Raw genomic sequence first — 60,948 nt, forward strand, 5'->3', positions numbered from 1 at the left:
TGTTTCCAGAACTATATTGAACAGAAGTGGTGATAGTAAAGATCCTTGTCTTGTTCCTGATTTTAGTGGGATTTCAGTTTTTGACCATTTAGAATGATATTGGCTGTTGGTTTTTCATAGATGGCTTTTATCCGATTGAGGTAGAGATTGTCTATTCCAATTTTTTGTAGGATTTTATCAGAAATGCATGTTGGATTTTGTCAAATGCTTTTTCTGCATCTATTGAGATGATCATATGGTTTTTGTCCTAGGCTCTATTGATATAGGGTATTACATTGATTATTTTGCATATGTTCAACCATCCCTGCATCCCTGTGATGAATCCCACTTGGTCAAGGTGGATGATTTTCTTGATGATCTTCTGCATTCTATATTCCAGTTTCTTATTAGGGATTTTTGCATCTATGTTCATTAGTGAGATTAGCCTATAGTTGCCTTTTTCGGTTGGGTCTTTCTCTGCTTTGGGGATCAAGGTGATGCTTGCTTTCAGGAATGAATTCAGGACTATTGCTTCCCTTTCAGTTTCATTGAGGAGTTTAAACAGTAATGGCAGTAGTTCCTCCCTAAATGTCTTGTAGAATTCAGCAGTGAAGCCATCAGGATCCCGCCTTTTCTTAGTTGGTAAGTTTTTAATTATGTTTTCAATTTCATTGATTGATATTGGGTTGTTTAGAACTTTTCAGTCTTCTTCTTTGAACTTGGTAATTCATACATATCTAGGAATCTGTGCATTTCTTCTGTGTTTTCTATCTCATTGGCATATACATTCTCAAAGTAGGTATTGATGATCCTCTGGATTTTGGCTGAGTCTGTTGTAATTTCTTCATTTTCATTCTTCATTGGATGGATTTGGGCCATTTCTTTCCTTTTTCAGATAAAGTTGGCTAAGGGTTTGTCAACTTTGTATATTCTTTCAACGAACCAACTCTTGGCTTCATTGATTTTTTTGTATTGGTCTCTTAGTTTCCATTACATTGATTTCTGCTCTGATCTGCATAACTTCCTCCCTTGTATGAGCTTTGTGTTTTTCATGCTCTTCTTTTTCTAGATGTTTGAGGTTCAGCATCAGGTTGTTTAATTGGGCTCACTCTGTTTTCCTAATACATGTATTCACTGCTATAAATTTCCCTAGTATGACTGCTTTCATTGTGTCCCATAGATTCTGATTTGTTGTATTGTCATTGTCATTTAATTGAAGGAACTGTCCGATTTCTTCTTTAATTTCTTCTGTGACCCACTGGTTATTCAGAATTTTGTTGTTCAATTTCCATGTGTTTATGAAATTCTTACAGTTTCTTTTGCTATGGATCTCCAATTTCATCGCACTGTGGTCTGATAATATACAGGGGATAACCAATTCCTTTGCACTTACTTAAACATGTTCTATGTGTGAGTATGTGGTCTATTTTGGAGAATGACCCATGTACAGCTGAAAAGAATGTGTATTCTGATTTTTTTGGGTGGAACACTCTGTAAACATCTGTTACGTTCATTTGTTCAAGAGTTTGATTTAGTTCTAGTATTTTGTTGCTTGCTTTTTGTCTAATTGATCAATCTATTTGTGACAGTGGGGTGTTGAGGTCTCCCACTCCTATTGTATTACTGCTTGTTTGATTTTTCATGTCCATTAGTATTTGTTGTATTTTGTTGGGTGCACTGGTGTTTGATGCATCAATATTTATGATTGTCATATCTTCCACTTGGATTGTTCCCTTTACAAGGATGTAGTGTCCTTCTTTGTCTCTCAATCAGTGTTGGTTTGAAATCCAGTTGAAATTCAAAGAGGATAGCTACTCCTGGGTTTTTTTTGGTTCCTGTCCAATGGAGTATTGTTTTCCACTCTTTAACTTTCAGTCTATGAGTTTCTTTTTGAATTGTGTTTCTTGTATGCAACATACTGACGGATCTTGCTTCTTGACCCATTCTGCTAGTCTATTTTTTTTAATTAAATTCTTTTATTGGTACATTGTAGGTATACAACACAATTACATTTCTCATTGGGAATTGTACCTTTACATAATGCATCTTGGTTCTTATTTTTTCCCCATTTCTAGCCCTCCCTTCATGCCCTCTACCCTTCCCTATTTACAAAGACTTTATTTCCATTTTTTCCATTTCTCATCATTTTTCCTTTCCCTTCTTTCCTTTCCCCTGCCCCTCCCACTACCCCTACCCCTTTGGACCTTTTCTTCCTATATTACATTATCGATTATTCATTCTAATCATTGGTACATTTTAGGTATACAATATAATGACATTCATCATTGGAAATTTGCAGCTTTACATAGTCTCTCTTGGTTCTTATTTTTCACCCTTGCCCAGCCCTCCCTACAACCCCTCCAGTACTCCCTATTTACAAAGATTTTGCCCCTATTTTTCCATTTGCTCATATTAATCCTATTCCCTTCTATCCTTTCCCCTAGCTCTCCCACTTCCTTCCCCTTTGCCCCTTTTCTTCCTATTTCACATTACCTATTATACATTTCGTCCTTATTTACACTTTCAGTTTCTCACACCAGAGAAACTATTTGGTATTTATACATGTGTGTTCTATGTATTTCACTTAAGAGTATCGCCTCAATGTGCATCCACTTAGCTATAAATGTCTCTAATTTCTCATTTTTTATGGCTGAGTAGTACTCCATTTTATAAAAAAACACATTTTCTTTATGCATTCTTCAGTTGATGGGCATTTGGGCTGTTTCCAAGTTTTAGCTATTACAAACTTTGCTGCTATGAACATGGGTGCACATATATCACTGTGGTATGATACTTTTAATTCTTTGGGGAAGATCTCCAGCAGTGGAATAGTGGGGTCAAATGGGACTTAAAGTCCTAGTTCTTTGAGGTACCTCCATACTGATTTCCGCAGTGGTTGCACCAGTCTACACTCCCACCAGCAGTGGAGCAGGATTCCTCTTTCCCCACCGCCCCACCAACATTTGTTATTGTTCGATTTCATGATAGCAGCCATTCTTTCTGGAGTGAAGTGGAATCTCAGCATTGTTTTCATTTGCATCTCTCAAACGACCAGTGATGTTGAACATTTTTTCATGTATTTATTTGCTATTTCTACTTCTTTGTGTGAGAAATGTCTGTTCATTTCAGATGCCCATTTTCAGATTGGGTCTTTAAATTTGGGAGATCTGATCTTTTTAAGTTCTTTATAGATTTGAGATAATAGACCTTTGTCTGAGGAAGAGCAGGTGAAGATTATTTCCCACATTGTGGCTTGTCTCTTCACACTGCTGGTGGTTTCTCTTGCTGTGCAGAAGCCTTTTAATAAGAAGAGATCCCACTTGTTGATTGTTTGTGCTAGTTCACAGGCAACTGAGGTTTTGTTCATAAAATCTTTTCCTACACTGATGTCTTCAAGGGTTCTACCTAACCTCTGTTCCAACTGGTTCAGAGTTTCTATTTTAATAATTAGATCTTTAATCCATTTTTTTTCAGTTTAGTGCATGACGACAGATATAGGTCTAGTTTTAATCTTTGGCAAGTTGAAGCCCAATTTTTCCAGCACCATTTATTAAAGAGGCTATCTTTCTTCCAGTGAGGGTGTTTGGTTCCTTTATCGAAGATGAGATGGCTGAGTGTGTCTGGCATTGTTTCTGCATCTTCTAATCTGTTCCACTGGTCCTCAGGTCTGTTTCTTTGCCAGTACCATGCTGTTTTTATCACAGTAGCTTTGTAGTAGAGTTGCAGGTTGGGGATTGTGATACCCCCTGCCATGTCTCTGTTACCTAGAATTGCTTTTGCTATTCTGGGTCTCTTCTTGTTCCAAATGAATTTTTGGATTCTTTTCTCAAGGTCCATGAAGTATGCTGGTGGGATCTCAATTGGAATTCAATTAAATCTATATAGCAGTTTTGGAAATATGGCCATTTTCACTATATTAATTCTTCCTACCCAGGAGCAGGGGATGTCTGTCTATTTTCTGATATCATCTTCAATCTCTCTTTTCAGAGTGCCATAGTTTTCAGAGAAGTGGTCTTTGATTTCTTTCATTAGGATGATTCTTAGGTATTTCAGCTTTTTGTATGCTATTGTGAAAGGAAATATTTGCCCTATTTCTCTCTCAGTGAGTCTGTCATTGGTGTAGAGGAAAGCTACTGATTTTTTTGTGTTGACATTGTAACCAGCTACTTGACTGAATTTGGTTATTAAGTCTAGAAGACTTTTGGTGGAGTTGTTGGGGTCTTCTATGGAGTATCATGTCATCTGCAAATAATGACAATTTGACTTCTTCATTACCTATCCTTATTTGTTTTATTTCTTTCTCTTGTCTAATTGCCATGGCTAATGTTTGCAGAACTATATTGAACAAGAGTGGTGATAGTGGACATCCTTGTCTTGTTCCTGATGTTAGTGTGAAGGATTTCATTTTTTGACCATTTAGTATGATATTGGCTGTTGGTTTTTCATAGATGGCTTCTATCAGTTTGAGGTAGAGACCATCTATTCCAATTTTTTGTAGGGTTTTTATCATAAATGCATGTTGGATTTTGTCAAATGCTTTTTCTGTGTCTATGGAGATAATCATATGGATTTTGTCCTTGGCTCTATTGATATAGTGTATTACATTGAATGATTTGCATATGTTGAACCATCCCTGCATCCCTGGGATGAATCCCACTTGATCAGGGTGTATGATCTTCTTGATGATCTTCTGCATTCTATTTGCCATTATCTTATTAAGGATTTTTGCATCTGTGTTCATTAGTGAGATTGGCCTATAGTTCTCTTTTTCAGTTGGGTCTTTCTCTGTTTTGGGGATGAAGGTGATGCTTGCTTCCAGGAATGAATTTGGGAGTATTGCTTCCCTTTCAATTTCTTTGAAGAGTTTCAACAGTAGTGGCAGCAGTTCCTTTCTAAATGTCTTGTAGAATTCAGCAGCTAAGTCATCAGGGCCCGGGCTTTTCTTAGTTGATAAGTTTATAATTATGTTTTCAATTTCATTGCTTGATATGGGGTTGTTCAAAATTTTTAGGTCTTCTTCATTCAACTTTGGTAATTCATATATATCTAGGAATCTGTCCATTTCTTCTGTGTTGTCCATCTTATTGGCATATAGGTTCTGGAAGTAGGTATTGATGATCCTCTGGATTTCTGCTGGATCTGTTGTAATTTCACCCTTTTCATTCCTAATTGCCTGGATTTGGGCCTTTTCTTTCCTTTTTCTGACAAGGTTGGCTAAAGGTTTGTCAATTTTGTTGATTCTTTCCAAGAACCAACTCTTGGCTTCATTGATTTTTTGTATTGTTCTCTTAGCCTCCATTGCATTGATTTCTCCTCTGATCTTTATAATTTTCTCCCTTGTATGAACTTTGAGGTTTTCCTGCTCTTCTTTTTCTAGAAGCTTGAGGTTCAGCATCAGGTTGTTTAATTGGGCTCACTCTGTTTTCCTAATACATGTATTCACTGCTATGAATTTCCCTCATAAGACTGCTTTCATTGTGTCCCACAGATTCCGATATGTTGTATTGTCATTGTCATTTAATTGAAGGAACTGTCTGATTTCTTCTTTAATTTCCTCTGTGACCCATTGGTTATTCAGAAGTGTGTTGTTCAATTTCCACTTGTTTATGAAATTTTTTGAGTTTCTTTTGCTATGGATCTCCAATTTCATCACACTACAGTCTGATAATATACAGGGGATAACTTCAATTCCTTTGCACTTACTTAAATATGTTCTATGTGTGAGTATGTGGTCTATTTTGGAGAATGACCCATGTGCAGCTGAGAAGAATGTGTATTCTGATTTTGTGGGGTGGAAGACTCTGTAAACATCTGTTAAGTTCATTTGTTCAAGAGTTCGATGAAGTTCTAGTATTTCCTTACCTATTTTTTGTCTAGTTGATCTATCTATTTATGACAGTGGGGTGTTGAGGTCCCCCACTGCAATTGTATTAGTGTATATATGATTTTTTATGCCCGTTAGTATTTGTTTTATATAGTTGGGTGCACTAGTGTTTGGTGCATAGATATTTATGATTGTCATCTCTTCCTGTTGGATTCTTCCCTTTACAAGGATGTAGTGTCCTTCTTCATCTCTCTTAATCAGAGTTGATTTGAAATCTACTTGATCTGCAAAGAGGATAGCTACTCCTGCTTTTTTGGGGGGTTCTTGTTGCATGGAGTATTGTTTTCCACCCTTTAACTTTCAGTCTATGAATTTCCTTTTGAATTAAGTGTGTTTCTTGTATGCAGCATATTGTTGGATTTTGCTTCTTGACCCATTCTGCCAGTCTATTTCTTTTGATTGGTGAATTGAGACCATTAACATTGATGGTTATAACTGAAATGTATTGACTTGTCATTGCCATGACTTTTGCTTTTTGTTGGGTTCTCCCCCTTTACATTTAATTTCTTGTCATGCCAGATGGGTTCATCTGCTTTGCTTCCTGGGGTTGTGATCCTCAATGTCTGTTCCTAGGATATTGTGTAAAATTCTTTGGAGTTCTGGTTTGGTATTTACGAAGTTCCTAATGTGCTCTTCGTCATGAAAGTATCTTATTTCTCCATCCATTTTGAAAGATAGTTTTTCAGGGTACATCAATCTGGGTTGGAGGCTGTTTTCTTTTAGGGCTTGGAATATGTCATTCCAAGCTCTTCTTGCCTTGATGGTGTGTGTTGAGAAGTGTGCTGTGAGTCTGATGGGCTTTCCTTTGTATGTGATTTGTTTCTTTTCTCTGACTGCTTGGAGAACTTTGTTCTTCTGTTGTGTTTCTGGAATCTTAACAATTATATGCCTATGTGTAGTTTTTTTTGATCAAGGCTATTTGGAGTCCTATATGCCTCACTTATCTGTATGTCAAGCTCTTTTCCCCTGCTTGGGAAGTTTTCTGCCATTATTTCTGTGAAGAGATTTTTTATATCATCTCCACTCTCTCCTGTTTCTTCATTGAGCCCAATCAGTCTTATGTTATTCTTCTTTGCATCATCTAGCAGCTGCTGGATTGATTTCTCATGTTCTCTTATAATTTTGAAGCAATTTTTCTTTTCCTGGTCACTAATTGCAATCTTATCTTCTATATTTGAAATTCTGTCCTCACATTGGCTCATTCTGCTTTGTAGACTTTCAGTGGAGTTTTTCATGTCCTGGAAATCTATTTGCATCTATTTTATGGATTCCATTTGTTTCTTATGTTGGGATTCCATCATGTTCCTGAGCTCTTCTGTAGATTTATTAATCATGTCTTGCACCAGGGGTACAATTTCTCCTGTTATCTGAGAAATTATTTCTGATTTCATTTTTTCCAGATCCCCTTTTGATGCCCGTTCAGTGGGTCCAGGTGGTTGAGTATCAGAGTGTTCCATCTCATTTCCCTTTGGGCTTGCTGTAGGTGATCTGGAAGTCTGTTTTTGAGACTTATTTACATGTTTTCTCATTTTGACTGGGGCAGGGGGCTGTTAGCGCCTACATGGATTACCTTCTCTGAGCTGGGAGATGTGGGACAGGGGCCAGTAGCAGTAGTAGGAATGGTGACCCAAAAGCCCTTGCCTTTGGGCTGGGAGCAGCAGGAGAGATGGTGGCTGGGAAGCCCCTTCCTCTGGACCAGGTGCAGTGGGACGTTTGCTCAGGAGCCCCTACCTCTGGGCTGGGAGTGGTGGGAAGGCTGGTGTCCGGGAAGCCCCTTCCTCTGGGCCAGGAGCAGCAGGACAGAAGGTGGCCCAAAAGCCCTTCCCTCTGGGCTGGGAGCAGCAGGAGTGATGGTGACCAGGAAGCCCCTTCCTCTGGACCAGTAGCAGTGGGACGGTGGCTCAGAAGTCCCTACCTCTGGACTGGGAGCAGCGGGTCTCAGTACCTTGGTCTGGTCATCTGGTTTCCTCTGCATCTTTGTAGTGTGGAACCAGGTGGCTGCCTGTCTGCAGTGGGGTGATTAGGCATCTTCCATGCAACTCAGGACCTTGGTAGGGTGTGCACAGACCTGCTTATCTGCAGCTGGCTGATTCAGCCTGTTCTGAGCCGCTTGGGCCCTCAGTAGGGCATGGGCAGACCTTCCTGTCTGCAGCTGGGTGATTCAGTGTCTTCTGCACAACTCGGGACCTTGGTAGGGTGTGCACAGAACTGCCTGTCTGCAGCAGGCTGATTCGGTGTGTTCCGTGTGACTCAGGACCTCAGTAGGGCATGGGCAGACCTACCTGTCTGCAGCGGGGTGATTCAGCATCTTCTGTGTGACTCAGGACCTCAGTAGTGCGTGCCTAGTCTATTTTATTGATTGGTGAGTTGAGACCATTAACATTGATGGTTATACATGATACATATTGACTTTTCATTGTCATAACGTTTTCTTTTTGTTGGATTCTTCCCCTTTGCTTTTAGTTTCTTGCCGTGCCTGGTGGATTCCTTCTGCTGGGCTTCCTGGGGTGGTGATCCTTGTTGTCTTTTCTTAGGATTTTGTCAAAAAATTTTGGAGTGCTGGTTTGTTATTCATGAAGTTTCTAAGGTACTCTTTGTCATGGAAGTATCTTATTTCACCATCAATTTTGTAAGATAGTTTTGCAGGGTACATCAATCTGGGTTGGAGGCTGTTTTCCTTTAATGCTTGCAGTATGTCACTCCAAGCTCTTCTTGCCTTGAGGGTTTGTGTTAAGAAGTGTGCTGTGATTCTGAAGGGCTTTCCTTTGTATATGATTTGTTTCTTTTCTCTGACTGCTTGGAGAACTTTGTTCTTCTGTTGTGTTTCTGGAATCTTAACAATTATATGCCTATGTGTACATTTCTTTTGATCAAGGCAGGTTGGTGTCCTATCTGTATTTCAAGTTCTTTTCCCCAGCTTGGGAAGTTTTCTACCATCACTTCTGTGAACAATTTTTTCATGTCATGTGCATGCTGTCCTGTTTCTTTGTTGACTCCACTCAGTCTTATGTTATTTTTCTTTACATCGTGTAACAGCTGCTGAATTGATTTCTTGTGGTCCCTTACAATTTTAAAGCAATTTTTCTTTTCCTGGTTACTAATTGCACTCTTATCTTCTATATCTGAAATTCTGTCCTCACATTGGCTCATTCTGCTTCATAGACTTTCAATGGAGGTTTTAATCTCCTGGAAATCTGTTTGCATCTGTTTTATTGAATCTATTTGTTTCCTATGTTGGGATTCCTTCATGTTCCTGAGCTTCTCTACTTTTTTATCAGTGTCTCCTCTAGATTTACTAATTTTGTCTTGCAGTATGGGCATAATCTCTGCTGTTATGTGAGAAATTATTTCTGATTTCATTTTTTCCAGATCCTCTTTTGTTGCTAGTTCAGGGAGTACAGGTGGTTGAGTATCAGAGTGTTCCATTTCATTTCCCTTTGGGGTTGCTGTAGGTGATCTGGAAGTCTGTTTCTGAGGCTTGTTTTTGTGTCTTCTCATTTTGATAGGGGTGGGTGGAGTTGTTGGTGAGTGCTGCTGGCACCCTTGTGGCTCACCACCTTTGTGCTGGGAGTGGTGGTAGGTTGACTCAGAAGCCTCCTCCTCTCCTCTGGGAGCTATAGCATGGTGACCCGAAAGCCTCTGTGCTGGGAGCAGTCCACAATGTAGTTCTTATATAGTGTACTATTTTATGGGAAGAGATTAAAGAGTTATATATATATTTTAATGATAGTTGCTAACCACAAAATCCTGAAGTGATGACAATCTCTCGAGCTGGAATTTTGTGGGCCTCTATTTCCTCTCTTGTTCAATATTGCAATATATCAAGTGGCCATATATGACTCAGTTACATTTTTTTACTGGAGAGTCTGTCTCAGTTTTTATTTTAGGTATGTGTTCTGAAATAAAACAATATTGTATCAACAAGGTACTTGTGTATAGTTGAGGGCGCAGTGAAGTATTAGCTAAGATGTAGTTAGCACTATATATTACTTTAAGAACAACATTGCAGTGGTGGCCTTTTTTCTCCATTCTGTTCTAATCTATTCTTGGAGTTTTCTTCCCCTTTGTCTTTCTTTTATCTTTCTCTACTCTCCTACTTCTCTCTCTTTTCTCTTAACTCTTCTTCCTCTCAATTTCTTTTTCTGTCTGTCTCTTTTTTTCTGTCCCTACTGTTTGCTCTCTTCTTTTCTTTTGCTTATGTCCTCCATGTTCCCCCTCTCTTGCTCTCACCCTTCCTCATTCTCTCCACAGTTTTTCCTTCATAGTATTTTTATGAAATACTTAGTGATTTCAAGATAATATTGCACACTTTTATGATATACACTATGAGTTTTCATTACAGAAAACTTTTCGATGCATTGCCTTGAAAATCACTAGAGAAGTTCAATTGCAATTTTATCTGTATTCTTCATAATCTAATATTACATTGATATTCATTTGCATCTGATTTAAATTTTTGTCATCAAGCTCATAACAACCCTTCTAATGAGAATTTCAATTATTCTGGGATATTTTATAATTTGCAACCTCTAAATTTAGAAAATCATTGAGGAAAGCTTGTGAGGGGTTCCTACACTAGGATGTTATTTCTACTTTAAAGAAAACTATACTTGAGAGATGCATGTTTTATTGAATTCAGCTTGTATGTTGTGCATGTGTGTGCCAGATACTTTAGTTATTCAGAGTATATTATGAGGACTCCATGAATCTAAGAAATTCATTTATCATATTGTACTTTTAGTTCTCCTAGCTTGATATGAAGTTCTATTTAATGTTTAAAACAAATAATATGCATTGTCTGTAGCCATAACCACCTTTCCTCTCATTAATGTTTGCATGGAATACATTTTTTCTAAATATTTTACTTTTCTGTCTTTACATAATATTCTAATATTTTATCTGTGTGTGCCTTTATGTTTAAACTGTGTTTTTTTTTTGGTTTTTTTTTTTTTTTGTACAGGGCATCGAACTCGGGACCTTGTGCTTGCAAGGCAGGCACCAGAACTACTGAGCTAAATCCCCAGCCATAAACTGTGTGGTTTTATTTGTTTATTTTTTCAAATAACATATTGACCTACTTGAATCTTCCTTTTTAAATCCAGTCTATCTGTATCTGCCTTCTTGGGAATTTTTGCCAATTAATGATAATATAATTAATGTAAGGCATAAGTCCTGTTATTAGTCTATCATCTTGCTTTTTGCTTTCTTATTCTCCAATAAACTCCATTTATTTTCCACTTCATTTCTTGTCATTACTATCTTACACTTAAAAAAAAATAAGCCTGAGAACACATAGTTACAACTTAAAACAGCTAATTTTCTTTACAATATCTAAAAAAAGAAAGCAGAACAATCACATATATTTACTATTTCATCATTCCTTCCTTAGATTATGAATGTCCGTGTAATATTAGTTCTATATTTCCTATGGTTCTCTGTTTTCTATTTGTAATATGATTCAGTTGGGATTTATTATCTCAAATTTGGTTCATCTTTAGGGGTGTCTGAAGTATTTGTTTAGACTTTTCAACCTTCCATGTGTTCATCTGTGATGAACACACTCTCACCTGAGTTAAGAATTATTAATGGATTTGAAGGTATTTCTATGTAAATATTAGGACTTTCCCACTATCACCTCTTACTTTCCTTGGATTTCTATTAATTTTTTAGCTGCCCTGACAGTGCTTAATTCTGACTTCTGAATAAATAATACCACTGCTTTTTTTCAGATAAATGTAAATGCTCCTGTGTGTTATTTTTTTCTTCTATGTGTTTCCCTTTGAATTTCTGCCTACTTCCAAAGACCAGAGCTTTTAAAAGCACATATATGTAATCAATCCTGTATTTTCAATACTTTTAAGTTAGGAAATTATTCTACACATTAAAATTTGTTTGTAATCCCAAAGTCAATACTTGACACCTTTCTAGTAGAGTGGTTGAAAATGCAAGTTGTTCAATATGTAACTTCCCAGTTGAGTTCAAAGAAACCTAAGCTTCACCTTCTGGCTTCAGCTCTCATACAGTATAGGGGAAGTTATCAAAATACCCTGCAGTGTGTCTTGATCTCCTGTGATCCAGTACGATGTATGTGAGATAGAAAAGAGAGAACGAAAGACACAGGCACAGAGAGTTGAGAGCAGAAGGTAGGTCTTGTGCTGATCTAAGTTGCTCTTTTGTAGGAAAGACAAAAGGCACCAAAGACATCCAGTGTTTACTCATGATAAGCTTGAAAAGAAGGGGAGCAGTGTAGAGCTTAGACACCTGCTGATAGAGTATTGCAGGTAGGACTGTAAAAGGGAGGCACTAGCATATCTTTACTGAAGAGAACAAATGATTAATTCAGAGGAGAAGAATTTGGGTCGAGTAGGCTGGAAGTGAACTCAGCACGGCCCTGCTACTTCTAATGTAACACAGACAAATTACAGAGGGGCAAGAAGCTTGTGCCATTTATAGCCTATTAATACTGGGAAGAGATGTCTGCTACAGTATGAATTTGACCAGAAGATGGAGGCAATAGGGAGCAGGGCAGAATTGTGCAAGCTTAGGCTTTTGGGTTTGTTGGATGGTATTCAAATTCCAACTTTTTCACCTGCAAGGAAACACTATCTGAGGTAAATGACTTAACTCTTCTAGTCTAATTTTCTCTTCTATGAAATTAGGAATATAGAACTTAGTAGGATGAGGTTTTTTATATTTTTGGAATTAATCAATGTGAATGTATATAATATATATTATATATTTACATATTTTCTTTAGGAAAAACAAACGATTAAGTACTTATTAATTTAGAGTTCACAGTGACTGTAGACCATGAATACTGGAAATATTGAACATTGGTTGTATAGCTAAAATTTATATGGGTTATTGACAGGTTGTTAATATTATGTAAACCCCTCTGGCATAAACAAAAGAAGAAATTCTCTTATTTTTATAGGCACTTTCTGGCAGTGTCACATATATTTTTCCATATATTTGTATTCTTTATGTAATCACATCATGACATTTAACAGTATTTGATGGAAATATATTTTATCAACTCAGCAAAAAATAGGCTATTTGCTTTCATAAGAAAGAAGAAGTAAAGTAATAGGGAACCTGCAATATATGCTGCATAGGCAGTTGTGGGAATAATTCAAAGGAAGCAAAAGATAAGTACTCTTTTTTTTTCTTTTAGTTCTTGAGATTGAACCCAAGGCCATGTCACTGAGCTATATCTCAAGTCTTTGTCCAAAGAAAAATTCTTACTTTTAAATTTTTTATTTCTTTATTTAAAATATTTTAATATAGGGTCTGCTAAATTGCTCAGGCTGGGCTAGAACTTGCAATACTCCTGCCTCAGCTTCCCACTATCCTAAAATTACATGTGTGTGAAACTATGCTTATTTCGCAGCTTGGTATTACTGGTAGGTGTTGGAAACTTCATGTGGTAGGGCCTTGTGAGAGGCCATAGGTTACTGACAGCATGCATTTGAAGGGGATTTTGGAATCCCAGTCCGTTCAACTCTCTGATTCCAGGTCATAAAGTTCACGGTCTTCCTTCACCACTAGCCCACATCATGATGTGCCTTAAAAGCAATGGGGCAAGTGACAATGAATGGAAACTATGAGCCAAAATAAACCTTCTCTTTGTATAAGCTGATTAGGTATTTGTTACAAAGACAAAAAGCTAACACAAAAAGTACAATATGGAGATCAACTAGGAAATTTAAAATGATGATGTGGATTTTAAGTGACCAAGAGATAAAAGAAGAAAAGGAACAACCTAGCCATATTGAGAAACAAAAATAAGTCTTGAATATCCATTTATTGGGTATGTGAAAGGATGAGTAAGTAAATAAGCGATTTGAAAGATAATCAAAATATAACTGTTAAAAGGAGGAAAATAGTAGGAGAATGTAGCACTTTTACAATTGTATTTATAAGATAAACATAATATCATTTCAACCTTTGGTAAGTCAGAAAAATATTTTATATCCTGATATACAATCTTTATTGAATGATATCCTATATCCTAAAGCTAGCCAAAACATTTAAATTTCATTTTATGTTTTAATTTTTACATGGCAAATAATTATTATTCCAATTTTATAACTGGGACTTGTTAAATATCTTATCCATGGGAAATCTCTTAATAAATCACAATAGGAATCTAGAGATAGGATTAATGTCTTATAGTTGTAGCTTTTACATTTCATTACTTATAATTGCGCACTAACACTTTTGATGGGATAATAATTTCTGTATAGAAAACAATTTTTAAAGTTTTAATTTTATCTTTTTCTCAAGAGAATAGTTAAGTGTTTAAAGTATTTCAGAGAATGTTCAAATATAAATTAATAAACAATGTCCCAAGTACACAGGTATTTTTTAATGTCCAGAGATGACTGGTCCCAAAGCTTGTAGAGATTGCATCTCTAGAAGCAAGGCCAAACTCTCTCTCTATATAGGAAGATAATAACAAAAAAGTCTCTCTTAGAGCAGAACTCCTTCTGATATGTCAATTTAAGTGTTTACATAGGTTTCATACAGCATGACCGCTGTGGAACAAAAAAGGAGTTAAAGAAAGCCTTAGAACCAAAAAGACTGCTTCTTTTTTGTATTTGTCTATTCTTTTCAAAAGAGAAGAAAATAGTAGGTCTTCCACTAAAGGAAGAGCAACTTGCAGAGGTAGCAAAATGATATACTATATCTAGTGTTTTTATTTTTGAAAATATCCTCATTTACTTGGCAACTCTGTAGCATAGCTGGATCATTATGTTGTTTCTTTGTGCTGATGGCATTATTTTTAAAGATGACTGATGATTATAAAATTAATTGAAGTATCAAATATTGGTTTATTATCTAGGCTTTAGAACAACTCAATGGGAACAATTTCTGTTAAGTACAAAGAATAAAGATGCTTTTGCAAGAAGGGGAAATCATATGAAGTACTAAAAAATCTGAAGTTGCATGGCTTAAGGGCAAACTTTTTAGCTAACAACTTTGTGCTGTATGGCTAAGACTTGATAACAGTTCCACTGCGGGTTCAAAATGTGTTTTCTGTAGCATTCTCGATAGAGCACAGCGAAACTCATTCAGAATGGGAGAAAAATGAAGAACAATAGAATTGTAAGTTAAAGTACTTTCAAAGGTCATTAAACTTCTCTCTCTCATTTTGCACTTGAAGAAATGTAGCCTGTGCTGCTGAAGAAGGTGAAGCGAATCATCCAATACCATGTGGCCAACACTAGGTACCCATATTAAAATTTATCCCAATATTTTGTTTAGCAATACATAAAAATATATGTAGCCATAAAGATATGTGAATTCCTAATTATTTTTTTTTGTATTTCAAGCATCTAAAATTCATTTTGATGAATAGAAAAGTATCAAACAGGTGTCTAGATATCCACATATATTTTGTGTTAGTTAGCATTACCCAGAGAAACAGATATTTTGCATATACGTGTAAGTACATTGGAGATTGTGATTTGCTTCACTGTGTCTATTGATTCAAAGGTTAATCTCATACAGATACATCCTTGCTTCCATAACTGGAAATAATTTTTAAATCTGAACACCTCTTAGCCCCCTAAATTGACCCCAAAATCAACAAACCACAATGTGTATATTATTTACATGCTTTTTTGCAATTATATGCATTAAAAAATATAGATACATCAAGTCCTATATAAACTCCATGTGTTTTACATCTGATACCAGTGTTTTTTTGTTGTTGTTGTTCTGGTACCGGGGATCAAACTCGGGTCCTTCTGCTTGTGAAGCAGGCCAGGGAACCACTAAGCTAAATTCCCGGCCCGTCTGATACCAGTTTTTAAAATGGTAAAGAACATGATTACATTAGAAAACAACTAGCTTTCATGAGCTTTAATGTATTCATTTTTCCCTATGGATAAAAATATCCCTACTCCATCTTGAGTCATATTAAATTAATTACATTCATTTTCTCAGCCTACATTGTTTTTCTGGAGAGAGATACTATTAAAACCATTATTCACTTAGATTTTAAATTTGTCATTTAAAACACACTTTATTTGCCTTACACTTGCTGCTCTGATAAATTGCCAAACGTGGTCGCACATATACACAAATGTGCACATAGAAATGCACTTGTTTTCTCTTCTCCACAACTAAGTATTTTATTTATTTATGGTATAATCAGGGGATAAATTAAGCAAAGGAGACAATGAAAATTATGTCCCCTTGTGTTAATAAAAGTATTTAGATATATTATTTTAATGTCTTTCCATATTTTTGTCATTCAGGACAGGAAAATACAATGAAACATTCTATTTATATAAAAAAGAAAACTAAACTGTATCTTCAAACATGATTCAAAAGTGGCAAAATAATAATTATAGAAGAATAAAAAATTACATAACCAATTACTAAATAAATGAAAAATGTGGTCGTTAGTGGTCTTGTTAGATAATGGTAGATAATGATTAAAATCAATAAAGAATAGACTTAAAAATCATTTTACAGTGCTATTTTTCAGTATAATTCAATAGCAAAGATTAGAACATGAAAATGGGGTTCATAATCTTAGGTTATCTATACATACATATGAATATATGAACTACACATCCTGAGTTCATCTCTCCTTTCAGATGAATTGTGTCATTTTTTATGCTGTTTACTTCGGGGTTCCTTATAGTACTAATAGTACAATGAGAAAATTCTGACAGGTTTGTGTTCTTATATAATTGATAATGTTGATAATACCAATAGTACTTATCATAAAAAACCTAGTAAAAAAAAAAGAAAAAGAACCTGGTATATCAAGTTCAGTGTTTATGAATTGACAAATAACATTTTACCTGATCCTATTTTATAAAATGTATACAGTTTCTATCACTGTTTTACAGAGAAAAAAGTGTTAAGAAATCAAATAACTCCTAAATCCTGCTGCTTGAAAGAGTAGGGCTCATCAGACTCTGCACAAATAATTGGAAAAAGAGCAGAGATTTTAAAAAAGGGGCATTCTTTGCACAGCTATATAAAAATCCAGGGCACTAGAATTGGGTACATTTTGGTACAAAGAAAACATTCTAATGTTTAATAAGACTTTATATTCCTTAAGAAACACAGTGTTAAAGTCAGTATTTCAAGGAAGTTTAGCTTCCTTGAAAGAAGTAAAAATAAAGAAGGCAAACATGGCAGAAAGACTAGGGAAAATAAAACAAACTTTTGATAGCAAATCTTTGATTCTCAATTTAAAGATGCTTTTTTAGTTATGTCCCTCATATAGCCACACTTTATAATTAGGTACCTTATTTATTTATTTATTTATTTATATATTTATTGGTACATTTTAGGTATAAAATACATTTACATTTATCGTTGGGTGTTTGTACCAGAACATGATGCATCTTAGTTCTTATTTTTTCTCCCCTTGCCCCCTTGCACTCTTCACCCCCTCTACCCTTCCCTATTTACACAGAGTTTGATTCGATTTTCTCTCTCATAATTTTTCCTTTCCCTTCTTCCCTTTCTCCTTCCCCGCCCACCATCCCCCAAATCTTGGACCTTTTCTTATTATAAATTATCAATTATTCATTTTAATCATTTTCATCCTTATTTACACTTTCAATTTCTCACACTAGAGAAACTGTTCAGTATTTACACGTGTGTCCTATTTATTTCACTTAAGAGTATGGCCTTAATATGCATCCATTTAGCTATAAATGTCTCTAGTTTCTCATTCTTTATGGCTGAATATACTCCATTTTATAAAAAAAACCAAATCTTCTTTATTCAGTTTCCAGTCGATGGGCACTTGGGCTGTTTCCAAGCTTTAGCTATTACAAACTGTGCCACTATAAACATAGGTGCACATATATCGCTGTGGTATGATTCTTTTAATTCTTTGGGGAAGATTACCAGTAGGGGAATAGTTGGGTCAAATGGGACCTGTATAGTCCTAGTTCTCTGAGGTATCTCCATACTGATTTCCACAGTGATTGCACCAGTCTACACTCCCACCAACAATGGAAAAGGGTTCCTTTCTCTCCACAACCCTGCCAGCATTTGTTATTGATTGATTTCTTGACAGCAGCCATTCTTTGGGGGTGAGGTGAAATCTCAGTGTTGTTTTCATCTGCATCTCTCAAATGACCAGTGATGTTGAACATTTTTTTATATATTTATTTGCTGTTTTTACTTCTTTGTCTGAGAAATGTCTGTTCATTTCAGTTGCCCATTTTGAATTGGGTCTATGAATTTGGGGGGTCTGATTTTTTTCAGTTCTTTATATATTCTCAATAGGTAGACCTTAGTCTGAGCTACAGCTGCTAAATATTTCTTCCCACACTGTAGGTTGTCTCTTAGCTCTGTTGGTAGTTTCTCTTGCAGTGAAGAAGCTTTTTAATACAATGAGACCCCAGTTGTTGATTCTTTGGGCTAGCTCCTGTGCTACTGAAGATTTGTTCAAAAAGACTTTTCCTATGCCAATGTCATCAAGCATTCTACCTAACTTATCTTGCAGCATGTTTAGTTTCTCTGACTTAATATTTAGATCTTTAATCCACTTTGATCTTAGTTTAGTGCACGGTGATAGGTATGGGTCTAGTTTTAATCTCTGACAGGTTGAAATGCAGTTTTTTCCAACACCATTTATTAAATAGGCTATCTTTCCTCCAATGAGGGTGGTTGGCTCCATTGTCAAAGATGAGGTGACTGAGTATGTCTGGAGTTGTTTCTGTATCTTCTAATCTATTCCACTGATCTTCAGGTCTGTTTCTTTGCCAGTACCATGCTGTTTTCATCACAGTAGCTTTGTAGTATAGCTTCAAGTTGGGGATTGTGATATCCCCAGCCATGTCTCTGTTGCCTAGAATTGCTTTTGCTGTTCTAGGTTTCTTCTGCTTCCAAATGATTTTTTGGATTGTTTTCTCTAGTTCTGTGAAGTATATTGTTGGAATTTCAATTGGCATTGCATTGAATCTATATAGTAGTTTTGGAAGTATGGTCATTTTCACTATATTCATTCTTCCTACCCAGGAACAAGGGATATCTTTCCACTTTCTTATATCCTCTTCTATCTTCTTCTTCAGAGTGCTGTAGTTTTCAGTGCAGAGGTCTTTTGCTTCCTTTGTTAGGTTAATTCCTAGATGTTACATTTTTTTACATGTTATTATAAAAGGAGTTATTTCCCGAGTTTCTCTCTCAATGGGTCTGCTATTTGTGTATAAGAAGGCTATTGTTTTTTGAGTGTTGACCTTATATCCAGCTACTGTTCTGAATCTGTCAATTAGGTCTAGAAGACTTTTGACTCAGCTTTTTGGGTCTTCTATGTAAAGTATCTTATCATCAACAAATAATGACAGTTGCACTTCTTCCTTTCCTATCTTTATTCCTTTTATTTCTTTCTCTTGTCTAATTGCTATGGCTAATGATTCCAGAATAATATTGAACAGGAGTGGTGATAGTGGGCATCATTGTCTTGTTCCTGATTTTAGTGTGAAAGTTTCCAGTTTTTGACCATTTAGTATGATATTGGCTGTTGGTTTTTCATAGATAGCCTTAATCAGGTTGAGATAAAGGCCTTCTATGCCAATTTTCTGTAGCGTTTTTATCATTAATGGGTGTTGGATTTTGTCAAAAGCTTTTTCTGTATCTATTGAGATGATCATGTGGTTTTTGTCCTTGAATCTGCTAATATAGTGTATTACATTTATTGATTTACAGATGTTGACCCATCCTTGCATCCCTGGGATAAATCCGACTTGGTCAGGTTGTATGATCTTCTTGATGACACTCTGTATTCTGTTTGCCAGTATCTTGTTGAGGACTTTTGCATCTATGTTAATTAGGGAGATTGGTCTGTAGTTCTCTTTTTGGGTTGGGTCTTTCCCTGGTTTTGGAATCAAAGTAACACTTGCTTCCAGAAATGACTTTGGAAGCCTTGCTTCCCTTTCAATTTCCTTGATGAGTTTAAAGAGTAATGGTGATAGTTCTTCTTTAAATGTCTTGTAGAATTCAGCAGTGAAGCCATCAGGACCTGGGCTTTTCTTTGTTGGTAAGTTTTTTATTACATTTTCAACTTCATTCATTGTTATTGGGGTGTTTAGAATTTTTATATCTTCTTCATTTAATTTTGGCAATTCGTGTGTATCTAGGAATCTGTCCATTTCTTCTGTGTTTTCCATTTTATTAGAGTACAGGTTCTCAAAGCAGGTATTGATGATTCTCTGGATTTCTGCTGGCTTCCCTTTTTTCATTCTTAATTGCATGGATTTGAGCCTTTTATTTCCTTTTTTGATAAGGTTGGCTAATGGTTTATCAATTTTATTTATTCTTTCAAAAAACTGACTCTTTGATTCATTGATTTTTTTGTACCATTCTCTTAGTCTCCATTGCATTGATTTCTGCTCGGATCTTTATAATTTCATTTCTTGTATGAGCTTTGGTTTTGTTATGCTCTTCTTTTACTAGGAGCTTGAGGTTCTGCATTAGGTTATTTAACTGAGTTCTCTCTGTTATCCTAATATGGGCATTCACTGCTCTGAATTTCCCATGTAGAACTGCTTTCATTGTGTCCCACAGGTTCCTGTATGTTGTACTGTCATTATCACTTGTAAAAACTGTCTAATTTCTTCTTTAATTTACTCTGTCACCCATTAGTTGTTCAGGAGAGTGTTGTTCAAATTCCATGTATTTCTGGGAGTTTTATGTTTTCTTATGTTATTGATCTCTAATTGTATTGTACTATGGTCTGATAATATACAGGGGATAACTTGAATTCTTTTACATTTACTTAGATTTGCCCTATGAGCTAGCATGTGATCTATTTTTGAGAATGACCCCTGTGCAGCTGAACAGAATGTGTATTCTGATTTTGTGGAGTGAACACTCTGTAAACATCTGTTAAGTCCATTTGTTCAATAGCTTGGTTCAATTCTAGAATTTCATTGTTGATTTTTTTTTCTAGTTGATCTATTTGTGATAGAGGGGTGTTGAGGACCCCCACTACAATTGTGTTAGTGCTTATTTGGTTTTTCATGTCCATTAATATTTGTTTTGTATATTTGGGGGCATTTGTACTTGGTGCATATATATTTAGGATTGTCATCTCTTCCCCTTGGATTGTTCCTTTCACAAGGATGTAGTGACCATCTTTGTCTCTCTTAATTAGTTTTGGTTTGAAATCTACTTTGTTTGCAAATAAGATTGCCAAGCCTGCTTTTTTCTGGGTTCCTGTCATGTGGAGAACTGTTTTCCATCCTTTTAGTTTCAGTCTATGGACTTCCTTTTGAGTTAGGTGTGTTTCTTGTATACAGCATATTGCTGAGTTTTGCTTCTTAATCAATTCTGTCAATCTATTTCTTTTGCTTGGTGAATTGGGGCCATTAACATTGATAGTTATAATTGACAGATATTGACTCATCCTTGTCGTGATGTTTTACTCTTTTTGACTCTTTTTTTTCTTATTTTCCCCCTTTTTGCTTTAGTGTATTACCTTGCATGGTGCCTTCTCTCTGCTGGGCCTCATGGAGTTGTGACCTTCATTGTCTTTTCCTAGGATATTGCACAAAATTGTTTGGAATGCTGGTTTGGTATTCATGAAATTTCTTAGGTGTTGTTTGTCATGGAAGTATCTAATTTCCCCATTGATTCTAAAAGATAATTTTGCCGGCTACAACAGTCTAGGTTGGAAGTTATTTTCTTTTAGGGCTTGAAATACTTCACTCCCAGCTCTCCTTGGTTTGAGTGTTTGTGTTGAGAAATCTGCTGTGATTCTGATGGGCTCTCCTTTGTAGGTGATTTGTTTCTTTTCTCAAACTGCCTGTAGAATTTTGTTCTTCTGTTCGGTTTCTGGGATCTTGACTATTATATGTCTAGGTGTAGATTCTTTTTGGTCATGGCTGGTTGTAGTTCTATATGCCTCACTTAGCTGTATATCCAATTCTCTACCTCTGTCTGGGATATTTTCTACTATTACTTCTGTGAACAGTTTTTTATGTCAATTGTACTTTCTCCTGTTTTTTCATGGACTCCTATGAGTCTTATGTTATTCTTCTTTGCATCATCTAGCAGCTGTTGGATTGATTTCTCATGGTCCTTACTAACTTTAAGAAATCTCTGTTTTCATGGTCCTTAACCACAATCCTGTCTTCTATATCTGATACTCTGTCTTCAGATTCTCTTAGACTGCTCTGCATGCTTTCAATGGAGTTTTTAATCTCCTGAATATTTGTTTGAAGGTGTTTCATGAATTCCATTTCTTTCTTATGCTGGGCATTCATGGCTTCCAACATGTTTCTGATCTCATCTATTTTCTTATCTGTTTCTGCTCTAGAGCTTCTAATCATGTCTTTCACTCTGCTCACCATGTCTGTATTTATCTGGGAGATTATTTCTGTCTTGAAATTTTCTAGAGCCTCATTCATCTGCTTTGTTACTTCCTGTGCTATCCATTCAGGGTGTCCAAGTGGTTGCTTACCAGACTTTTGCACCTCATTTCCCCCAGAATTTCCTTTTTGTGGTGTGGAAGCCTGCATTTGTGCCTTGATTAAGTGTCTTATCATTTTTCTTTTTGGTACTGTCCTTGGTTTAATTCCTGGGTTGATATTTTAAAATTGCTCAATGTAGGTATCTTTGTTGCTTGTGTTTAAAACCCTTGTGAAATGATTGCTTTTCAGAGGTGTCTTCTAGATATAGCTTGTGTTTGGGTTTTGAGACTCTAATGACACTGAAGCTATTTTATTTTTATTTTACCAGGAAGGAAAACTAATTAGATCAATCACAACATGTCAGCCCAAATGTTACAATCAGCAATACCATAGCATCAAGCACAGCTTAGAAAATGACAATTTCTGGTAGTTATTAATCTATCACTTTTAACTATGTGAGTTAAATTAAAACCAAGGACCAACTCAACATAAGTTTATAATGAATAAACTCTTCAATATAGCATCTTTTCCCTTCAGGTGGGGAGTTAAGAGGAGTTGGGGAGGGAGGGAGAGGTAGAAAGAACAGGTAAGATTAGCGGTGAGGCCAGAAGACACAGAAAGATCACACAAACTCTAAGAAGTTGTTAAAGGCAAGAGAGAAAGGCAGAATGAGAGAACAAAGATATGAACTGAATCACCTAACAGCAACAGGGAGGCTAGATACCGAATTTACTTTCCCTTAAACCTAATGATAAGAGAAGGAAAAAGAGAAGAAAAGAACAATAAGGGAGAAATCCTAATTCAGTGCAGAAAGGAACAAATGGGGAGATGAGGAGCAATGTAGGACAGTGAGAAAACAAGTGAGACAGAGAGAGAAAAAGAAAAAAAAAGAAAAGTACAAATTTGAAGAGTATAAAAAGTAAAAATTAAGAATTAAAAATAAGAGAAAGAAAAAAAATTTCTTTTCTTTTTTTGCCAATAGCAATAAAAATTATGGGCCTCCAAGGTATGTCTCTGCACTCCCAGTAGACAACGTAGGAATCCGTGTGCATATATGTGTCCATGAGTCTCAGCAAGGCAGCAGCAGACCAAGTACAGTGGTCTGATATATCTTTATTGTAGAGATTCTCTTTACTTTTCTGCTGAGCTTCAGTTTTCATGGAGGAGCCTGAGAAGCCCTCTTTCTGTTGCTAACTTCTGCTCTATCTTGTGTCGCTCAGGACAAGGGTCTTTATAATCTCCTGTGCCTCTGTAGCATGGGACCAGGTAACAGAAAACCGGGAATATAGGAGGCGCACGGGGGGTGGGGGGTGGGAGATGGGCGTTGCGTGGCTAAGCGGACCTCACTGTGGAGTGTGTGGGGCCTGGGATGGCTGCGGAGCTTCAAGCTCTATAGTTAGATACCTCTTAATGCTTGCTTAAGAAATAGCATTTTTCTACCATAGGCTACTTGTGTATGATAGTTAATTGTAGTGTCAACTTGACACCTTTAGTGGGTTGATGGATTAATGGAGCACAGTTCTGAGTGTGTCTGCATGATTGGGTTACTGAAAAGGAAAGACATACCCTGGATGTGAGTGGCAATAACCAGTACACTTGCAGGTTGGATGGAATAAAAATGAAAAGAAGGAAATCTGTTTTTTTCTTCTTCAGAGGAGCCCTAGCCTTCACCATTGCCTTGAAATATTTGTTCAGGCTTCCAGTGCATACACTTTAGCCTGCCAATGTAGACCCTTTGCCTTTCCTGTAGGGATTTAGATCCTACTTTTGAAATTCTTTTTACATATATATATATATATATATATATATATATATATATATTATTAAATTTGTTTCTCTAGGGAATCCTGATACAAAGAATCACTTGCATATGTATCTGCTGTGTGTGTGTGTGTGTGTGAGTGTGTGTATAAACATGAACATGACCTGTAATTGATCAACTCGGTGATCTACACTATGTAGAAAGGACCTACTCAGGCTTTATGCTCAGAGCCTAGAGAAATTTCTGAAGCATCAAAGACAATAATGTTAAAGAGCATGGATAAATACATCTGGAGTTTAATGAAATTGAGCTATAATGATAGAGTAAATAAGTAGAAAGAAAAATTGCATCATATAGTAATAAAATTGAACTTTGTATTTTAACACATTCTCTTTTCTTTTGCCTTTATTCGATGAAAAGCATTTTAAAGTGAATTTACTTGATTTTGAGATGTAATTATTTTTAATTTAAGACAGTAGTAGTGTTTTGGGACACATCCCTAAGTTTATTTCTGGTTGTAAAATAAGTCATCATTTATCTGAAATGTCTTCTAGGTTTAAGGAAAGCAAATAAAGTATGATAATATATTGGGGTAAGGCTGAATGAGGGAGAACATTTAGTTGGAAACTATGGATTGATATGTAAATATCACAAAAGCTGAAATTGAAGCTATGAAAAGTTGAAGACTACAATGAAATAGAGAACAGAAAAGTAGATAATATCTGAGGAGGAGAAAGAGAGAAATAAATAAAGGTATAATAGCAGACTAGAGAAACCTGAAAACTTAAAACCAAGGACAAAATCTAGCTGATTTGTGAAGGTAGAAAAAAATGGGAAACTCAGCTTTGGAAGCCTAAGCAGATATGAAAGACATTAGATTTCCAGTCTCCAGAAATGTCTGTATTTAGGTATCTTCACTTTACACCCCTCAATCACCATGAAAAACACAAAGTAGGGCGGATGTAGGAGGTTATTTTTAGAGGATATTTGGAGTTCTGTAGCATCAATAACAGCTGAGGTTCTGCTTTAAAAAAATACCACAAATAAGAAAATTATGTTGAAGTCAACATATTGGAAAAAAAAAAATCTCTCCAGAGTTCTCTCTTACTTGTTTTCTAGAATTTGAGTAGCCAGGTTGATGCTTCTATTGAGGAGATTAGATTCTCTGTTCTGAGAATCTGACTAGCCCTAGAGCTTTACTAATACTGAGATTGGGGATTTTCAGCAAAGGGCCATGGCCTCATCTGATCACCATCTGAGGAGGTGTAGAAATTTACAATGTACCTCCCCAAGGCTAAGATAATAAGTCACTGTTAAAGATTTCATTATTTTTGTGAAAAGTTATGCAGTAAACACTAGATGTTCTAGGTCAGTGTTGGACCCTGTCACTGTGGATTAATCATTAAAAAGTTCATTTTTTTATCCACAATGGAAAAACAAGATGTTTATCTTTCCCAAATTCCTCACTGCCTAGGCTGTGGGACCTGATTCTGCCCAAAGAGATGTGATAGAAAATTTCTACGTGAGCCCTCTTGAGAGCTGTCTTTTAATGGATTGACTGAGCTAACAATACCTCTGGCCTTTTAACCCATTTCTTCTTCTGACCTATAATACAGACACAATGACTTTGAGGTATAAGGGCCATCTTTACCTATGGAAACAAAATCACAAAGGATGAAGAAAGATAAGTAATTTGGCTTTTTTTATATATTCTTGAGCAGCATCTCTACCTCAGACTGTTTTTGAGGTGAATAAAATATATTTTTCTGAGTTTCTGCCACAGGTGGTAAAGTTTGGATATTATTGTGGCTTATTACTAGTCCAAAATAGTACATACTTAATTCAGAAATTCCAGACTGTTGTGGGAGAAAACTTTGCAACTGTGAATTAAAATCTTCAGAAAGATACTTAGAGATATGAGGTTGTTATAAATTTGCATATAAATAGGGAAGTGTTACTGAAAGTTAAAATACACTGATGTTAATTACAAATTCAATATAAGAGCTGGAAGATAAAGATGAGGAACTATCCTGTCTTCAATGAAAGAGAAACAATGCGAGTAAAATTTAAAGAAAAACTAGAATACCAACTCAAAAAGGGTATTAGTAAGGATGAAGCTAGTCTGCCTAAAACAAAGAGACTTTATAATGACCAGACAGTAGTTTGCTTTTCTAATAATCCCATGTAAACCTTTGGATTGGCTGGAGGCTCTGTTCTATTAGTCTTTGTAGGACATAAAAAGCATTATCTTCTAGCTCAAGACAATAGTCAGAGTACTGTACATTATCAAAGTATTTAAAATCAGGGGTGTGGAATAAAGACATGCTCTCAAATTTTTTTTTGTTGTCATATGACAAGTATTTATTATGTGCCTTATATCATGCTAAGAACTGTAAATTTAGTCGGTAATTTAACAGTATGAATCATTTCTCTAAATTCTACTTAAGTTCCCTGATCGTTTGTCCTCTTTATCTGCCAGACATGAGGATCACATTTATTGCTTAGTGATGTGGAACAAAGCCCTTTGAACTGGATGTTCAGTGAGTTGGGTAACAGGAGTTATACCTTGGACTTTTATTTAATATAACTTGGTCAAATTCTTTTTTTTTTTTTTTGGTACCGGGGATCGAACTCAGGACCTTGTGCTTTCGAGACAGGCACCGGAACCACTGAGTTAAATCCCCAGCCCTAACTTGGTCAAATTTTTAATAACCCTTTGCTCTGGTTTTCTCATTGTGAAATAAAAAGTTTATATCAAAAGATCTTCAAAGCCCTTTCTAAGTCTAAAGTTCTGATTGAAGCAGTTTGAATTTTTATAAATATTTTGTTTTAGTTTTTGATTGAGTCAGTCATTACTATATATATTACATTACCTCATAAATATGTCCAAGTATTACATGTCAAACAAATTCTCAAATTTCTTGGTATCTAATTTACTTTACTGAAGTAGTTTTTCAAGGATATATGCCACTAAATAAGCAATTAACAGGAAGAGAAGACATGAATACGGAAGCCAAAGAGCCACTATAGGAGAGATAAAAATGTGATTCTCAAGATGACAGAAAACGCCATCTAAGATGTCAAGTTTGTAGTCCTACAAAGGAACAAGTCCATAGTGGTAAAGTATTGTGTTACTAAGAGATTATAGAGTTCTCTACCAGAAAAAAGGGCCCCAATGGTCCTATATTGTAAAATGGCTCCCGTTTCTAAAATGGTTCCCTATTCCTGAAATGAGTCACTTCAGAAAAGAAACCTACCCCCTCTGGAGAAGCAAAACCTAACTTGTTGCTCCACCCTGCTACTCATGTGATCCTCCCCTTCCAATCACCTGGCATCCTGTTCCTCAACTCTTAGGACACTATTCCCACAGCACCGCCCTATATAAACCTCACTCCAGTTAGTCTTCCCCTCTCTCGCAATTGTTTGAAGTAGCCCAGAAGCTCCTTCCCAATAAAGCTTTACCTCAGGTGCTCCTGTTTTGGCTTGTTTTCTTTCAATTAATTATGAAATGGTGAACTAAAAAAAAAAGCAGTATTTGTGTTTATTTGTATTCTGATACAGCTAGGTCATGGTGTGTTCTGTTTGAATAAGAAATTTTTGCAGTGAAAACTAGTATGGAAATAAACAAGCATATTTTAACTTTAGTAAATATGAAAGGTTACATAAAAGTGAATAACTAAAGTACTGCACTGTGCTTATTTATGTTTAAGGGCATTTTCCAGTTCTATATATTCTAATAAAAGAAAAAAGAAATGGGAAAATGCCTAAGCATATGCAATGCTAAAATTGAAGATTATGCAGACAAATCTCATCACACACAAATGAAAGAATATTCTCATTCTTTAAAAATTTTGTTTTGGAAGGTATATAGTAGGCTGCAAAATAACTTATAGAATAATTTGATGTGGGAAATGCTCATAATGGATCCACGTAATTTCAAATTTTTATATATCAAACCACATATGTTCTTCAATTCTTAAATTTTATCAAATGGCATCATATGTTTAAGCACTGGTGAATTTTAAACATTTGTGATTATAAACCAGCACAAGAAATAACATTTTACATCGTTTAAGACGGAAATGAATCACATATTTTATAATATCTAAGTAAGATATTGTACTAACAAAAATAATGATATACCAATACTTTCAAATTAGCATACTAATAGAAAGAATATACAAAACTATTATTCAGTAATCATGACTTTCTTCAATATTATCTTTAAAATAGCAATGTTCATCCTTTAAAGCAGTTTTATTACAATCTAATTTACATTTGATAAAAGGTAAGCAATTTTAGTAACAGGCTCAGTGAATTTTGAAAAATATATACACTTTGGTAATCATTTACCAACATACAGACATTCTCATCACTCCATGTATTTTTGTTCACCATATCTCAGTCAATTTCACCCTCAAGGTAAACATAGGAATGCTTTCTGAAATTTACAATATCTTGAATATTTCAGTAAAGTACATCTATAGCTAATATCAAATTAAAGCTATAGCTCTTAGCATCACAATTCACATAGGAGCAGTAAGAACTTACAAGGATACATACTAAGTCTCTAAAATGATATTTTTTCTTAATTCTTGTTTTAATGCAACTCCACAATTTAAGAATTTATTATCTTATGTGGCTTTTCAAAATAGAACATAATTATGAAAGTTAAAGGCTTTAAATCATAAATATGTTTAAATAAATCTTCAGAATTCCATGTTCTAGCAACATAAGCCAGTCTATATTGTATATTTTTTATTCTACTTTGGGCTCTTGCATGATAGATGATTTACAAGGATTTTTGTAGGCTTTTATTTAACTAAGACTCCAAAATGGAGATCAAAGTAAGGGAGAGTTGAAATCTACTTAAGCATCTTCTCTAGTCCTACAGTAAGACAGCTGATATATTTTACATTTGATATATCATGCATTGAGTGTGTTTTAAATTATTATTATTTTTAAAATTTAATTTTATTGGTACATTTTAGGTATGCAGTGTAATGACATTCATCATTGGAAATTTGCACCTTTGCATAATTTCTCTTGGTTCTTATTTTTTCCCCCTTCCCCTGCCCTCCTTTCTACCCCTCCATCCTGCCTATTTACAAACACTTTGTCTCCTTTTTTTCATTTTCTCATAATAATTCCATTCCTTTCTTTCCTTTCTCCTACCCCTCTTTCCCATCCCCTTTGTCCCTTTTCTTCCTATTGTATATTGTCTATTACACCTTTTATCCTTATTTACACTTTCAGTCTCTCACACTAAAGACACTATTTGGTATTTACATATGTGTGTCCTGTTTATTTCACTTAAGAGTGTTGCCTCAATGTGCATCCATTTAGCTATAAATATGTCTAATTTCTCATTTTTTATGGCTTAGTTATACTCTATTTTATTTAAAAAAAAAACACCACATTTATTTATCCAGAATGCACTTGATGGGGAGTTGAGCTGTTTCCAAGTTTTACCTATTACAAACTGTGCTGCTATGAACATTGGGTGCACATATATCACTGCGGTGGTATGATACTTTTAATTCTTTGGGGAAGATTCCCAGCAGAGGAATAGCTGGGTCAAATGGGACTCCCAGTCCTACTTCTTTGAGGTATCTCCATACTGATTTCCACAGTGATTGCACCAGTCTACACTCCCACCAGTAGTGCAGCAGGGTTCCTCTTTCCCCACAGCTGCACCAGCATTTGTTATTGGTTGATTTCATGATAGCAGCCATTCTTTCTGGAGTGAGGTGGAATCTCAGCGTTGTTTTAATTTGCATCTCTCGAATGACAAGTGATGGTGAATATTTTTTCATATGTTTATTTGCCATTTCTACTTCTTTGTCTGAGAAATGTGTGTTCATTTCATATGCCCATTTTTGGATTGGGTCTTTAAATATGGGAGGTCTAATTTTTTTCAGTTCTATATAGATTCGAGATAGTAGACCTTTGTCTGAAGGACCTCTGGTGAAAATCTTTTCCCACATTGTGGGTTGTCTCTTCACACTGCTGGTGGTTTCTCTTGCTGTGCAGAAGTTTTTAGTAAGAAGAGATCCCACTTGTTGATTGTTTGTGCTAGTTCACGGGCAACTGAGGTTTTGTTCGTAAAGTCTTCTCCTACCGTATATCTTCAAGAGTTCTACCTAACCTCTGTTCCAGCTGGTTCAGTTTTTCTGTTTTTATATTTAGATCTTTAATCCATTTCGATTTTAAGTTTAGTGTATGGTGAGAGATATGCATCTAGTTTTAGTCTTTGACAAGTTGAAACCCAATTTGTCCAACACCATTTATTAAAGCGGTGATCTTTCCTCCAGCAAGGGTGTTTAGCTCCTTTGTCAAAGATGAGGTGGCTGGGAGTGTCTGGAATTGTTTCTATATCTTCTAATCTGTTCCACTGGTCCTTGGGTCTGTTTCTTTCCCAGTACTATGCTGTTTTTATCACAGTAGCTGTGTAGTATAGTTTCAACTTGAGGGTTGTAATACCCCTTCCCATGTCTCTGTTACCTAGAATTGCTTTTGCTATTCTGGCTCTCTTCTTGTTCCAAATGAATTTTTGGATTGTTTTCTCAAGGTCCATGAAATATGGTGCTGGGATTTCAATTAGGATTGCATTGAATCTATATAGCACTTTTGGAAGTATGGCCATTTTCACTATATTAATCCTTCCTACCCAGGAGCTGAGGATGTCTGTCCATTTTCTGATATCCCCTTCAATCTCTTTTTTCAAAGTGTTATAGTTTTCAGAGAAGAGGTCTTTGATTTCTTTTATCAGGTTGATTCCTAGGTGTTTCAGGTTTTTGGATGTTATTGTGAAAGGAATGGTTTGCCCTATTTCTCTCTCAGCGAGTCTGTCATTCATGTAGAGGAAAGCTATCGAGTTTTGTGTGTTGACCTTATATCCAGCTACTTTACTGAATTTGGTTATTAAGTCTAGAGGACTTTTGGTAGAGTTCTTGGGGACTTTGATATACAGTATCACATCATCTGCAAATAGTGACAATTGATTTCTTCATTTCCTATCTTTATTCTTATTATTTCTTTCTCTTGTATAAATGCCATACCTAATGTTTCCAAAAGTATATTGAACAGGAGTGGTGATAGTAGACATCCTTGTCTTGTTCCTGATTTTAATGTGAAGGATTTCAGTTTTTGACCATTTAGAATGATATTGGCTGTTGGCTTTTCATAGATGTCTTTTATCAGATTGAGGTAAAGTCCATTTATTCCAATTTTTTGTACAGTTTTTATCATAAATGCATTTTGGATTTTGTCAAATACTTTTTCTGCATCTAGTGAGATGAGTATATGCTTTATGTCCCTGGCTCTACTGATATAGTGTATTACATTGATTGATTTCCGTATATTGAACCATCCCTGCATCCCTGGCATGAATTCCACTTGGTCAGGGTATATGATCTTCTTGATGATCTTCTGCATTCTATTTGTCAGTATCTTAATAAGGATTTTGCATCTATGTTCATTACTAAGATTGTCCTATAGTTGTCGTCTTTTTTGGTTGGGTCTTTCTCTGGTTTGGGGATCAAGGTGATGCTTGCTTCCAGGAATGAATTTGGGAGTATTGCTTCCCTTTCAATTTTGTTGAAGAGTTTAAACAGTAGTGGCAGCAGTTCCTCTCTAAATGTCTTGTAGAATTCAGCAGTGAAGCCATCAGGACCCGGGCTTTTGTTGGTTGGTATGTTTTTAATTATATTTTCAATTTCATTGATTGATATTGGGTTGTTTATTATTTTTAGGTCTTGTTCATTCAACTTTGTTAATTCATATGTTTCTAGGAATCTGTCCATTTCTTCTGTGTTTTCCATCTTATTGGCATATAGGTTCTCAAAGTAGGTATTAATGATCCTCTGGATTTCTGCTAGGTCTGCTGTAATTTCACCCTTTTCATTCCTAGTTGCATGGATTTGGGCCTTTTCTTTCCTTTTTCTGATAAGATTGGCTAAGGGTTTGTCAATTTTGTTGATTCTTTCAAAGAACCAACTCTTGGCTTCATTGATTTTTTTGTTTCGTTTTCTTAGTCTCCATTGCATTGATTTCTCCTCTGATCTTTATAATTTCCTCCCTGTATGAGCTTTAGGTTTGTCCTGCTCTTCTCTTTCTAGAAGCTTGAGGTTTAGCATCAGGTTGTTTAATTGGGCTCACTTGGTTTTCCTAATATGAGTATTCACCGCTATGAATTCCCTCATAAGACTGCTCTCATTGTGTCCCATAGATTCTGATATGTTGTGTTGTCATTGTCATTTATTTGAAGGAACTGTCTGATTTCTTCTTTAATTTCCTCTGTGACCTATTGGTTGTTCAGAAGTGTGTTGTTCAATTTCCATGTGTTTATGAGTTTTTGCAGTTTCTTTTGCTGTTGATCTCCAGTTTCATTGCACTGTGGTCTGATAATATACAGGGGATAACTTCAGTTCCTTTGCACTTACTTAACCATGTTCTATGAGCAAATATGTGGTCTATTTTGGAGAATGACCTGTGTGCAGCAGAAAAGAATGTGTATTCTGATTTTTGTGGGTTAAAACATTCTGTAAACATCTGTTAAGTTCATATTTTCAAGAGTTTGATTGAGTTCTAGTATTTTGTTGCTTGTTTTTTGTCTAGTTGATCTATTTATGAAAATGGGGTATCAAAATCCCCCACTACTATTGTACTAGTGTTTATATGTTTTTTTCTGTCTGTTAGTATTTATATAGTTGGTTGCACTAGTGTTTCATGCATAGATATTTATGATTGTTATCTCTTCCTTTTTGATTCTTCCCTTTTCAAGGATGTAGTGTCCTTCTTCGTCTCTCTTAATCAGTGTTGGTTTGAAATCTACTTGATCTGCAAAGAGGATAGCTACTCCTGCTTTTTTGGGGGTTTCTGTCACATGGAGTATTATTTTCCACCCTTTAACTTTCAGTCTATGAGTTTCCTTTTGAATGAATTGTATTTCTTGTATGCAGCATATTGTTGAATCTTGCTTCTTGACCCATTCTGCCAGTCTATTTCTTTTGATTGGTGAGTTGAAACAATTAACATTGATGATTATAAGTGATATGTATTGACTTATCATTGTCATGACTTTATCTTTTTGTTGGATTCTCCCTCTTTGCTTTTAATTTCATGTCATGCCTGGTGGATTCATTCTGCTGGGCTTCCTGGGGTTGTGATCCTCATTGGCTTTTCCTAAGATATTGTCTAAAATTTTTTTGAGTGCTGTTTTCATATTCATGATGTTCCTAAGGTACTTTTTGTCATGAAAGTATCTCATTTCACCATCAATTTTGAAAGATAGTTTTTCAGGGCACATCAATCTGGGTTGGAAGTTGTTTTCCTTTAGGGCTTGAAACACATCACTCCAAGCACTTCATGCCTTGAGTGTTTGCACTGAGAAGTCTGCTGTGATTTTGATGGGCTTTCCTTTGCATGTGACTTGTTTCTTTTCTCTAACTTCTTTTAGTATTTTGTTCTTCTGTTGGATTTCTGGAATTTTAACAATTATATGCCTATATGTACATTTTTATTGATCAAGGCAGGTTAATGTCCTATTTGCCTCACTTATCTGTATGTCAAGTTCTTTTCCCCTACTTGGAAACATTTCTGCCATCACTTCTGTGAACAGTTTTTTTATGTCATTGCACTCTGTCCTGTTTCTTCCTTTCATCATCTAGGAGCTGCTGGATTGATTTCATCTGGTCCCTTATAATTTTAAAACATTTTTTCTGTTCCTTGTCACTAATTGCAATCTTATCTTCTATATCTGAAATTCTGTCCTCACATTAGCTCATTCTGTTGCATAAACTTTCAATGGAGTTTTTAATCTTCTGGATATCTGTTTGCTTCTGATTTATGGATTCCATTTGTTTCCTGTGATGGGAGTCCATCTAGTTCCTCAGGTTCTCTATTTTTTTTTTAATCTGTGTCCTTTCTAGTTTTACTAATCATGTCTTGTAGTATAGGTTCAATCTCTGCTGTTATCTGAGAAATTATTTCTGATTTCATTTTTTCCAGATCCACTTTTGTTCCTAGTTCAGGGAGTCCAGGAGGCTGAGTATCAGTGTTCCATCATGTTTCCCTTTGGGGTTGCTTTAGGTGATCTGGAAGTCTGGTTTTGAGGCTTCTTTACTTATCTTCTCATTTTAACAGTTTAGGGATGGATTGTTGCTGTGCCCACCTTCTCTATTCTGGGAGTGGTGCTATAGCAGCCTGAAAGCCTCTTCCTCTGTGCTGGGAGAGGTGGTCTCTAAATTATTTTAGAATAAAATTTAACAGAATTCATGAAGATGATAGCATGGATGACTGATCCCATTTATTTCCAGCCATTATTTCCCTATCTACAAATATGTACATTATGGACAATAATGTTTAAGGGAGATATTAGTAAACCAAAGAGTGGATGACCATTACAAAAATACCTGTTTTAAAGTTACCTACAATTTCATATCTACAAAAATACCTCCTGGTTGAAATGCTATAGTCTGATCTTATCAATATATTAACTTAAAACTTTCAATGCATTGAAAATGAAAGCTAAATATATTTCTGGGGAAAGATGCTATTAATATGTTTGGAAATAGAAAAAAAACATTAAAAATATTTCAAATCTATTTTTAAACCCTTAATTGAGAGCCAAGAGACACACACAACAGTGAGAAATTTATTAAGTGTCAAGATTCCAAATCTTGATGGTGATGACTGGAAAATGAGAAATTCACAAAGATGGCATTTTATTACTGGAGACTTCTCAGGGATAACTTTACTTAGCACCTGAAATAGAGCAGTTGTGGGGATGAGACAATACTGGTTCACATCAAGTTTCTTTGTTTATTAGGAGTGTTAGTTGGCCTTTGGGAGCCTTCAAATTCTGCACATAATTTTGAGATAATAAAAGCTACCTAGTAGAATTGCCAAGGCAAAAAAAAAAAAAAATGGAATAAGCATCAAACATCTACTATAACCTCTGAAACTTAGTAAATGTTCATCCTTCTTCCAGATCAAACATTCTATAAATAACTGATTGAAGGAGGGATTGATCTAATTTTTCAAATTTATAATATTTATCTACATTTCACTCTTTATTTCAGTACACTGGACTGCTTAGCCCTTAGGGGTCTACATACAGAATTTTACAGTTTCTTGGTGAAAAAGTCACTTATGTATATACTAGAAAATTATCTATTAGTTTGAGCATAGTTCTTCCTATTAAAATACTTTCCTATACATCTATTTAAATATGGAAACAATTCTCTGAGATATTCTCTTTTATTATGTCAAAATCTTTGATTATAGAAAAGTATCCTTTGTCAAGTAATATGTGGCTTATCACTACATTTACTTGTTAGAAATTTATCTGTAAAGAAAACTACTTTTTAATCTATGGACCTGGAGAATTTCCTAGAATGTTTCATCTGAGTTTCACATGTTAGAAATACTGTCTTCTCTGAAAATTCATGTTAAACAGCCTTCTAAGCACCACATTATGATTAAAAATAAAGTTGCCTTTTATTAGAATAATTTTGAAAATTTTTCTTAATTTGCTTTAATAAAATTATCTCATGTAAATATTAATTGGAAAGTGCTAATGTGAATATAGAAGAAGGATCTTTTTTAGATGTGAGTGCTCAGTCTATCTTTTCCTCCTTAAACCATAAACACTGTATTCAAACTAGAAAACAAGATGCGATATAAAAAACTCACATAGACATAATGGATTATTTAATCAATGATTGTATATAATACAGGTATAGTCTTAGAAAATCATTGTAAACAATAATCATTTTGAAATAAATTTGTGTGTTGGTGATCTCCCATATAAAAATGACCTAAAGTAATTTATTGCAAGGTTATATATTGTGTTGATGAGTACAAAGAATCTTATAGTTAAAACCTTGTCTTCTGTGGCACTGGCCACCTTGCCTCTTGGAAACCAGTGGTCTGTAGGGGTCTTGTAAGGAGAGATCAAACCAGCATCCTCAGAAATTCAGAGCTGATTTCTATAGAAGCAAGTGATCCTGAGAATTCTCTGACACAGAAAGCAAGCTGAGGTTTTGATTACCAGGTGAGCTCCTGCTAAAATGGTCCTCAGTTTTACTTCCTTCAGTCTGGTTCATTTTCTGATTTTCCCTCCATGGCTTGTGGTTTATGTGCTTATTGGAAATTTGAATGCCCAAACAAATCTTCAACATGTGTCTGAAAGCTGTGCTTGGGATCATGTAAAATATTGACCTTCCTTTATTCCCAACTAATATCTCATTCTGACCCCCTCAAATCTTGAGATTATTTATAAAATAGTCTCAGACATCTATGAGGTTCCTCTGTGAGGGATTGAATATCTCTGTCACTATAGATATTCTGAAACTGATGGTAAAATGATAAAAACCTAGAGGTTCTTCTACTAGGAGCAGGGAAGATAAGCTTTGTGTGACATGGAAGGTATCAGTGGCATACTTTTTTTATCTTGTAAGTCAAAAAGAATTATCTTTTTCTTTTTTGCCTTGGAAAATGGAAAAAAGAACACTGCTGAATGCAGTGGGAACTGGGAGTACATCTTTCTCTTCCACTTGCCTGCAGGTTGGTCAGTAGAACAGATAGACAGTATATTACACAGTATATTGGGATGTGTGGGAAGATTTCATGAACCTCCTTTGGTGGAAAATCAGAGAGGGAGATGGAGGGAGGGAGGGAAGGTGGAAGGGAGAGAGGAAATAAATCAATAGCTCTGCACCATCATGGAATTGAAATCAGAGGGCTTTGAATCTTGACTAGGAATATACCACATCAAGAGTCTGTTGAGGAATGTGGCAGATATGCATTGTGATTTTCAAATCTCCCTTTAGGAGAGTACTTGCCACCTACCTTCAATGGATATTTGTTACCTGACCACCTCCATCTCTGACATCCTTGAGTATCTGCCTCATCTTTTGAAAAGAAATACCAGGTAAGTGTGACCCACAACCAATGGCTGGGCAAAGTGAGATTAATAGGCAATGTTGGAATTCTCTGGGCTTGAAAAGGGTATATCAAGTCTGGATTGTGGTCAGATAGGAGCCCCAGGCCAATCCTGCTTCCTTTCTCTTTACCTCCATTTATTTCCCATTAAACAATTTGCAATTCTATTCCATCTTGGCACCTGCTTCCCTAAGTTTCCAACTAGTTAAAATAACTGAGAAGTGTGAGGAATGATTTATGTCTCACTTCTCTCTGAAACCATAGGTGAGAAAAATTCATCAAGTGCGCCAAAACAAAAACAGGCAAGCCTGCAGGACAGAAATTGTCTGTGGAAGTTTCTAAGGTAGTCCTTGACAATGTTCTCTCTGTAATGTACACATATGTACCCACTATAGTACTGCGCAGTGATGGTGAACCTTTAAGAGCTTTCAGTGATACAAAGAGCCCACTGTGGCACGCATGCCATAGGTTCACCACCACTGGGCTAGTGGCTGATTATGGGCTTTGTTGGGTTCTTGTGAGACATTCCAAAATAAGATGAGCAGAAGGGAGATTCAGTGTTCGAACCTATGTTCATAAGTAATTCTCAGCAAAAACTTTTCAAGGCTTAAAGTTGCATTAGCCTGATTTATCTTTCTTGATGAAACATCCTGCCATTCTTATTTCTTGGTACTAGAGATAGAACCCAGGGTTTTGTGCTGAGCTATGTCCCCAGACTTGTTTTGATGTTTTATTTTGAGATATGTCAATAAATCACTAAATTGCCCAGAATGGGCTCAAACTTGAAATCATGCTTTGGCTTCTCATAGCGCTAGGATTATAGATGTGTGCCATCATTCCCAGATTCCTGTACTCTTAGTGACTTTTTTGGTGTTTTTATATTATCTTGAATTAAAATATTCTTCATGGTAATTCAAATGTCATGTATATTTTATCTCAGTTTCTCTAACACTTTATTTATGTCAGTTTCCATTCCCATATTAACATGAGTAATTTTTCTAGGCATTAGTTATTATTACTTTCAAGATTATTAATATATTTTATTATTATATGTCTTACTACTACATGAACAACCTAAAGAGAGATATGTAGTCACACATACATACACATTAATCTCCATTTTATAATGCAATTTAAATACTATAGTAGATTATAATCCTAATAATTTAAAAATCCATCAATATGTGAAAGAATAATGCAATTTGTTTCAAAAGTTTAGAAAAGAGAGGGGCAGAGGGGTGAGGAACTGATCACACCACCCCGTTCTGGGCCTCCTGGCCAGGGGCAGACAAGTAAGGAGTAGAGCCTCACGGGAGCGTGCAGCACCACCCCAGCCACCACCCCCACCCCACCTCTGGACTCCTGGTTGTGCCTGTACCTGGATCCAGACCCCAGAGGCACAGGGGGTCACAAAGGCAATTGTCTTGAGCTCCAGAAGATAGAGCAGAAGTGAACAACAGAAAGAAGGCCTCTCTCAGGCTCCTTGATGGAAATTGAAGACCACTGGAAAGGTGCAGGGAATCTCTGCAATAAAGGCACACCAGACCACCATATTTGATAAGTTGGAGGGATCACCACCTCTCATCAGAACCTGGACTATCTTCAGGGGAATGACAACTGGAACCTGCAGTAGAACCTTGCAGAGTTCAACCCTGTATGAGGTCAGGGAGCTCAACTTGGGACTTGTAGCCAGAAATCAGCCTGAATCTCAGGGAGCTGCTGCTGGCTTGCTGAGACTAAATGACTTAGACCTGTACACTGCTGCCCACATTGTCTATTGTGACAGCAGAGACATACTTTGAAGGAGGCCCTTCATTTTTATCTTTTATTTATTATTTTCAAAATTATCTTCTTCCTCTCATTTTTAATTTTTATTTGTTTTTTTAACTTTTCAAATTTTTTCCTTATTCTTTTTCATTTTTTCTTTTCTTTCTCTCTTTCTCTCACTCTCTTGCTCTCCCATATTGCTCCTATTCCTGCCCTAATTTGGATTTCTTCTTTCTTTTTGTCTTTTCACTTTTTCCTTCTCTCAATTGCTATTAGTTTCAAAGAAAATTGAATACAATTTTTAGCTTCCCTATTGCTGATAGGTGGTTTTGTTCTTGTCTTTGTTCTTTCATTCTGTCTTTTCCTCTTGTCTTCCACAGTTCCCTACAGTTTGCATGATCTTCCCATATCCTCTGGCCTCACTTCTAATCTTTCCTTTTCCTCCTATCTATCTCTCCTTCCCCAGCTCCTTCTAAGTCCCCATCCTGAAGGGTAAAATTTCTATATTGAAGAGTCTATTCACTATAAACACATTTTGGGCTAGTCCTCAATTTTGATTTAATACATACAGTTAAAGGTGATAGATTAATAACTCTCACAAATGCTTATTTTCTAAGATATACTTTATATTATTGTCATTGCTGATTGTATCACTTCGGCTAAGGTGTTGTGATTGATCTAATCAGTTATCTTTCTGGTATAATGAAAATGAGATTTGAAAGAAAACAAGCCAAAACACGAGCACCCAAGGAAGGGTTTTATTGGGGAAGGAGCTACCTGGCTGCCTTGAACAATGGCAAGAGAGGGTGAGAACAATTGGGGGTGAGGTTTATATAAGGAAGTGCAGCATGGAGAGAATTGTGAAAGTTGGACAATGGGATGCCAGGTGTTTGGAAGGGAAGGATCATGTGGAAAGCAGGGTGGAGAAACAAATTGGGTTTTGCTTCCCCAGAGGAGGTAGGTTTCACTATTATGAAGTGGCTCATTTCCATAAGCAGGAACCATTTTAGGAATGGGAGCCATTTTAGAATGTAGGACCTTGGAGACATTTTGTCTGGTAGAGAACTCTAACAAGATTGCCCCACAGTCATTAGAGACGCAAAACCTAAAGACCAGCTATATCTGGAAGACACCTCTGAGACGCAATCATTCCATAAGGGTTCTAAATACAAGCAACAAAGATACTTACAATAACCAATATCAAAGTATCAACCCAGGAACTAAACCAAGGACAGTACCAACAACAAAAATGGAAATGAGAAGATATTTCAGCAGGGCTCAATCCCAGACTTCCAGCTCACCAAAGGCAAACTCTGGAGGAAAAGAGGAGGAAAAGTCTGATAATCAGCCACATGGATACCCTGAACTGATACCACAGGAAGTAACAAAACAGGTGAATGAGGCTGTAGAAAAATTCAAACATAAATAATTTCCCAGACAACTGCAGAGATGGTGAGCAAAATGAAAGACTTAATTAGAGACTCTAGAACAGAAACATTAAAAAAATAGATGAGTTCAGGACCATGATGGAAGCCATGAGTTCCCAGCATAGAAAAGAAATGGAAATCATGAATACCCCACATAGGAAAGAAATGGAATCCATGAAACAGATTCAAACAGATGCCCAGGAGATTAAAAATTCTATTGAAAGTATACACAGAAGACTGAGTTAATCTGAAGACAGAATATTAGATATAGAAGACAGGCTGTTGATCATTGACCATGAAAAGAGAGATCTCTTAAAACTAGTAAGGGACTATGAGAAATCAATCCAACAGCTCCTAGATGACACAAAGAAGAATAATATAAGACTGATAGGAGTCCATAAAAAAGCAGGAGAAAGTACAAATGACATTAAAAAACTCCTCACAGAATTAATTGCAGAAAACTTCCCAAACAAAGCAAAAGAATCTGACATATAGATAAATGAGGCATATAGGACTCCAACTAGCCATTATAAAAAAAATCTACACCTAGACATATAATAATCAGGATCCTGGAAACCCAACAGAAGAACAAAATACCACAAAAACTTACAGAAAATAAACAAGTTACCTGCAAAGGAAAGCCCATCAGAATCTCAGCAGACTTTTCAACACAAACCCTTGAATCAAGGAGAGCCTGGGGTGAGGTATTTCAAGCCCTAAAAGGAAAGAACCTCTAACCTAGTCTGGTGTTTCCTGCAAAACTATCTTTCAAAATCAATGGGGAAATATGATACTTCCATGACAAAGAACATCAGAGAAACTTCATGAATACCAAACCAGCACTCCAAACAATTCTAAAAAATATCCTAGAAAAAGACAATGAAGGTCACAAATCCATGAGGCTCAACAGTGAAAATCCATCAGACAAGAAAAGAAGTTAGAAGGAGAGAGGGAAAAAATGAAATAGAGCCAGCAACAGGAAAATAACCTGACAATGATAAATCAAGACATATCAGTTATAACCATCAATGTTAATGGCCTCAACTCACCAGTCAAAAGAAACAGACTGTCAGAAGGGATTAAGAAGCAAATTCCAACAATATGCTGTATACAAGAAATGCATCTAGTTCAAAAAGAAACTCACTGACTGAATGTAAAAGGATGGAAAACAGTTTTCCACATGAGAAGAATCCAGTGAAAAGCAGGGGTAGCTACCTTATTTACAAAGTAAATTTCAAACCAAAACTAAGAGAGGCAAAGAAGGTCACTACATCCTTGTAAAGGGAACAATCCAAGAGGAAGAGATGACAGTCATAAATATATATGCACCAAATATGAATGCCCCCAATTATAGAAAACAAATATTAATGGATATGAAAAACCAAATAAGCACTGATACAATTGTAGTGGGGGACCTCAATACCCCACTGTAACAAATAGACAGATCTTTTAGACAAAAAGTCAACAACAAAACACTCAAACTGAACCAAGCTTTTGAACAAATGGACTTAATAGCTGTCTACAGAGTGTTTCACACCACAAAATCAGAATATATATTCTTTTCAGCTGCACATGGGTCATTCTCCAAAAGAGACAACATACTAGTTTATAGAATATGTGTAAGTAAATGCAAAGGAATTGAAATTATCCCATGTATATTATCAGACCATAGTGCAATTAAACTGGATATCAAGAGAATAAGAAACCACAAGAGTTTCACAAACACATGGAAATTGAATAACACTCTCCTGAACAACTAATGGGTCACAGAGGAAATTAAAGAAGAAATTAGACATTTTTTGCAATTAAATGATAATGCCAGTACAACATATAGGAATCTATGGGACACAATAAAAGCAATTCTATGAGGGAAATTCATAGCAGTGAATGCCCACACTAGGAAAACAGAGTGAGCTCAAATAAACAGCTTAATGCTGAATCTTAAGCTCCTAGAAAAAGAAGAGCAAGACAAACCCAAAGGTTGTATAAGGGAGGAAATTACAAAGATCAGAGTAGAAATCAATGCAATGGAGACTAAAAGACTGATAAAAAAAAATCAATGAATTGAAGAGTTGGCTTTTTGAAAGAATAAATAAAAATGATAAACCCTTAGCCAACTTTATCAAAAAAAGGAAAGAAAAGGTTCAGCTCCATGCAATTTGGAATGAAAAAGGTGAAGTCACAACAGATCTAGCAAAATCCAGTGGATCATCAATGCCTACTTTGAGAACCTATACTGTGATAAAATAGAAAACACAGAAGAAATGGACAGATTTCTACATACATATGAATTACCAAAGTTGAACAAAGAAGATATAAAAATTCTAAAAAACCCCATTACAATGAGTGAAATTAAAAATAAAAAATTTACCAACAAAGAAAAGCCCAGGTCCTTATGGATTCACTGCTGAATTCTACAAGATATTTAGAGAAAAACTATTTCCACTACCCTTTAAAGTTTTCAATTAAATTGAAAGGGAAGCAATACTTCCAAATTCATTCCTGGAAGCAAGTATTACTTTGATTCCAAAACCAGGGAAAGACCCAACCAAAAAAGAGAACTACAGGCCAATCTACCTCATGAACATAGTTGCAAAAATCCTCAATAAGGTACTGGCAAAAAGAATACAAAGGTTCATCAATAAGATCATACATCCTGACCAAGACAGATTTATCCCAGGGATGCAAGGATGGTTCAACACATGTAAATCAATGAATGCAATACACTATCTTAACAGCATGAGGTACAAACACCATATGATCATCTCAATAGATGCAGAAAAACAATTCAACAAAATTCAACACACATTCATGATAAAACCCCACAAAAACTTGGAATAAATGGTCTCTACCTCAATCTGATAAAAGCTATCTATAAAATCAAGCAACCAACATCATACTAAATGGTCAAAAACTGAAATCCTTCACACTAAAATCAGGAACAAGACAAAGATGTCTACTATCACCACTCCTGTTCAGTATAGTTCTGGAAATATTAGCCACAGCAATTAGACAAGAGAAAGTAATCAAAAGAATAAAGAGAAGAAATAAGATGTCAAATTGTCATTATTTGCAGATGGCATCATACTCTATATAGAAGACTCCATGAATACCACCAAAGGTCTTCTAGACTTAATAACCAAATTCAGTAGAGTAGCTGGATACAAGGTCAACACACAAAAATCAATAATTTTCCTCTACACAATCAACAGACTCACTGAGAGAGAAATAGGGCAAACAATTCCTTTCACAGTAGCATACAAGAAACTGAAATACCTAGGAATCATCCTAAAAAAAGAAATCAAAGAACTCTTCTCAGAAAACTATAACACTCTGAAAAGAGAGACTGAAGATGATATCAGAAAATGGAAAGACATCTCTTGCTCCTGGGTAGGAAGAATCAACATAGGTGAAATGAGCATACTTCCAAAACTGCTACATAGATTCAATTCAATCCCATTTGAAATCCTAGCAGCATACTTCACAGACCTTGAGAAAACAATTCAAAAATTCATTTGGAACAAGAAGAGACCTATAATAGCAAAAGCAACTCTAGGCAACAGGGACATGGCAGAGACAACCCCAAACTTAAAACTATACTATAAACCCATTGTGATAAAAACAGCATGGCACTGGCAAAGAAACTGACCTGAGGATCAGTGGAATAGATTGGAAGATGTACAAACAACTCCAGACATACTCACACTATTTTATAGTTTTTACTTAATTGAAATTTTAGCATAAGTAAATTAAGAAAAATTGTAGGATTTTACAGTGTTTCTAACAAATGCTTTTATTAAGTAGTGAGTTTCATTATCTACTTGGTTAAATACCATATTAAGGTTAACTATTAAATGACATTTTCATATTCTATCAAATGGGCCAGATTCTATTTTTCTATGACATCATGTGAAAAATGAAGAAAACAGAATTTTTCCTGACAGAAGCTGTATTATAAAGGCTAATATTTTTTAGCAAATTTCATTCATGGATAGAATATTTAAAATGGCTCATTTAAGTAAATGATGGCTATAACCAAAAGAATGTGGAGATATCATAGGAATGAAATAATGCAATGTTTACTGCCACATTCACTTGGTACATGTTGCCTCATATAATGATGTATCTTTTAATGTATTATTCTATTATGAAAACTACAGCAATGATTCATTGGGTTAAAGAGTTTGTCGCATATTAAGGCTCATTAAAGTTTCCAGTTCATTAGAGAAAAAAATCCAAAAATTCATTAGTAACCAGAAGAGGCCCAGAATAGCAAAAGTAATTCTAGGCAACAGAGACATGGCAGGGGGTATCACAACCCCCAACTTGAAACTATACTACAAAGCTACTGTAATAAAAAACAGCATGGTAATGGCAAAGAAAGAGACACAAGGATCAGTGGAATAGATTAGAAGATGCAGAAACAACTCCAGACATACTCAGTCACATCATCTTTGACAAAGGAGCCAACCACCCTCATTGGAGGAAAGATAGGCTCTTTAATAAATGGTGCAGGAAAAATTGGATTTCAACCTGCCAAAGATTAAAACTAGACCCATATCTATCACTATGCACTGAAATAAAATTGAAGCTGATTAAAGATCTAAATATTAAAACAGAAACACTAAACTTGCTGGAAGATAAGTTAGGTAGAACTCTTGAAGACATTGGCATAGGAAAAGACTTTATGAACAAAACCTCAGTAGCATGGGTACTAACACAAAGAATCAACAAGTGGGATTCCCTTCTTATTAAAAAGCTTCTGCACTGTGAGAGTAACCACCAACAGAGCTAAGAGACAGCCTACAATGTGGGAAAATTTTTTTAGCAGCTGTCCCTCAGACAAAAGATTACTATCTAGAATATATAAAGAACTGAAAAAAAATCAGATCCCCCAAATTCAAAGACCCAATTCAAAAATGAGCATCTGAAATGAACAGGCATTTCTCAGAAAAAGAAGTAAAAGCAGCAAATAAACATGAAAAACTTGTTCAACATCACTGTTTATTCCAGAGATGCAGATGAAAACCATGCTGAGATTCCTTGTCCCCCCTGAAAGAATGGCTGCTATCAAGAAATCAACCAATAACAATTGCTGGTGGGGGTGTGGGGAGAAATGAAGCCTTCTCCATTGTTACTGGGAGTGCAGACTGGTGCAACCACTGTGGAAATCAGTATGGAGATACCACAAAGAACTAGGAGTAGAGGTCCCATTTAACCCAACTATTCCCCTGCTGGGTATCTCCCAAAAGAATTAAAAGAATCATACCACAGTGATGAATGTGCACGCATGTTTATAGTAGCACAGTTTGCAATAGCTAAAGCTTGGAAACAGCCCAAGTCCCCATCGATGGAAACTGGATAAAGAAGGGTTTTTTTTTAATAAAATGGAGTACTCTTCTTTTTCTAGGAGCTTGAGGTTCTGCATTAAGTTATTTAACTGATTTCTCTCTGTTGTCTTAATATGGGCATTCACTGCTATGAATTTCCCACATAGAACTGCTTTCATTGTGTCCCACAGTTTCTGGTAGGTTGTACTGGCATTATCATTTACTTGTAGAAACTGTCTAATTTCTTCTTTAATTTCCTCTGTCACCAATTGGTTGTTCAGAAGGATTTTGTTCAATTTCCATGTGTTTGTGGGTGTTTTGCAGTTTCTTATATTATTGATCTCCAATTGTATTGCACTATGGTCTGATAATATACAGGGGATAACTTCGATTGTTTTTTTTTTTTTTTGGTACTGGGGATCGAACTTGGGTCCTTGCGCTTGCGAGGCAGGCGATGGAACCACTGGGCTAAATCTCCGGCCCTAACTTCGATTCTTTTACATTTACTTAGATATGTTCTATGAGCTAGCATGTGATCTATTTTGGAGAATGACCCGTGTGCAGCTGAAAAGAATGTGTATTCTGATTTTGTGGGGTGGATCACTCTATAAACATCTATTAAGTCCATTTGTTCAATAGCTTGGTTCAGTTTGAGAATTTCATTGTTGATTTTTTGATTATTCTGGAAACATTAGCCATATCAATTAGACAAGAGAAAGAAATAAAAGGAATAAAGATAGGAAAGGAAGAAGTGCAACTGTCATTATTTGTTGATGATAAGATACTTTACATAGAAGACCCAAAAAACTCAGTCAAAAGTCTTCTAGACCTAATTGACAGATTCAGAAGAGTAGCTGGATACAAGGTCAACACTCAAAAAAACAATAGCTTTCTTATACGTAAATGGGAGACTTATTGAGAGAGAAATTCGGGAAATAATTCCTTTTACAATAGCATCTAAAAAAATGAAATATCTAGGAATCAATCTAACAAAGGAAGCAAAAGACCTCTATACTGAAAACTACAGCACTCTGAAGAAGGAGATAGAAGGGGAATAAGAAAATGGAAAGATATCTCTTGTTCCTGGGTAGGAGGAATCAATATAGTGAAAATGGCCATACTTCCAAAACTACTATATAGATTCAATGCAATGCCAATTGAAATTCCAACAATATACTTCACAGAACTAGAGAAAACAATCCAAAAATTCATTTGGAAGCAGAAGAAACCTAGAATAGCAAAAGCAATTCTGTGCAACAAAGACATGGCTAGGGGTATTACAATCCCCAACTTGAAGCTATACTACAAAGCTACTGTGATGAAAACGGCATGGTATTGGCAAAGAAACAGACCTGAAGATCAGTGGAATAGATTAGAAGATACAGAAACAACTCCAGACATACTCAGTCACCTCATCTTTGACAATGGAGCCAACCACCCTCATTGGAGGAAAGATAGCCTATTTAATAAATGGTGTTGGAAAAAACTGCATTTCAACCTGTCAGAGATTAAAACTAGACCCATACCTCTCACCATGCACTAAACTAAGATCGAAGTGGATTAAATATCTAAATATTAAGTCGGAGACACTAAACATGCTGCAAGATAAGTTAGGTAGAATGCTTAATGACATTGGCATAGGAAAAGCCTTTTTGAACAAATCTTCAGTAGCACAGGAGCTAGCCCAAAGAATCAACAATTGGGATCTCATAGTATTAAAAAGCTTCTTCACTGCAAGAGAAACTACCAACAGAGCTAAGAGACAACCTACAATGTGGGAAGAAATATTTAGCAGCTGTACCTCAGACAAAGATCTACTATCAAGAATATATAAAGAACTGAAAAAACTCAGACCTCCCAAATTCAAAGACCAAATTCAAAAATGGGCATCTGGAATGAACAGACATTTCTCAGACATAGAAGGAAAAACAGCAAATAAATATATGAAAAAATGTTCAACATCCCTGGTCATTCAAGAGATGCAGATGAAAACAACACTGAGATTTCACCTCACCCCACAAAGAATGGCTGCTATCAAGAAATCAACCAATAACAAAGGCTGGTGGGGTTGTAGAGAGAAAGGAACCATTCTCCATTGTAGGTGGGAGTGCAGATTGGTGCAACCACTGTGGAAATCAGTATGGAGATACCTCAAAGAACTAGGACTGGAAGTCCCATTTGACCCAGCTATTCCACCACTGGGTATCTTCCCCAAAGAATTAAAAGAATCATACCACAGTGATATATGTGCACCTATGTTTATAGTGGCACAGTTTGTAATAGCTAAAGCTTGGAAACAGCCTAAGTGCCCATCGACTGGAAACTGGATAAAGAAGATTTGGGTTTTTTTTTTTTTATAAAATGGAGTACTACTGAGCCATAAGGAATGAGAAACTAGATACATTTATAGCCAAATGGATGCATAGTGAGGCCATACTTTTAAGTGAAATAAATAGGACACATGTGTAAATACTGAACAGTTTCTCTAGTGTGAGAAATTGAAAGTGTAAATAAGGATGAAAATGATTAAAATGAATAATTGATAATTTAAAATAAGAAAAGGTCCAAGGTTTTGGGGATGGTGGAAGGGAAAGGGGAAAGGGAAGAAGAGAAAGAAAAAATTATGAGAAAAATAAATGGAATCAAACTGTAAGTAGGGAAGTTTGGAGAGGGTGAAGGGTGCACAGGTAATGGGAGGAAAAATAAAAACTAAGATACATCATGTTATGGTACAAACACCCAATGATAAATGTAAATGGATTTTATACCTAAAATGTGCCAAGAAATATATATATTAAAAAAAATGGAGTACCCTCAGCCATAAAGAACGAGAAACTAGAGACATTTATAGCTAAATGGATGCATATTGTGGACATACTCTTAAGTGAAATAAATAGGACACACATGTGTAAATACTGAATAGTTTCTCTAGTGTGAGAAACTGAAAGTGTTAATAAAGATTAAAATGAATATAAGGAATAATTGATAATTTGAAATAGGAAGAAAAGGTCCAAAGTTGTAGGGGAAGTGGGAGGGGAAGGGGAAAGGAAAAATTATGAGAAAAGGAAAAAATGGAAACAAAGTCTTTGTAAATAGGGAAGGATGGAGGGGGTGAATGTACTACAGGACATGGGGAAAAATAAGAAGAGGGGCCGGGGAATTAGCTCAGTTTTTCCGGCGCCTGCTGTGCAAGCGCAAGGTCCCAAATTCGATACTCGGTACCAAAAAAAAAAAAAAAAAAAAAAAAGAACCAAGATACATCATGTACAGGCACAAGCACCCAGTGATAAATGTAAACGTATTGTACACCTAAAATGTACCAATAAAAGAATTTAAACAAAAATTTTTCCATTTCATAACAGAGAAGAAAATTATTGGAATTTGAGATCGTTAGGGTTATTTTACTCATTTTCATTGTGGCACAAGATGTTAATAAACTTTAGGTAAAGCCATTTGAACCTGACACAACTTCTGAGTACCATAGAGAAATGGATTTCATCTGAAATAGAACTGTGTGAATTGTAGTCACTCCTCATTGACATATTATCACTCAAAAATTTACACTCAGGTTCACTCGATGTAGATTCTGTAGTTTTTTTACAGATTTTTAATGCACACATTTATCATAACTACATATTTAAGAATAATTTTAGTGCCCTAAAAATCTTTTACACTGCACTACTCATCCTGTCTTATTTTGTAAAATGTTAAACCTATAATTATCATTCAATCCAGCAATTTCACTTCTAGGCATCTGCTCAAGAAAAATATTCAAGAAAAGCTATTTCCACACAAAAATATATACGTTAATGCTCACATGAAGAGCCATAAGCTAGGAATCATCCAAATGTCCACAAATGATGAATGGGTTAATAAAATATGGTTTATTTACCATATAATGCAATAGGACTTACCAAAAATAAACCTAAATAAATGTTACAACATAGGTGATACTCAAAAATATTTTGCTAATAATAAGCAACTGTTGGTAGATATGTTTCCAAAGGACTGCTTATTTGTGAATATCTTGTAGATGAAACACATATTATTTTTGTTCTAGACTATTGGAAATGAGATCAAGATAAAAGGAATGCCTTAGATTATAATGTAAATTGTAATGGAATGTAAGTTGTAATGTATGTTTCCAGGAAGGTTTTATAAATGATGTGAAAAATGAACTTATGTAAAAAGTTGGTATTGAGAACACTTGATATCTACATGTAGAATCATGAAAGTAGACACATACATTGTACCATATAAAAATCAATTCAAATGAATTAAAGACTGAAAGGTTAGACCTGCAACTATGAAACTATTATAATAAAACAAAGTAAAAATGATTCAAGACACTGTAATGGACAAGGAATTTTTTGGATATTACCCAAAAGCACACAAAACAAAAGCAAAAATAAATTGGATTTTACAAATCTAAAATCTTCAGAGAATGAAACAACATTGAAGAGACAAGCTGCAGGATGGGAGAAAATATTTCTAAATTATAGACCTGACAAGGGCTTAATATCTATAATATGTTTATGTGCTACTGAAGTGAGCACAATATCTACAATACATAAGGAACACTAAAATCTCAGTAACCAAAGAACAATAATCCAATTAAAATAAGCATTTTGATATTTCTCAAAAAAAAGACAAAAATAGTCAGCAGATATATGAAAAAATGCTCAACCTTTCAGTAATTCTTAGAGAACTGCAAATCAAAATCACAATGAGCTATCATTCCAATCCTGTTAGAATGGCTATTAATGAAAAGAAGATAACAAGTGTAAGTGAAGATGTGAAGAAAACAGAACTCTTATATGCTATTGTGGGAGTTTAAATCAGTGCAACCATTGTTTAAATCAGTATGGAGTCTCATTAAAAATTAACAATGAAACTGCAATATGATCCAACAATTCACCTATATATCCAAAAGAATATACATATACTGTACCCAAGTCCCCCCTTTTCTATATGTATGTATAACTTCATAGGAGATTAAATCAATATGTATGGGAAAGAGACATCTGCACTCCTGTGTTTTTTACAACACTATTTACAATGGCCAAGAAATGGTAATGACTTGTCAATCAATGGATAAAAAAGCGTTATATGTACACAATGAAATACTATTTAGCCATATAGAAGGATGAAATTCTGTCATTTGCATGAATGAAACAACTTGCATGAAACTGAGGGTAATTTAATTAAATGTATTAAACTAGGGAAAGCATGACATTTTTAATGAATAGAGAAGAAACACCTACCTTGTGATACTTACTGACAGCATACCTACATGTCCCCAATATTATGCTCCTTTACATTCAATCATATTTCAATTGACTTAAATGATGAGCCACAGTTTTAGCTTGTACTCCTTTAATGGCTCTTTATAGGACTTTCAGGTTTAAGGTCATAGTAAAATTTTAATTTATTTAACTTTAACATTCCATAACCTCAAATATGTAAGATAGGAGCAGGAAAGGAATGTTTTATTTATAATTTTTAATTTTTATAGTTTTTGTTTGTATATGTTTGCAGTATATAATGATTACATATATCATAGGGAGTTGGTATATGAACATAACACATCTTAATTATTTTTTCATCCCCTTCTCCTCCCCTTCCTCCTACCCCCACCTCTTGGTCCCCTTCCCTTTTGCAAAAAAATATATCTCCCTATTTCTTACTATCTGTCCTTTTCTTTCTTCCTTGGGAGGTTGTTGGTAGTGATAGGATCTCACCAGGCTGGACTTGAACTCACTAGGTAGCACAGGCTCACCTCTAACACATGGTAATCCTCCTATCTCAGCCTCTGGAGTTCTGGGATTACAGGCATGCCCAGATCCTATTAACTATCTTTTATCCTGCTCTTTATTGATACTTTGCATTTCTCATAAAAGAGAAATCATGCAAGTTTTGTGGGAAGGAATATTTTAGGGTTGGTAAAATTAGAGACAATCATTTTTACATAGTGATAAATTCAAGTTAAAAGCACTAGCATGGACAATAAGAAAAAACCCTGACTAACATGCAAGAATGTAGAACAATTACCATCTTCAAATACTTCTGGTGCAAGTATAAATTGGAAATAATTGGTAATATCTGCTAAAGCAGTATGCAAACTCCCTATTATCACAAAATTCCAATTATCTATGTACATTCAATTGAATGGACAAGAACATGTCTATAATATTCATAACATCTTTATTTGTAATGACCACAAAATTGAAAAAAATCTGAAAGATAATCTTAGTAAAATTGATAAACTATATTTTAGTTAAAAATTGAATATTATAATAGTAATGGAATAAAAGCAGTTGCTATGTGGTAATATATGGATAAATCTCACAAGCATATTATGAACAAAAAAGCTGTATATAAGATAGTATATACTGTTATGTGATTTAAAAAATATTAATTTACATAAAAATTAAAATAAAACATATTTACTGCTAAAATTATAGTAGTTACCTTCTGAGAAAAGAGGTAATTATGAGGCAGGGCATATGGAAAATTTTGATGTAATATTAATGTTTTTATTGTTTACAAAGTGGGTTCACCTTGTGAAAATTTTATTAAACTTTGATTCATGGCTTATGTATGATATACACTCAACTGATATACAATTGTCATATTTTAAATAAGTCTGGAAAAATGAGGAAAAATTATAGCCTAAGTATTTAAGGATTTGGACAATCTAATAATTAATTTATTAAATATTTCTCTTGGAGATTAGATAGATAGATAGATAGATAGACAGATAGATAGATAGATAGAAAACAATCTCTTATAGGTGTTTTACAAACCATTCAGGTATATTAAAGCAGTTTTATCAAGAAGATTCTCATTATTGAATTTACATAAATTTCAATGTCTTGATATTTGGAGGTCAGGTTCCACCTTGTTGGGGATGGGGAGTAATTAGTGATATCATTTTCTTCCTTCTCTATTTATGGACCTTCTTCTTTTGAACTTGAATTAGGAATTACCTTAGCACAGGAAAACTAAATAGCATCTTTCAAGTCCTCATTTGAATAATGTCCTCCATTCATATATTTTCTCAACTCCACAGGTGGAGTCCAAAAGTATTTCCTCCATGACTTGTTCTGGTATGGGGAAATGTTTTGAATTAAAACAAATCAGTAGATTTTGTGATTTTAAAATTCCATCCTATAGTAGTCATCAGACAGAATGATATACATAGCAAGTGCATTTTTGTGTGTGAGGTGGAGAAGGTGTACAGAAGAGGTATGGAGAATGGCAGGAGGATGGCAGAGGAGAGACAAAGGGGATTGAGAAAAGAAGGAAAGCAAGGAGAAAGAAAGAATAACTCATCAGTAGTAGAGCCATGACCAATGAAAGTAGGAACAGCTGTATTCAAATATTGCCTCCAGTATGGTATATCTATGAACACTGAGGCAATTGTCTTCAGTAAACTGAAAGTAAATAGATGGATCATAAAAATCACAGATTTTAAAAACTAGAATGACTGGTGGGCTGGGGATTTAGCTCAGTGGCTCTGCCACCTGCCCTGTAAGCATAAGGACCCGAATTTGATCCCTGGTACCAAAATAAAAAATAAAAAATAAATCAAAAATAGAATGACTGGTGCTAAGGTATCAAATGAAGAAAACTAATATAAAGCATTTAAAACATTTCTGGTTTTTGTTTTTGGTGCTGGGGATTGAGCTTAGGACCTTGTACATGCTGAGCAAACATTCTACCAGTGAGCTATACCCCTAGTCTACAATACATATCTGTTTAGGATTATCTTAATAATGTCATCATTACTAATATGTTAGCTAATATGTACTATTTTATATAATTTTTAAATTAAAAACTCACTTTTTAACTAATATGTACTATTTTGTTCATCTGATTTTCCATCACTTTTTAAGATGGCCTTGCCAAATGACAGAGATCTAGAAACAGAGTTCTTAGTGTTTCCATTTCTAGAGTAGTCCACCCAACTGTCAGCAAGTTCTACAGACATGAGATGATTTTTAATATCTGTTGATGTAGCAAAGGCTTTTTTCTTATTTTATTACCAAAAATATTTCTTCTCTCATTAGTTATGTTTATATAATGCTCTGTGAACTTCTAGTGAATTTGCCTCCAAGATACTCCCTGCATTCCTAATAAAATTTGATTTTCTGTTTGAATGCTAATGTAAATAACATTTTCAGAGCCTTTTCCCAAGTGTACATAATAACCATTTCAAAATGAATGAGGAACTGCTATTTCCAAGAACAGATTTTTTAAAAAATTTGATTTACTTTTTGTTCAATGGTTTTGAGAAGTTTCTATCTTAATAATGAAAAATAATGTTCATATCAATTATATGCTCAAAGGAATTCTCTCCTCTGCTGGCTGTGCTATTTATTGTATCACAAAAAGATTGGTTGAGAACTATAAAACTTTTGTGTTTGATACATAGGGCCATTAGAGCTCGATTAGCTACAAAATATCTCTTCCATTTTCCTTTTTGGTATGCACTTAACCACTTCTTATCAAAAATAGTCAAGTGCAGAGAATAGAGTTATGGAGTAGGGGGACAGCAGAACAGAGGATTTGCTCATCAGTAGGCAGTCTGTATTATATAGATGAAGAAGTTCTAAAGTTCTCCAGTACAACATTGTTCTTATAGTTAATGGTACTGCACTGCATGGTTTGCACTGCAATTTGTCAAGTGGGCAGATTTCATGTTGTCGGCACTTGCATATTTTTGAAAGGCTATTCACAATAGCCAAGGTATAGAAATGACTATTTGTCCATGAATGATATTTGGCTAAATAAAATGCAATAAACACAAACATTCACACACACACACACACACACACACACACAGGCATACTACTCAGCTTTAGAAAGCACAAGGATATTTTGTTATTTGCAATATTACGGATGAACTAGATGATGATATATGAAATAAACCAGAATATAGATATAATACTCTGTATGATCTCATTTACATAGGGAATCTAAAATATCAAAGCCATAGAATTAGACAATGGAATGCTGATTATAGAGGATAAGTGTGAGGTGGGGTGGATAAGGAGGCAGAGAGTTTGGTCAATGGGTACAAACAGTTGGGTAGGAGCAATTTATTCTGGTGTTCTATTGCTTAGCACAGTGACTACAGTTAATAATAATGTGTCACATATTTCAAAATAGCTAAAAGAGGATTTAAGTGTTCTCACTACAAAGAAATCATGGATGTTTGAAATACTCGGATGTTCATCAACCTGATTTGATCATTCCAAAAGGTATACATGCATTAAAATATCACATTATATCCCATAAACATATGCAATTATTATTTGTTAATTGAAATAAAACTTAAAAGTAAAAATAAATCAAATTTGAAACCAAACTTCTTTAGAAAATGTAATTATTCTCTGATCTTTGAGATCTTTGAAGACAGTCTATTAATATATAAATTTTAACTTTTTGTTCATAAAATAACTTAAGTACCTTAAAGAGCATTTCATGGAAAAATAAATTTAGAACCATCTCTTAATAAAAACCTATGTGAACTACAATGAAAATACCAATAAAATTCTACAACAAAAATTATCTTTGCTTCAATTCTCACATCAGTTTTCATACATGAAAATTGCATGTTCCATATACAATATAGTTTACACTGATAGCACATATGTTTTGTTTTCCTATCCTTTCTTGTAGGGCACAGTTGACATCTTTTTGGTTTCCTGTTGTCATAATAGGTCTTTGACATGCTGCACCTGCCTGATCCACCTGTCAGCCCATCAGTGTGCTCCACAATTTTTTTGTGTAGTTCTATGGTTAGAAACATTTTATTTTTCCTCTGCTGTAAATGATTGCTTGTGAATTCCAGTCCCAATCCTCTAAGAAATTTTCCTCATGGTATTTTGCACTTGTTATTTTCTTTGTAAATGAGTCTTTTAGGTTTTGTAAGCAAGTACACAGCTGATGTGAAATTATTCATGTTTATTCTAAATGCACAATACATATTAGGAATTTCATACTTTATTTTATTGATATTTTATGTTCTTGTTAACTACACATTGTGTAATACAATAAGAACCTCCTAAAAAATAGCAAGATTAGTGAGGTGTCAAGTATGTCACACAAAGAGACAGGAAAGCAAAACACATGTTCTGTCAGTGTAAGTGATACATGTGTGTGGAACATGCTGTTGTCATGTGTGAAGACTGCCTTAGGTGTGATAATTGAAGTAAAAATTATTTTTTTGTAAAGTGCTATTGGTATTTTCATTGTAGTTCATATAGAAATTTATTTGTTTTTCTTTTTCAGACTTTGCACACTAAAAAACAGTCTGTTGAAAATTTTGATGCTTTTTTAATAAACACTCAACAAATATTAAAAATGCAAAAAAAGAAAGCATATCTTTTAGATGTGTGTGTTTGAACAATCATTTTCATTAAAACAAACAAGAATATCTTTTCTCTCTAAGTCAGTTCCAAGCAGAAGCTTATAAATCAAGGGCAAATTTAAACAGTGTATTCTGCAAAATCCTATCTCACAGTATCACCAGGAAGTACACTAGTTTGATGTGCTACTCCTTGTCTAGTTCCCATTTCTTGTTTGAAGTGCCCAAATTTACATTTGGATATCAATTATGAGATATTTTATATATTTTTAAAATTGTTATATATGAGGCAATATTTCCCCAAGAATTTACAATAAATATATTAGGGGAAAATATACCATTACATAGGCTGGCTTGTAGTTGTCAATAAATAAAATAAGGAGATAGAAGCTGGATTTGTACCAATGGTAAGCTAGATTTGTACCTGTGGTAAGCAAGATGTCAGGCCTTTAGCCCAACCAAGATTTCTTGCCCTTATCCGCAGAACTCTGATTATGATGATATACCAGGTCTATGATTATGTCATGCTACATAGCAACAGAAATTTTGAAGATATAAGGTTTCTTATAATCAGTTAATTTTGAGATAACATAGATAGATACAATCTAAGCATTCAGGCCCTTTGAAACCAGATTGTTTTCTTTAATAGTAGTTGGCAGAAGGCAGAGAGGTTCCTATACAAAAATGATTCAACGTGTCATTGCTGGCTCTGAGGTGGAGAGGGTTATGGGGTAGGGACCTAAGAGCAGCCTCTAGAAGCTAAGAAGAGTCTACTGCCAACAGTTAGGAAGGAAATGGGAACTTGTGAAGGAGATTCAAGTCTTACTGCAGTGAATATTCTGCTCAAAACTTGAAAAGACATAAAATGGATTTTTTCATTATTAGGTAAAAGCACAATCTGTCTGATACCTTGATTTTGGCTTTATGATTCCTGCCCTTAACCTAGGCAAAAGACCCAGATAAATTCTGAACATTTGATATAGAGAGCCAGCAAGTGGAAATGTTAAATTTTTTCTCCTTTTATTTTACATGATTATAGAATCAGTGAAGAAATTGTATGGAGAAATCCCTTAATTTTCCTTAACATTTTGCAAAACCAAACAATGATATCATAGCCAGAATGACATTGATAAAATACATTGGTCTTATTCATATTTTCCCAATTTTAGTTATAGCCCTTCTTCTGTCAGGAAAGTGAAACTAAAGAATATTTCTGTCATCACAAGGATCTTTCATGTTGTCCTCTGACCTTACCACCTCTCCTACAATCTCCTTCCCCTGCTGTATCCAAACTTTGGCAACCACTACTCTCTTCCCCATTTCTGGAATTTTGTCATTTTTAGAATATTTTATAAATATAATCACAGAATACATAAACTTTGGGATTGTCTTTTATTACTAAGTATACTTTTCTTGAGATTTATCCAAGTTATTGTGGGGATAAGTAGTTCCTTTTTATTTAAAAGTGTATTCCACAGCAGGGATCTACACAGATTCTTTAACCATTACCCATTTCTATTAGCTTGGGGTTCATAGAAAAATGGCATCTGCGTTGCTTCTAGTTCTTTTTGTTGTTATAAATAAATATACTGTAAGCATTTTTGTGCAAATTTTGTGTGAATATAAGTGGATTAGTTCTCTGTGGCTGACAACATTATTAGATTCAGTAGTTTAAGACAGAAGTTTATTCTCTCACAGTTCTGGAAGACCAAATTGTGAAACCAATATCATTGAGCTACAGTATGACTGTCAGCTAGACCACACTCTTCCTAGAAACTTTATGGAAGAATCTGTTCTTCCTTTCTAGGACCCTCCAGGCTCTGGTGATTTCTTGCGTTGTTGCTTCTGTGTTCATAATGCTGCCTCCACTTCTCAAGAACTGCTCAGTTGAGAGATACTAAACCAAGCAACATATGAAGATGAAAAACAACTAGAATGGTTTTCAAAATGTATCACCCAGGAATAACTATTCTTAAGCAAGGTGATGGTATATGGAAACTATTTCTCACTACTTAAGATGTAAATATATGAAAAATATAATAGCTTAGAGTATGAAAATGATAATGGACTAGATTCATTTGAAGACTTTTGATTAGGGGAAAATTGCTCATATACAAGTCAGTGAAACTTTGCATCTGTTCATTTTGCCAAATTTCTACTAAGAAATATGTATATTTTGATTCTCATCTTTCTCAATTTTTTAACTTTTTACTCTTTAATACTCAAATATGACAGGTACCTAAATACTACATCAAAAATCTCTCACATGTTGCTAAATCCAGTCAATATTTTACAGTTATCTTCCTTAATTTCTTCATCTATTTGGTCTATTCACCCCATTCTTTTAAAAAATCTGTTTGCTATGTGTATATCTTTATGGTTGGAAGAAAGGACTTTTGAGACAGTGAAGCTCAAATAACAAAATTTTAAAACTTTATGTGTGTACAAAAGGACAATTCATGCATCAAGAGATCTCAAATTCCCTGGATGCCATTTTGACCTTGCCATGTATTATCACCATTATATCTGCTTTGCTCTGATGGTTAACTGCTGCAAATTTGCTGCTGTTTTTCTGGAATCCTGTTTCTCTTTGACATGATGGAATTTGGATTCCTAGAATCCATTTCCAAATGACACTAGAAATTCTAATTTCTTGGCAATATCTGCTATTGCTCAACCTAACTTATGAATGGGAGCCACTACTCACCAATACTGGCTCACCAATGCCAGTTTCTTTTTATTATTGTGTTTTTCACCATTGCAAGCATCTGGAACTCAAACCTCTTGAGAAGCCTCTGGGGAAGAGTGAAGAAGACATGTTTGATTTTTCCCAAACTAAAGGGTTCAGAAAGCTTTAGTATTTTCCAACTAACTTTCACATGGTTTTGTTGAGTCTTGTGCACTGCTATACTAGTAAATATTAACAATTGCAAAACAACTGTTAAACAATCAGCTTTCTAAACAAATAGAGTTATACAGTGTTTCCAGTAGATTATATCACACAAGAAGGACTAAGACTAAATGCGATCTTTAAAAATTCTGAGTAAACACACACACATAAAAAAAAATGAGAAAAAGAAATATATATTTGGTGTCGATTTCCTGATGGAAAATCTTTATATCAGAAAATGAGTTCCAGGTAGTGACTGACATTACCATAAATATTAATTTGGGAGCAAAGATCTTGCTCATCTATCTAGCAAAAGCCAGACATTTACAAGGGGAAGTCTTCATGAAATGTTTACTGTAAGTGGAAAGAGTAAGAGGTGGTTTGGGTAGGAAACTTTCTGTTAGGAAAATTTAATATTAAATAGAATTTTCTTATTTAAAATCATAGTCTAAGTTGTTTCCAATCTTGTAAACAAACAATCCCTAGAGATTCTTTACAAATCACCATCACCTCAGAAAGAAGCTCAATTGAATGATAGGCAGAATCTTCCCAAAAGAATTAAAAGAATCATACCACAGCGATGTATGTGCACCCATGTTTATAGTGGCACAGTTCATAACAGCTAAAGCTTGGAAACAACCCGAGTGCCCATTGACTGGAAACTGGATAAAGAAAATGTGGTTTTTTTTAAAGAAATAAAATGGAGCACTAATCACTCATAAAGAATGAGAAACTAGAGACATTTATAGCTAAATGGATGCATATTGAGGCCATACTATTAAGTAAAATAAATAGGACACATGTGTAAATACCGAATAATTTCTCTAGTGTGAGAAACAAAAAGTGTAAAGAAGGATTAAAATGATTAAAATGAATAGTTGATAATTTGAAATAGGAAAAAAAGGTCCAAAGGGGTAGCAGAAGTGGGAGGGGAAGGGGAAAGGGAAGAAGGGAAAGGAAAAATTATGAGAAAAGAAAAAAATGGAATCAAAGTCTTTATAAATAGGGAAGGGTGGAGGGGGCGAAGGGCATACAGGTAATGGGGAAAAAAATAAGAACCAAGGTACACCATGTAGAGGTACAAGTGCCCTATGATAAATGTAAATATATTGTATACCTAAAATGTACCAACAAAAGAATTTAAGCAAAAAAAAGAAGATAGGCAGAAATGCTGAAGAGAAACACCTGCAATTCTATGACCTGTTCTGAAATTGAATAACCTGTCATTCTTCCTTGTTTATCCTTATTTTCCTTTTTAAAGCTAATATTAGTTTCTGTTGGTTCTAGCTTTCCTTTGAGGTGACTAAATATATAAAAGTAATAGTGCAAAAGAAGGAAGAAATGTTAAGCAAGGATTAAATGTTAAGCAAGAATTTTATAATTTATGTGACTTTTGGTAAATGTTTTCTCTAAAGGGTCAGTTAGTAAATATTTTATATTTACTGGCCATAAGGTATCTTGCTATAGTCTACAAACAGCCATAGACAGTTGGTAAATAGCTGAACACAATCACATAGGCTGAATGCAGCCCTTGACCATAGTTTATAGATCCTTGATTTAGGCAAATGAACTGTATCACTAAGTTCCTGACCATTATGATTTTCTTAAGTGACACACAGATGTAAACAATTGACTCATTATTTAATTTTTTTCTTTTTAATAAATATTGAATTATGAATTAATATATGTGTGACATTATTCTGGATATTGGTGATGCAGTGATGAATCATAGAAGTCCTTCTAGCACCAGGTTATTATTCAAGTATTAGTGTCTTATGGAAATAAATAAGATGATGTTATATTATGTCAGGTATTGCTACAAAGTAAAAAAAACAATTAATTCAGGTAAGTAGATAGGAAGAAAAATGTTTTATATTAGCTAACTAATATGGAGAACATGACTGTTAGGTTGATATTATAATGAAGATTTGAATAAGCAAGAGAGGATTCCAAGTAAATAACTAGAGGGACACCCTGCTGGAAAATGGAAACCCTTGAGACAAAAGTACCAAGAGGAGAGAGAGCCCTGAGTGTGTCCATGGGATAGTCAGAGCAGATGGTCCATGACAGATGGTCACCAGTCTGACCATGATGGTAAGAGCCAAGAAAATAAGAAAGAAAGAGGAAAGAAACATCAGAAAAAAAGCCAAGGCCTAAGTCTTATGGATTCTATAGCTCTTGGAGAGTATCTG

General features: G+C 35.0%; 1 long non-coding RNA gene across 1 annotated transcript; it reads left to right on the top strand.

Annotated features, from left to right (window-relative positions):
- The first annotated feature begins 25,489 nt into the window (after positions 1 to 25,489).
- Positions 25,490 to 59,665, top strand: LOC147825620 (uncharacterized). Its single transcript, XR_015440342.1, has 3 exons — positions 25,490 to 25,707; positions 36,856 to 36,956; positions 57,674 to 59,665. It is a non-coding gene; the product is annotated as an uncharacterized LOC147825620 (long non-coding RNA).
- Positions 59,666 to 60,948: the final 1,283 nt, after the last annotated feature.

The sequence above is a fragment of the Heterocephalus glaber genome, unplaced genomic scaffold, assembly GCF_053883595.1.
Source record: "Heterocephalus glaber isolate CG9 unplaced genomic scaffold, H.glaber_assembly_v1.0 deba00001497, whole genome shotgun sequence".
Classification (NCBI taxonomy): domain Eukaryota; kingdom Metazoa; phylum Chordata; class Mammalia; order Rodentia; family Bathyergidae; genus Heterocephalus; species Heterocephalus glaber.